The sequence below is a fragment of the Helianthus annuus genome, chromosome 3 (genome assembly GCF_002127325.2).
Source record: "Helianthus annuus cultivar XRQ/B chromosome 3, HanXRQr2.0-SUNRISE, whole genome shotgun sequence".
NCBI classification, from domain to species: Eukaryota; Viridiplantae; Streptophyta; class Magnoliopsida; order Asterales; family Asteraceae; genus Helianthus; species Helianthus annuus.
In genome coordinates, this window is record NC_035435.2 from 156,606,897 (window position 1) to 156,678,985 (window position 72,089).

The window sequence follows — 72,089 nt, forward strand, 5'->3', positions numbered from 1 at the left end:
ATTTATGTATTTGTATTCATGTTCTAAGCCTCTCATACTAGTATGAATGAATGAATGAATCTTATTGTTTGTTTATTATATCACACTGGTGATATTTACAATGCCAATATATATGCTTTGTATTTATATATTTTGAATTGGGTCTCTCAGTTTTTAAAAAAAGCTTATTGCTTTGTAATGGTTGGCTTCTGGACTGTTGCTAGTTTTATTGGTTCCGCTTCTGGGCTTTTTGTCATTTTCGTTGGGTTTGTTGGGCTCCAAGTTGGAGCATAAACTTAAAATCCATCTTCCGGCATAACGCGGTGAAACCGGCTTTAGTTTGATTCTTTTTGGATTCTTCATTCAACTTTTTCTTTTCCTTTCTCTTGACTAAACGATAATAATCATAATGTAGCATCAAACCGCACATCACTTAATCCAAGTAATAATAAAACTAATGCCGACGGTACTAAGTGATACAAGGCGTTTAACTCAACAAATTGATGGGTTTAAGCCGTACAAAGTGAACAATATACACGGATTTTAAGAGTAGGCTTTAGAGAGGGTGTGTTTGTCATTCAAAATAGATATCTAACAAAGCTAATAATATGTTAGTTTTCATATTGCGTTAAACTAGCGAGATTCCCATGCGTTCTTTTCGTTACACTACCATTACATCAACATGTTTTTACATCAATTGAAAAAAACGAATGTCGATACTAGTTTTGATAATACATGATACCAATACTGATGTTGGTATAGTCGTTTACCTAGGGGTGTTCTTCGGATTTCGGGGTTTTTGGGTCGGGTTTTCAAAGCTAAATATTTAACCCGATAACGGAACCATTCTAACTTCGGGTTCTTTAGTGTTCGGGTTAAATGGTTCGTGTTTAGAACGAGTCGGGTTAGATCGGGTTTCGGGTTAGAAAATAAACTAGTTTAACAGAAAAGTACAACCTTTTAAATTTGTGGTGGTGGTGGTGTTGGGGTTGGGTAAAATTGTATAAGTTATTGTATTTTCATAATGGGTGTCAAAGACAAAGTGATCTAAAAAATTTTCATAATCAACATCTCGCAGTAACGCGCAGATGCCGTTAACTCGTTTTCTATAAAATCAACACATGTCAAGTAATAAGTTACAATTTTAATCGACAATTTGTTACTTCTAAATACCATCTAATCAATTTGCATTTTAAAAAGTTGAACTCACGTCATATTTATACGTAACAATCATCAATGTCACTAAACCCAACTCTATCAATAGTTGTTTTCAGATAAACCCAAGCTATACTTTAATCTAGATGAGAATCATTTTTTAACTTGGTTTGATTTTGTTTACACAAATTAACAACTATCACTATTATCATTTACATAATATAAATTTGCAATATGTTTATGTATAGAGAGGTTATACCCAAGGCTTAGGGGAGTTTTCAAAAATAAAATTGATATTACACTTTTAACCTAAAATTTTTTGGTTTTTTTACTTTTAATCATAAAGTTTTCATCTTTTATAATTTAGCTTCACAACTTTTTACTTTCAACTTTGTTCTCCTACTCAAATTTTTCGTTTTACGTCGCTCGAAATTTTGCGAGTTAACACGGTGCAACATGCATATTATGTCAAACGTTTTTACGTTTCGTTCTAAATTTTGCGATTTAACATGACGCAATGTGCGTATGTGGTTCAACATTTTTACGTCATCTATTTTTTTTCTGTTTGACAGGTTCATCATAATGCGCGGGTCCTAAATCGACTTAGTTATTATTTTCTATATTTTATGTTTCGGTCTATTTTTTCGCATTAACACGCCACAACTTCATTGTTGGGGTCGTTGTCGGTAGTGTGACATTAATGCTATTTGACATGGTTTTACGCCCCTTCCGCAACGCGAAGGGCTTAATCCTAGTCATTATTATTATTTAATTAATCTAAATATTAATAAAACTCCAATTAATGTCACATGACAATCTCTCATTCAACCTCACTATTTTGCTTTTAATTTATTTAAAAATAATTTTGTTATCATTATCCTTATTATTATTATTCACTATAAGTTATCTCAATTTTAATTTTTACGATATCTTCGTCTAGTTTTATCTAATATTATATATTAAAACATCTTCCTAATATTATAAAATGATATTAGGAAATTATGGTTTATTTAACCTTGAATCCCTCGCACAATGCGGCAAGAATTCAGCTTCGATCTGTATCGGTTCGATTCGTTACGATACCGTCATTCGGTATAGCAAGCTAAAGATAAAACAAATGGAATAAGATCCTTAAACATTACTATAAAAATCATGTGATAAATTAAAAAAAAATAAATTATACTATTCTTTGCACAAAAAACAAAACATGATATCATAGTGAAACTTATTAATGAAATATGTGTTCGAGCTAATATTAAGACTTAGGCGTACTAGCAGATTTATCATGTGCAACTTTTCATTTCAATTTATTCATAATTCAAGTTGTATAAATTGTAACTTTTACTTATGTATATATTGATTAAAAAAAACAATAATTTTCTATGATATATTAGCATATTAAATTGTGTTAATTTATGTTCATTTTTCAGATTTCAAGAAACCGTCTTAAGCAATTTTTATGATATTTATCATCTTTATTTACGTGAGATATTCTATTTATTCAATCCTTGTAACACACAAGATCCACAATCTAGTCTGGTTATTAATAAAATAGAATTGAAGTTAATCGGTGTATGCTTAAATGTTTAAACCTCACATCCAAACTCAAATTCAAAACAATATAGTTTTAGGAAAACAATATTCAAACAAATTTTATAAAACCGACCTAATTTATCTCCAAACAAAATCCCTCAAATTAGGAAACTTCTTCAATATAAAAACCCAAAAAAAGAAAAAAAAATCCAATAAAATATTAATTTCCGCGGCAAATCCCCATCTGTTACTCTTAACTCCCGGGTAAATAAACCAACACCAACCCCCATTCACCCAAATCATCCATCATCATCCGCCACCATGAACCCCAATCAATCATCTTCTCCACCCTCTCAATCCACCCCCTCAAACCCCAAATCACCACCCCAACCCACCACCCCATCCCCATCCCCATACTACCACCCCTCCCCTTCTCGCCCCATCTACAGCGACCGCTTCATCCCCTGCCGATCCTCCTCCAATTTCGCCCTCTTCGACATCTCCCCTCCGCCACCGCCTCCGCCGCCCTCCGACGCCGCCCGCGCCGACGACACTTCCTCCTCCTCCGCTGCCTACACTGCGCTTTTGAGAACCGCATTGTTCGGGTCGGATCTAGGGTTTTCTGGTGGTCCATCTACGCCTGATAAGAAGGGTTTTGTTTCAGTTAATAGTCCGGTTAACCGGAATATTTTTCGGTTTAAGAGTGAGACTCGACAGTCGTTGCATTCGTTGTCGCCGTTAGGGTTTGATGATCATTCCGTTAATGTTAGTCATAGCCCCGTTAAAGCTCCCAGAAAAGTTCCTAGATCTCCCTATAAGGTTGTTATTTTCGATAAATTTGTCGATTTTTGGTTATTCGGTTACTAATTTACTGATTATTGGTTAATGGTTAATGGTTAATTCTTATGTTTTATTTGATAAATTTGTCAATTTTCGGTTTTTCGGTTGCCAGTTACTAATTTACTGATTAATGATTAATGGTTAATTTTATGTTTTATATATTGTGATAGGTTTTGGATGCACCTGCATTGCAAGATGATTTTTATTTGAATCTTGTTGACTGGTCTTCGCATAATGTGTTGGCTGTGGGATTGGGGAATTGTGTTTATTTGTGGAATGCTTGTAGTAGTAAGGTGAGTTTTCAATATATGTATATTTAAGGTTGATGTTGATTAAACTGGTCTTGTTGGTGATTAAAGTTTGATGGAAGTGCAGGTGACTAAGTTGTGTGATTTGGGGGGTGATGATAGCGTTTGTTCGGTTGGGTGGGCGCAACGCGGGACTAATCTTGCCGTTGGGACCAGCAATGGAAAAGTTCAGGTATTTTTCTTTATAGACTTAAACTTGGTGGTGAATCTTAGTAGAATGTATGTTATTCGCGTGCAGAATAGTAGTTTTGTTTTATAAGGTGGTGCGTGTGTCTATTAATCATAGTTTGGTTGGTACGAAAACATACAAGAATGTGATGGTTTTATCATGTGAAGCATGGTTTCTAGGTTGTATAGGTATATATGTTAAGACCAGAATGTAAGCCTGTATGGACCATCTTTATTCACATTGAGGATATGATTCGTTGTTTGACTTCTGTTAGTGTAACCAAGGACCACCAAAGAGAAAAAGAAAAGAAATTTGTAGCATGCTAGATCGACATGAGTAAATGGGTCATGAATTTTTATGAAATTATAATAATTCCATTATGAATGATATAGCTAATAGCCTAGTTTAAAGTGGGTTTGTAAAGTTCTAGATATATCTGCTTAAGCTTAGGAAACCAAATAAATAAATACATGTCTTTATATAAGTTTTGGTGACATAACAGTTGTTTTTTAAAGTATCATTTTTTACAAAGCAGATGTCAAAGAATAGAAACATACTTTGCTTGGTGGTCCATTATAATAGTGTTACCCTTGTATTTACAGTATATGCAAATTGGGCTAATAGGGTAGTTATTTCAAGTCCACTGATTAACTTGTTAAAATTGCTAATACCATTTTTTTTAATGTAATCAATCATTGGTGCTGGTTTGGCATTTTATAGGCAATTGTATGCTTATGTTTAAATTTTATTATTCAATTATTGTATTATTAGTATTATAATAATGACATTATTTTGTTATAAAGTCATGAGAAACCCATGACTCCGTTCACTCTCTTGTGCACCTGTCACCCTATCCTATGACCTGCACCGATTCACACACATTAACACGCAAAATCTGTGAAAACTGATTCACAAATACACACATGTAGTCTTGTACAATCAGTTCTAACACATGAACACGCAATTATGAATCCCTGTAAGTCAATTCACGCACACACACAACATAACCTTGTATTAATTCACAAAGACAAATACACACACTCTGAAAGCTTAACTAAAAGAATTCTAATTAGTAACAAAACATGCTATTGTTTTTAGTTTCAACTTTAAAAATAAAGAGGATGATGTCAGTAATCAACTTTAACCAATGCTATTGTTTTTAATTTCAAATCAGATTTGGGATGCCTCACGCTGTAAGAGAGTAAGAACGATGGAAGGGCATAGGTTACGTGTCGGAGCACTAGCTTGGAATTCATCAATGCTATCTTCAGGAAGTCGAGATAAAAGCATTCTTCAAAGAGATCCTCGTGCACAAGAAGATTTTGTTAGTAAGCTAAGTGGTCATAAATCAGAGGTAACCTTTTTCAAACTCCAATTTATCATAGTTATTATTAGTTAAACATAAATCAGTTTATATACTCCATCCATGATTTCTTTCTTACTTTTACTTGTTAATTGTAGGTCTGTGGACTCAAGTGGTCTTATGATAATCGTGAGTTAGCGTCAGGTGGAAACGATAACAGGGTAAGTGATTAAGCGACTTATATTGTTGATCTCTTCAGGATATTAGTTTAACTTCTTATTTTTTAACCTTTTTTTTTTTGTTTTTACGCAGCTTTTTGTTTGGAACCAACATTCGACACAACCTGTCTTGAAATACTGTGAACATACGGCTGCTGTGAAAGCAATTGCGTGGTCCCCACATATTTATGGACTTCTGGCCTCTGGTGGAGGTACTGCTGATCGTTGTATACGGTTTTGGAACACAACCACCAATTCTCACCTGAGCTGCATGGATACTGGTAGCCAGGTAATCTTTCTCAATTATATATTTCGACTTCTTCAAAATTTTTAAGCGAAAGTTATCATTATGGCCCTCGTGACTAAAAGGATTGTCTGAGTAATGTAATTCTTCTCATAAAGATTTATAGAGTAAAATGTCATTTTCGTCCTTGAGGTTTGGCCAGTTTTGCGACTTTTGTCCAAAGGTTTGTTTTCCAGGTTTGAAATAAACTTAGTAGTGTAACTTTTCTCATAACATGAGCTTGGTTCACAAGATCCTCCTTTTCTGTGATTTTAAAGGGTAGTTTAGACATTTAGCAAATAAACTCCTAACTTCTCATGCTGTTACAATGGCAGGTATGCAATCTTGTGTGGTCAAAGAATGTCAATGAGCTCGTGAGCACCCACGGATACTCTCAAAACCAGATTATTGTTTGGAGATACCCTACTATGTCAAAGGTAATAGTTCGTAGAGCGAGTTGGTAACCGAAAGTAAAAAAACATATGATTTATAGGTGGCAAAATGTGCGGGTTTGGAACTGGTCTAAATGGATAAAATTTTGTGCACATTAACAATTTATGACAAGTTTTTTAACACCGGTTTGTTATCTGCGATGCAGCTTGCGACACTTACGGGGCACACGTATAGAGTTCTCTACCTTGCAATTTCACCAGATGGACAGGTAGATGTTTTAAGTTACTTTAAATTTTAAGTTTAGAGACAAGTAATCATAAGTTTAATACTGAAAAATGAGTTTTGCAGACGATTGTGACTGGAGCTGGAGACGAAACACTTAGATTCTGGAACGTGTTTCCATCACCCAAATCTCAGGTAATTAAAAGGGTTCATAAGTGATCTTTAAATAATATTGTTTGTTATCATTTAGCTAAAAAGTAACTAAAACATATGTATGATCCATGTTATGCAGAATACAGAGAGTGAAATTGGTGCATCATCTTTTGGCAGAACGCACATTCGTTAAAACCCCGTTTCACATTTGGGATTTTCGGGTCACCACTGAAGTCACAAAGTTTAAGAAAGAACGGTTATAACTTAGGGTTAAGGAGTTTACCATGTTGATCAGCTTGATCATGCCATTGCAGATGCTGCAGCGCTCAGAGTTTAAATTATTTCCGTCTGTTTTTCATGTAAATTTGTGAATATAAGTTAAAAGTTAACAATGCTGTTACCAACTCTGAAATTAGACCAAGTTAAACCTTGACTAGTTGTTTTGTTCCCTTTGGTTCATCGTCAAGTGTCGAACAAGGCAAACAATACTGATTTGCTGTAAAAGATTGCGTCCAGATGGTTGTTTTTCCGTGAGAAGTGTGAAGTGGTAATTATTTTACTACACCCTTTAAAAGTTATGGAAAATATTATAGAATTTCAGGTAAAAAACTATTAAAACTGTGTAAACAGTTGTCTATTTCTTTAACTGAGATACATAAAGGATTAAACTAGGAATATAAGCATTACATAATTATGTAATGATATAGCAAGAAAGAGAAGTGATTATGTAAAGATATTATGAGAAAGAAAAAGAGAGGTGATTATATAGTTACCGCTTTATATGTCATAGTTAAAACATCATGTATAAGATTACCCGTTGTGGTTTAGATGAGCACCCGGATTCATCCTGTAATATTGTTTCACCTGGCGCTGACTAGACGCCTACTCGCCATCTTGCCCATCCGCGCCTCCCCTCACTTGAGCCTGTTGCGGTAACCTCCGCTCGCCTAGGCTACCACACCCCCAAAACACCCACTCGTCCAAGCTACCACGCTCACCTGGCCCATCGCACGCCACCGCTAGCGGCACCACGTTGTGGTGTTCGTGAGCCACCTGGACATCGACGTGGCTAGCGCCATCGCAAACGGGAACCATAACGTGCAGTCTAAGGGTGTATACAAATCTTAGTTGAGGAGCATATAGTGTTTCAAAATTAGAACACCCAAACCAAATGACTATTCTGTAACATAAGGAACACATTTTTTCTCTCATGGAAAGTGATGAAAATTCTTTTTTTTTTTTTCTTATAAATCTAACAGTTAAATTGTCAAAAGAAATTACAACCGAAGGTTTAAAGGCTTAACTTTTGTTTTTATGAGATTTTTTTTTATCATATAATCAGTTGTACAATTTTCAGTTAAAAATATGTTAAATCTATACTATATAATAAAAGAAACCAATTTTGGGACACTTGTCGTCATATTAGGCCATCTCTTATAGATAATTATTATTTTAATTTAATTTTTTCTAATTAATTATAAATAATCCTTCTACTAAATAATATTTAGTTTAATATATTATGGATAATTATTATTTAGTTTAATCTTCTTCTAATTTATAATATTATTTAGAGAAATTACGATTTTGGCCCATGTGGTTATATTACTTTTATCCTTTTAGCTCAAAAAAGAATTTTTTAACATCCGAGCCCCCAACTTATTCTTTTCTAACCCTTTTGGCCCCTAACACTAACCTCATCCATTAAATGTTATTTTTAATATCTGAGCTCCCAACGTCTTCTTTTTTACCCCTTTTGGCCCCTAACACTAACCTCACCCATTAAATGTTAGGGGCCAAGAGGGTTAGAAAAAAAGACGTTAGGGGCAAAAAATGTTAGCAAAAAAGACGTTGAGGGTTTAGATGTTAAAAAATTATTGTTTGGGCTAGACGTTGGGGGTTTAGATGTTAAAAAATTATTGTTTGGGCTAAAAGGGTAAAAGTGATATAACCACGGGGGTTAAGATCGTAATTTACTCTATTATTTATTTGAATTAATTATTACTTTTATATTTATCTATTTACTTAAAATTCAAACTTAATTATCTAATTTGATCTTAACTATATATTTGAACATTTTGTTTAGTTTGGTATCAAACAACTTTTACGAAACTTAATATAAAATTAACTAATAGTATTTATCATTTATACATTTACGTAATTTTAAATAAAGGCTTAAATTTATTGAGACTTCGTTAACAAACTTTGCAACAACAGAATAATCTATTTTTATCACGAAAACCAAACTTTGTGTAGATATATTAAATATTTTTATTTTCACTCTACAAAATTACATTTACTCGACCCATGTAATACATGAGGTTTTTTAAGATATAACTTTTTATTATTTGATGTATAAAATTAGATTTATTCAATTCGTACAATACACGGGGTTTTTAAGGATATATATTTTTTTATTATTTAGTACAGAAAATTACATTTGTTCAAACCGTGTAATACGCATATTTTTAAAGATGTATTTTTTTTATTATTTGGTATATAAAATTAGATTTATTCAACCTGTGTAATAAATGGGGGTTTTAAAGATGTATTATTCTTATTATTTGGTAAACAATATTACATTTATTCAATCCGTACAATATTGTTCTTATAGATATAACTTTTTTATTATTTAATATATAAAATTATATTTTTTTCAACCCATGCAATAAAAAATGTTTTTAAAGATATACTGTCTTATTATTTAGTATATAAAATTTATTTATTCAACCCGTGTAATACACAGGATTATAACCTAGTAATAAAAGTAAATGAAAGATAAAGGAGGCCTTAACTTGGGAATCTTCTACGGATCATGGAGTTGTTAATGTACTAATTTTATATTTATTTCGTTATGTCATCATGGCACCCTCACGTTCATGTTTGGATTCAGAATTTTATTTATTTGTATTTTTATTATTATCTGAGCAATAAATAAAAATCAATAGTCAAGTTTCTTTAAAAAAATAACAAAATAAAAATGAAATGCAATGATATTATTAATTGATAATTGTTGATGAAGAAATTTTGTAAATTAAAGGAAGGTGTGGATTTTCATTTTCAATCTTCGTGCACAAGTTACACAAAACAAATACAATCTTTATTTCTTAATTCGCAAGTAACAAGGCAATGCATTTTCGTACCAAACAGTCAAACCGCCCTTATTCTAGACTTCTAGTTATGGATTTTACAATTTTAGAACGAAGTTTATTGTGAATCAATATAAGCAGAAAAAATTAAAACCAAAACAACATAGTCGCATTTGATACTAGTATCGTACCTATACCGTACTATATATATGGCTGGGATGAAAATTTGCATCAAATATCGATACCATAGCGATATTATACTATACATACAGGAAGGTATTATGTTTTGAATTAAACTCAATTTCAGTATCAATGCTATGTGGTACTGTATTGGATCTAGATTTTCAATAGTATTGTACCATACTAGTACCTACCAAATATATGATACAGTATTCAGTTTTGGTTTTAGCTAAGTTTCGTTATCGGTACCATACAGTATGGTACCAGTTCAGTTTGATACCAGTACCAATCTAATCCCTAGATATACACATCAACAAATACTAACCGGTTAACTTTTAGTTAGTGTATGATCACTTATGAAAAATAGATTAAAAGTTGGGACAACCACAAAACATTTTCTTAGCTGGGTTGTTACCAACCAACAGTGGCGGAGCTTGACCAAAAGTTCCACAGGGGCAGAAAGTCATGGGATCAAAAAAAAAAAAAAAAAAAAAAATTCTATCGCTATGTTTCGGGTTAAATGTTTGGGTCGGCTATTCGATTCGGGTCGGGTCAAACAATAATAACTCTCCATAAAACTAAATAATCTTCATTCATTTAAAGAACTCGTTCTTACACATAAAAAACTAAATTTGAACCCTCAAGTTTCATTTATATAAAAACTGGTTTTAAACTTTATTTAAACTCACTTCAAGTTTAAAAATAATTATAAAAAATTATGAATAGCTCCATTATTCACGTTTTTTAACTCAATACAAAAATATATATGAATATTTTTGAAAAACAAACTTAGTAGGGGCTGAGAATTTTTAGGCAAAATAATTGGTGCGACGGGTCTATATAATTTTAAAAATTTCAGACAAAAAATCAAAAAAATTACACTACTAACCGAGACACTGACGGGACCAGTGCACCCCTCGCCCCTTAACGCTCCGCTCCTACCAACCAATATGTTAAAGTTGGGATTATTGGATCGAATTTTCCGATTCAAAATAACAAAACCAAAGGCGAAAAATATCAAACTTCCAAACTAGAGGGTTATATCTATCACCAATAGATATAGAAAAATATATATTCTAGATTTTCTCCCTCCCTCCGTCCGTCATATAAAATCCGATCGTCCGATCACCAGATTCTCTCTCTCTCTGGCATCTTCTTCTCCACCAATCCGCTCTCTTTGACCTTCCAAAACACACACAAACACACACCTACACATACAACACGCTGTCTCCACTCCTCCCAAAGCGTCGCTAAAACTATCAATCACAAATGGCTTCGTTATCGGAACAACAGCAGACGAATCGTGAAGATTTACCGACGGTTAAAGAACTGATGCATAAAACGAAAATAATTCAGTTTTTTGGAAGAGATACTCCGATTATACTGCAGAATGATAATGGACCTTGTCCTCTACTCGCTATCTGTAATGTTTTACAACTCGTTTTACTGTTTTCTAGGGTTTCTGATTTTGGTGAAATTGGTTGTGTAGATAAGTTGTTTGTATGTTTTTTTTAGAATATGATCCAATTAGTTAGCTTGTGGTTTAAGTATTAGGAGAAGTGATTTTGAGTTTTGAATTAATTTAAGTTGGTAATTACCTAATTGTGTAGTATTTAGGTTAAGAAAAGGGGGATGAGTGATTATTGATTTAATCATAATTTTAAGTTCATACATTTTTTGAGATAATTTGGGGATGATTGTTAATTTGCTATTCATCTAGATTGTGAGGTATTATGCAGTTATTTGGGAGTAGTATTATTGTAATTAACTTGCTTGCATTGTGGTTTAAAGATCACATGGTTGTATGATCTAGTTTACAATTGTTAGTCAGCTCAGAATTAGAGGGTGTTTGGGGTTGAGTTTTGAAAATAAATTATGCGTTTTGAATAATCAGAATCAGATAATTAGCTGTAACAAAACAGGCTGCAGAAAGATAGTGTTTGGATTTGATTATGCTGTTTGATATCACAATATTCAGATAATCAACTATTTGAGTGTTTGGCAAATATATATATTTTAAAAAAATAAATAAGTGAAATGACAAAAAAAGACATTAAGCATCAAATCAAAACGTAAAAAATCAGTTTTTAAAAAAATCCCGTTTTCCTGCAGTAAGGGGTGACCTACTTTTGGATTATCACATTTTGATCTCTACAAAACACAAAACGTAAAAAATCATTTTTTTTATTATTTTTTACCAGAGTGGGGATCCTACGGAAAGTGTGTTTTTCCTAAAAAGTGTAAAAAGTCATAAAACACAATAGTTTCAGGCATAAAACACACCTAAAACTCACAAATAATAGAATGAATATTACTAAAACACATTATTCAAACTCTAATAGTCCATAAAAACTTCAAACACCCAATCGTAGAACTATAAAGATAAAACACACAATGCTAAACAACATAAAACACAGTAATATTTGTCATTCCACAATCAGAGCCTTAACATCTAAAACACAACACAAAACCCACATACATGATGTTTTAGTAATCTTTATCATATTATTTGTGGGTTTTTAGTGTGTTTTATGGTTGACATTATGGTGTTTTATGACTTTTTACACTTTTTAGGAAATTTGGACTTTCTGGCCAACTCCTATCAACACTCAAAATAGATTTTTTGCGATTTCAAAACACAATAATAAAAAAAATCAGGTTGAAAAAGCAATCCCAAACATGGTGTTAGGATGTATTCAATACGCTCCCCGCGAAGGGAATTGATCTATGGTCGATTTCATAAGAATATATGGTTATACCTCGTAAAAAAAGTAGAAATAAACAGTTTTTTAGAAAGAAATTTTGTTTAAGTAAGCAAATAGAAAAGATGTCATGGTTACAAGAGTCTATCTGTCACATATGTCTTTGAGGGCATCCCGGCCTAACCGTTGAGGTGAAGTCAGGACCTCATTTTGTATCCCATTTGAATTTACCATACCTAACTCAATAAGATTTCTCGTAGGTCTATCCCATTTTTTTCGGAGTTAACAAAAAGAAGTTAATAAAATGAATTTCTAACTTAAATCTTAAGTCTGGAATTTGGATTAAAAATACGGTTTATTTTAGTTTTGTCTTTTCTCCCACCATCGCCATGAACTGAAGGGATGGAGTAAGAAGCTGTTTATTTGCTAATGACGTTACGATTTTGTTAACCTGGTTAGAGACAGAACTACATTTTGATGATTGCATTTTGCTTATGTCAGGCAACGTTCTGCTGTTGAGAAACAATTTGAGTCTGAGCTCAGATGTGGCCGAAGTATCTCAGGAGAAATTGCTTTCACTTGTGGCAGAGCGTTTAATTGATTCAAACAGTAATGTTGATGTAATTACACTTCTAATATTTGCTATAGATATGTTATATGCTCCATCTAAGTACAAGTTAAGTTCTTTTCATCCTTAGTTTAACTGGCTCTGGTCCTTTTTGCAGAACAAAGATGCAGGTTATGTTGAAAATCAACAACAGAATATCGCTGATGCCATTGATTTACTTCCTCGTCTTGCAACTGGCATCGATGTGAACATTAAGTTCACTAGGTATGGTTTTTGTTTCTAGTTTGTCTCTATATGCAAACTAGGGGTGAGCAGAAAACCGAAATAACCGAACCGTAACTGAACTAACCGACAAAACCGAACCGAAAAAACCGAACTGAAACAAAAACCGACAGTTCGGTTTTCAGATTTTTAATAACCGAAAATTTCGGTTCGGTCTTCGGATAACCATTTTCAATAACCGAAAAAAACCGAACCGAACCGATAAATTACAATACATATATTTTTATGTTTAAGTTTAAGTGTTTAACCCAATGCTAGTAGATATTATTAATTTTATTCTTGAATGTAAAGCCTTTATAATAAAAACATTATATGTTTTTTTTATAATTGAAATGATTTATTTATTACCTACAAGAAATAACAAATATTAATATAAAAATTAAATGATCTTCAAATTATTATAAAAAATGTCTTAATAAAAACTTTAGAGAAACATAAAAATAGATTAAAATGTTAGATTTATGTAAGCAATGTTAATTAAAGAGGTAACTATTATATCTTAAATGTAAACGTATAAGAACGATTCTTATATTTTAAATTATATTTTTTATTTTTTGAATCTTACATAATTTTGTTCCAAAAAACTGAAATAACCGAAAAACCAAACCGAACCGACATAAAAACCGAAACCGAACGGTTTTAAAAGACCAAAAACCGAAATTTTGGTTTCGGTTTTGGTTTTGCCCAAAAACCGTACCGAACCGAACCGTGCACACCCCTAATGCAAACGCTTACACCTCTGCATGATTGTGGTAATTTACATTCCAATATTTGAGCTATTGCAGAATTGATGATTTTGAGTTCACAAGGGAGTGTGCAATATTTGATTTATTAGATATTCCACTTTATCACGGTTGGATTGTCGATTCACAGGTGTGTTATTTTAGCCAAACCTGTACATATAAATATGCAATAAGTTTATGTTTAACATGAATTAAAATAAATTTGTCTGTGCATTGGTGTCAGGATTCTGATACTTCGAGTGCCATTGGCTCAAAGTCGTACAATACACTGATGGGAGAACTCGTTGCTCTTGAAACTCAAAATATGGAAACTGTTCACAAGAAGATATCGGAAGAAGATCGTGTTGAACATTTAGAAAAAGGAGACCTTGAAGAGGCAAATGAGCATTTGATAATACCAACAGAAACAGTCAACCCAAATTCGGCAAATGATAAAGTTGTTAATGGTACTGTTGAGGAAAAGTTGACTACAAAAGCAAACGTTGATAATGGCAGTGCAATGAAAAATTGCGATGATGATTTGATAACGTTTGAATCTGACAATGAAAGCCATGATGGGCAAACGAATGCTAGTGAATCCGAGAAACATGAAAGAAAAGATGGAATTGAGAAAACGGGTGTCGAAGTATTGGAAAAAACAGAAAAGAGTTTGCCTGGATCAGAGTCTTCATCTCCTGTTGACCAGTCAACTTTGAACGGTGATGTAAATGAAGTAGAAAAAATCAATATAGTTGAAACGAAGTCAAATGAATCATGCTCATCTTCAGCTAATGTGGTCCTAGAATCATCCAAAGATACAACACAAACAATTGTCGAATCCAACTCTTTAGTTTCAACTGCTAATGTGATTGACGGTGAGGTTGCCACGTCAGCACAAGTGGACAACAATGTTACTAGTGTTGATGATACAAGGCCCGTGAATGGACCCACCGCAATACAAGGTATGAGTGTATTAAAATATTTAGAATTAGCATGTTCAGTTTTTTTTTAAACGTTTACTCAATGCAATTGCTTAAGTGGTTGATATTTTCAATTAGGTGAACTGATACGAAATTTTTTGAAGAACAGTGCCAGTCAGCTGACTGTATATGGGTACGTTTTGCTTTATTTAATGTGTTATTTATATATGTTTAATTTAAAACAAGATTATGATTTCTGTTGCTTACTAGGAGGCCTTCTTTTCTTTTACTGTTGCAATTCTTGCAGCTTATTTTGCCTGCAAGAAGGTCTCAAAGAACGTGAACTTTGTGTGTTTTTCCGAAACAATCACTTCAATACGATGTTCAAGGTTGGTTCTTGTGCAAGAAAATTTTCAAAATCTCGCTGTTTGTATGTAATCTAACCTCAAATTATATACAGTTTGAAGGTGAACTATACATTCTAGCTACGGATCAAGGTTACTTAAATCAACCTGATTTGGTATGGGAAAAGCTAAATGAGGTATTAAGGCTCCCCGTTCCTTTCTGATAAATTAAACACGATGTCATTTAGTCTTTCCATGCATTTTAATGTTGATCTTTAAATGTATATATGTAATATATATAATATCAGGTGAATGGTGATACAGTGTTTATGAACAGTAACTTCAAGAAATTCAAGGCAGAAAATCATGACACGCGCTCGTGGGATGAGCAGAACGCTAGGGCTACTACTGCTGTATGTTTTTTTTAGTAAATTAATTAGTGTATACGTGATTTTTTTATGGCAAATTGGAAAATAATAATCCCATCTTTCTGAAATTGGCCGACAATAATCCCAAGTCAGTTATTAGCCAATAATAATCCGACCTCGTCCATTTTTTTTGTAAAATAGACCGCCGTTAAAATAAGCTTAACGGAGTTAAGTTTTTTTCCGAATTACAAACCGATGTTTTAGGGCTTTTGATCAGAACGAGGATACGAGTCGATTGATGTAAAACTTACCTCAAAATACTGCCCCCAACCCATGAAAATGGTGCTTCAATTCTAGTGTTTAACTTCCAATTAACAAAATTCAAGCCATTTCGAACACAATTTCGAGGTAAGTATTACATCAATCGACTCGTATCCTTGTTCTGATCAAAAGCCCTAAAACATCGGTTTGTAATTCGGAAAAAAACTTAACTCCGTTAAGCTTATTTTAATGGCGGTCTACTTTACAAAAAAAAATTGGACGAGGTCGGATTGTTATTGGCTAATAACTGACTTGGGATTATTATCAGCCAATTTCAGAAAGATGGGATTATTATTTTCCAATTTGCCTTTTTTTATTCATTGGTTCATATGTATTTTACTTCCTGTTTTTTTAGGATTATCTTGCGAGAATTGACAACGCAGCACAAGGGAACACAAGTTTCAGGTGTGTATCTGTCTTTGTTCTGTGAATGCCCATTTTAACTACAAAGCCATATAGATGAACAAACACATGTCAATGTGTTATTTTCGGCTGTGCATATTATTCTTCTATATGTTTTATAATAGTGCATGTAACGAGATTAATTTTTTGTCGTTGCATGACAGTTCTGATATGCAATTGGCTATAGCTCTTCAACAACAAGAATTTGAGCAACAACAACAACCACAACCCCGTGTTTTGCCACAGTCACCTACCACTTCGCGTTCAGGACTTGTTGTGGGTCCCCAGGTAGGCTATATCCACTTTCGAATTTGTTTTTGTATTTTGTAATTGGCGTTTTAGCATATGTATCTTGGGTTTGTAACATCGGTTTAGTTAAAATTAATTTTAGAAATAAAAAAATGAAATTTAATGATTTGATTGGCATTGTTACAGCATGTGCATCCGTCAAGACCCAAGCATGCATCTACATCATCTAGGCAGGAACCGAAACAATCAAAGGATAAGTGCACGATAATGTGAAATGCCTGTTTGGATTTATTTATGTTTGCACTCTATTTTGAACCAACAAATCCAATTTGGGCATACATGTGATTTTGGATTCAACTTCCTTTTTTTCTGTAAATAATGTAGGTAAGGTACTATTTGGTTGATAAAAATGAACGTTTTGTAGAAGACATTTGCAGTTTAGAGAAATTACTGATTGTGTACATGTTACTATTCATAATTTTGCATGATTCATAATTTTAGGGGATGTATATGATTCATAATTTTAGGGGTTGTATGTATATTTATATTTTTTTTTTGAAAGCAGAACTTCATTAAAAACAACCTCCGACCCAAACGGGTAAAGGGCCAATACAAAACAGAATCCCCGACCCAAACGGGCAAAGGACCAAATTACACCATATACATAGGATATTTACACCACTCCTTCCAACATAACATTTACATGATGATCTATTTTTTAGCCACCCAAAACTTCTCGCTTTAATATCTATCACAATCTCTTCCGAGCTTCTCCTGATCTGATTGAATGTCAAATCGTTTCTTGCCTTCCATATACACCAACACGAGATAATAACCAATCCCCGTAGAACCTTCTTCATTTTTTTACCTTCTTGATTAGAATTATAAAGATCCATCAAATCTTTGAAGTCGAAAGCGAAAATCGGAGGAATGTTGCACCAAGCGCTTATAGCCGCCCAAATACGAATCGCCACCGAACATGTTGTAAATAAATATCCACTGTTAAATTGTGTGAGGTACACAAGAAACTATACATCCAAATCTGAATAGATCATTAAACTAGCCACTCGGTCGGTTCCACTAGTCAGACCAATATTAAAAACATGATGATTATGTCATAATAAGTTTAATAATTAAAAAATTATAGAAAACAAAAAAATACTATAATTTAATTAGATAAAGATAAAACAAAATCTAAACTATGAGAAAACTATGCGTGCTTTTGCCATCTTAGTAAGCAAAAAAGCATAATGGGTCATCTCATATATATTATCAAGGTCGTAAAATACAAAACTAATTCTAAGGGTGGGCGGGGCACCCCACGAAAACCCACGCGGGGACCCCGGTACCGATTAGGGGAGGTGGCGCCAACATATCGGTGAGGTAGAGAGAGGGAGTGAAATCGGTGGGGCTTCACCGAAGAGAGGGGGAGGAGAGAGGGAGGAGAGAGGATGAGTGGACCAATCAAAACTTTTTTTTTTTTTTTTAATAAAAACCAAGTCACCTAAGAGGGGAGTGCCGCCATCAATTTAGGGTGTTAGGGAAGTTTAAGAGGAGAGTTGACGTGGCACGCGAGGATTGGTTGGGCGTAAGAGAGGGGACTCACCTCTTAGGTGAACACCCCTTACACCCTAAGTATGCAACTACAAAAATTATATGAACACTTGTACATTTTAGTTTAATATTCTAGATACAAGTGCATCATACAAATCCCAAAAGTTTCCTACTAAAAAGGCAAAACCGAGAGAGGACACTATCAGTGGCGAAGCTTGAGATTTTCGACGGGGGGTCGAAAACGTATATAACCAAAAATTTCTATAGAACCGGGGGGTCGAAAACGTATATACCCAAAAATTTCTATACGAAAACAACACACTGTCCACTACTGAGGAAAAAGTTCAGGGGGTCGGCCGCCCCCTCCCGCCCTACTTAACCTGCACCCCTGGACACTACGACATGGCATGTGTACCGTAAGTCCATAAGGGTGTGGTAAATGCTTCCAATAAAAAATCTAGTAGCGAAAATTAGTTATCATTGTTTAATCTAAACATACTATATTAGGCCATAATATCTGATAACATAGCTACATCTTTTATAATATCATTCAAACATTTGTTATTTATGGGTTGGTTTTTCTTTAAATTGGCTGTAAGACCATTGTTTTGTACATTACTCTTGGTAGTACCTCCATAAATTTTGTACTCATGAAAAACTACTTAATTTAATATTTTCTTTCATTGTTGTTTCAGAAAGACAAGCCTTTATATTCAATTACCTTGTAATCATAGTTATTTTTTATTAATCATTGTTCAAATGAACAAATTGTTTATTAGTCTTTGATTTTTCATATTTTAACCCAAAAGCATTTCAAATATTAACCATCATTTATCAAAATCTATTATTGAGGTAGAATATTCATTTTATTTCTTTCTTTCTGACAAAAAAGCATCTCAAATCCTTATTCATTATCAAAATCTTCTAGAGTAAACTTCCGTTTTGCTCCCTATGGTTTGGTCATTTTAATGGTTTTGCTCTAATAGCTTAAAAATAGCTATTTTCCTCCCTGATTTTTCTAACTTATCTTCATTTTGCTCCCAACCTCTAACTCCATCAGGGAGGAAACTGGCGACAAACTCGAAAGATTAGGGAGCAAACTGGCGACAAACTCGAAAGATCAGGGAGGAAAATGACTATTTTTAAACTATTGGAGCAAAACCGTTAAAATGACCAAACCACAGAAAGCAAAACGGAAGTTTACTCAATCTTCTATTGAACTAGAATCTTGAAAAAAATGGCATAAATATTATCCTTATTATCATGTTAGAGATTGAACTGCCAGCTAATGACTTTGGGTGCTACTAATGCTTCTTATACAAAGGATGACAGCTATTGGTTGTGTTTAATATATTTCATCCTCCAATATTATTAGTGGTTTTCATTTCTAGTTGCTTTAAATAATTAATAACTCTTAGAAAATTATATATTATATGTTATATATATCTATTAAAAGGGAATTCATTGTATCAAATCATAGGTAACACATGACAACCTCTTTTTTTATAAGTTTTTTGTATTTTTGTTATTATACATGTTTTGTCCCTCAACTTTAAGCCTTTTTACATACAGGTTTATTAGTTAACCTTGCTTATATAAAAGTTTGGTCCCTCTACTTTAACTTTCGTAATATACATGTTTAGTCCATCTACTTTTATTCGTCTTGGTATTTCACCTTTTAGTGTTTTTTCTAACGTGAGGAATTAAACAACACACGCCGCAACGCACGGGGTAAAATTACTAGTTAATTATAACTAGTATTTTGGTCCCGCACTTTGCCGTGGGACCGTTAAACCCAACAAAAAGTAGACGTAACAATACTAAACCATGCACACGTATTTCGGTGTGTTAACTTGCAAAAAAATAGATCAAAACGTAAAATATAGAAAAAATAACTTAGTCGACTTAGAATCCGCGCGTTATTACCGAATTTTTAAACCGCAAAAATAATAGACATGAAAACGTTAAGCCACACAAAGTTAAGAGATCAAGATGTGTAATAAATGAAAGTTGATGGAGTCATCTTGTAATTTTTTTTAAAGTATGATGTGTAAAGAAACAAAAACTAAGGTCAAACTTTTTACAAAAAAAATAATTACTAAAAAAAACTATTACACACCTTTTTTTATAATTAATATAGGGGTTAATAACTAACAGTTTACCAGGAATAAAATAATCTTTTTGTGTAGGGCATACTGCCAGAATCATAGTCAGCTGAAAAATATATACATATATATATATATAAACACCTTGTTGATAAAATCACAGATTACACAAAACCATTTCTCTCCCAATATCACACACAAGAAATCTCCATGGCAGTTACATCAGGAAAAGAGTTATCAAATACATACACAGAAACTATACAAGAAATCATGAAAACATACAAATCACTTCCACCAAGACCCACAATAGAAGAGGTTGAAGCAGCCATATCTGTGATCAAAACAGTCAACATGGAAGAAAAACAGAAACTTGATGAAATCTCCACCCAAATCTGCCCAGAAGATACCCCACCAGAGCTTTTTTCTATCCTTAAAAAGGTCAGACAAACCATGGTCATGTTTCAGAGCCAAGAACAGAAGAAAGAAGCTATGCATGTTGTGGAGTTTGACAAGATTTATCAGACCTTTGATGATTTGATACAGAGAGCTTCTAAGTGTGTTTCTGGAGATACCCAGTTGGATAAAGAAGATGATTTGAAATACCCAGGTGGTAATCAGTTGGATAAAGATGATGATTTGAAATACCCAGTTGGTAATCTTGAAAAAGTTGTGATTAGTGATGGAAGTTTGTTGAATTCTAGAAAGATTAATAAAGTTGAAAGCTTTAAGGGCTTAGTCAAGAGTGCTTCAACAAAAGCCACCATTTTTCCTGCAGGTTAGCTCAGTTATTTTCATTTAAGCATGGTTATAAAAATTCTGACTAACATCTGATTAGTCGCTGATTAATCGCTAGTCAGAGGGCCAATTAACCAGTAGGCGGTCAACAATAGTCAAATACAATCCTAATTGGCCAAAAATCGGTGGCAGTCTAAGGATTCTGACCAGATTCTTGACCAAAACTTATAAATTCCGACAATTAATCATATCTACTTATACATGTTACTGTATATATACATATAAAAATGAAAAATACATGTAAAATCTCTATCCGATAATCCCTATTAATCTCAATTAATCACTTGTTGATACCCTACCGGCCGACTAGCGCCTGAAAATTCTTACAGCACTGCTTGTAACCTTACCTTTTGGGATTTGACCATTTTTTTTTCTCGGAATATGAGAGAACAACAAATTGATTTTGAAGTCGTTAAGTTTTAAAAGTCAAACCCAAAATCTTTTTTTGTTTATTGTTTGCTCTTTGGTCAAATTCCATATTCGCTTTATGTAAACTAAAGAATACCTGATATTAACAGTAATATCATTTCATAAAACAAGTTGTCATATCTGCATAAAAGTCTTTGCTGGTGTGATTTGATTTCCTTGAATCTTACTCTCGGGACCGGTCCTGAGAATTCTGGTGCCTGTCCGAGTCCAAAAAGACATGCCACTTAGGTAGGGTTGTAAACGAACCGAACGTTCAGCGAACAGTTGGTGAACTGTTCGGCGGGAAGTTCGTTTATGTTCGTTCGTTTATTAAACGAACGAACATGAACAAGAAATTTCGTTCGATTAGTTAAATGAACGAACATGAACAGAGGTCTCGTTCGTTCGATTGTGTTCGTGAACGTTCGGTAAGGTGTTCGTGAACATTCGTTGATTTGCGTTCATTTATGTTCGTATGTTTGTGTTTTAATTGAAGATCTTTGTACTTTCTTATATTTTATTTGTACTTTTTATATTATTAAACTTTTATTTATTTTATGTCCCTAACAATTAAACTAGGAAACTCACTTTCACCATGTTTGTGCATCATTTCCCTTTCATTTCTCATTATTTACATCCACGAAAACGATCGACCTCCGTACCGCAATAATGGATTCAAGTTCGAGTGCTACTCTCTGGGCCATCTATCTTTATCCTTCATTGCGTTCGCCAAATTTATTTGTGTTCGTTTGTGTTCGTGAACAGTTCGCGAACACGCTCATTTCCTTAATGAACGAACACGAACATAAAATCTCGTTCGGTAAGTGTTCATGAACCGTTCATGAACACATTTATTTCCTTAACGAATGAACACGAACAAGGCATTGTTCGTGTTCGTTCGATTCGTTTACAGCCCTACACTTAGGCCTTAACAAAATAGATAATGTAAGCTATTTTTTAAACAAAGATTAAAGTAATAGTTTATGTTATATTGGGCTAATGCCTAATGGGCTTAAGGTATAAATTTTAAGTCTGATAGTTTTAAATGGGCCTAAGATACAAGTTTATGTTTTATATGGTTTTTTTTTATAAATCAAGTTTTGATTTGTAGGTGTAGAAGAGCCTGAGAAATTGAGTATGATGAAAGTAGCAGCCTTGATCGAAACCGTAGCGAAACAAGGGGGGAAAATTCTTGATCTTCAATCAAAACTAATGGAAAACATAGAATGGCTTCCTGTAACAATTGGAAAACTATCAAACATCACTGAACTTAATCTATCCGATAACAAACTCACGGCTCTACCATCGTCGATCACCAATCTTACCGCTCTAACGAAGCTTGATGTCCACTCAAACCAGTTAACCAACCTACCCGACTCGTTTGGTCAACTTGTCAACCTACTCGACCTTGATCTCCACGCAAACCGGTTAAAATCTCTCCCAGACTCATTCGGGAATCTTTCAAACTTGGTTAACCTTGATTTAAGCTCGAACCACTTCACTCATTTGCCGGACTTCATAGGTAACTTAACCTCTATGCAAATCTTGATCGTCGAAACAAATGATCTTGAAGAACTTCCTTACACAATCGGATTGTGTGCTTCACTTGTGGCTCTTAAACTAGACTTTAACCAACTAAAAGCGCTCCCCGAAGCAATTGGAAAGCTCACATGCTTGGAGATTCTTACTTTACACTACAATCGCGTACGAAAACTGCCTACAACAATGGCAAATCTCACCAAGTTAAAGGAGCTTGATGTTAGTTTCAATGAACTAGAAGCGATACCCGAAAGCCTTTGCCTTGCAACCAACTTGGAAACCCTCAACATCGGTAAGAACTTCGCTGACATGACAGCTTTACCGCGATCAATTGGTAATCTTGAAAACCTGCAAGTGCTTGATATAAGTGGTGATCAGATAAGATCTTTACCTGAATCTTTCGGGTTGTTGTCAAAGTTGAAAATATTCCGAGCCGAAGAGACCCCACTCGAGGTTCCACCAAAGGAAATCACCAAGCTAGGTGCTCAGGTAACATGTTATGTTATGTTATGTTATGTTATGTTATGTTATGTTATGTTATGTTATGTTATGTTATGTTATGTTATGTTATGTTATGTTATGTTATGTTATGTTATGTTATGTTATGTTATGTTATGTTATGTTATGTTATGTTATGTTATGTTATGTTATGTTATGTTATGTTATGTTATGTTATGTTATGTTATGTTATGTTATGTTATGTTATGTTATGTTATGTTATGTTATGTTATGTTTTATTTTATTTTTCTTGCGCATTTTAACAAACGGTTGGTTGACATTTTTTTTTAATTTTCAGGCTGTTGTGGAATACATGGCTGATTTGGTTGTGAGGATGAATGCTAAACCTCAAGAAATGAATAGAAAGCGCAAAGGATTTTGGTCATGGATTTGCAGGATCTTTTCATGCTGAAAGGGTTTGATTAAAATTATTATTTGGAGATAATCTTTATTTCATACTTTGTAAAAATGTAAACTTGTTGTCTAAATATCTAGTGTCACATATCCCACATACAATAGATTAAGAAGTTGACAAAGTGTTCATGAATGAATGAACATAAGCCAAGTCTGTATAAAAAATAAACTTGAATTTTCCTTAAATTTTTTTGTGTACAATATTTATTCCTGAACAATCCCAATAGTACGTGGAGTCTATTTTTTGTGTGTGTTTTTATGTACAAGTTTTATTATAGAGTTATTGTTTAGTTTTTGTATAATATTTCATAGTTTGAACATTAAATTGGTGGTTAGCCCATCATCATAATGTTACGCTTCAACAACTTGCATCTTTCTCGCTTCTGTAACACGCAACTCATGTAATTTATATGAAAAACTCGCACTTCTTTCTATATGATTAGAAATTGAACGACGATGCTTACCTGAATATCATGGGATGATTTATTTGATATGTCTATCTGTGTTACAAGTTTAATCTCCAAGTATAAGAGAATTCACATCTCTTCCACTATTTTTATGTGTTTGGATTCTGCATATTATAAAAAATGGTTGTGAGTAGAGGAGACAGAAAATATTATTGTTCCTCCGTATATTTGGGGGAGACACTGATCACCCTGTTAATTTTTTGATATTTTTTGAAAGTGATTGTGAGTGAAGAAGAGTGAAAAGGTAATGTTAAATGTATAAAAGAATATTATTTAATTGAAAAGAAAAGAAAGAAAAAGTAGAAATTTTTAGTATAATTATATAAATAAGGACAAGAAAAAAGATGCAAATGCTCTTAAGAAATTACAACTTGAGTTCTCATTTTTATTTTTTTCCGATGGGGGTTACACATGGAGATAGTTGGTAAACGGGCAACAAGCTGCGTTGTTACTCCTTTTTTTTGAACAACAAAGGTAAGTCTTTTAAAAATTACATTCAGAGATCTCAGGGTCATAACATTACTATGCACGACCCTTTGAACTATTATACACCCACAATTGAAAAAATCACCTTAACCCTAGCCTCCACACACCCCTTCCGTCTCCCAAACCGCACACCTCGTCCTTCCACCCACTTCACAAGCAAAAGACGAAAAAATATTGATGGGTCAAACGATGACCGGATAGATCGAGAGGCACGTATGGCGGCGATTGTGGTTGTTGAACAAGAGGAATCCGTCGTTGGTGGCTGTGCTAACCGGGAAATGGTTTGGTTTCGGTAACCAAGCGTAATGAATAATATATAAATTACACTAGACACTAAACATTATTGTATTATTAGATACTAAACATAAAAAATGATGTATACAAAAATATCCAGATTCGTATAAGTGTTGTCTTAATAAAAGAAAATGTGATTGAAAATGAAAGTTATCAAAAGCCCAAAGCGTGACACTTGTAAAATTAAAGGCTTCGACCACCAAAATTCTTTAAAAAAAAACACCATAAAAAATAAAGGTAGAAGCGATCGAACCAGCTGCACTTAATTGTTTTTGTATCTGCAAATCTGCCAAAAAAAAATTTTTAAATGCATTAGGATAAGTGGGTAATATAAATGATTTATTTAAAAATATTTTATTGGTCAAAGTTACTATTTATCATGTGTGTTTTATTATATGTATAATATAATATAATCTTATTACAGGTCAACTGAGTAATATAAATGATTTATTTTCGATTCAATAATAAATTAATAGTTGAATTTTTCAACATTTAGGAATTAGGATAAGTGTTGGATTGATACATGATCGTGATTAGATAATTTGTTGACCTTTACAATTTATGATTGATATTTATATCCGCAAACATTTCCACGGGTTCCTTTTCTATCATAATCTAAAGCGTTGTTAGTAATGATATTTTAACATTATTTACCACACCAAACTATTGAAAATTAACATTAAACCAAACAGAACAATTACTAACTATTTGATTTTACAAATTATACTTATTAGGCTTTTAGTATAAATATATATAAAATACGATTAAATTAAATAAGTTGTATAACCTGATGATTAGATAGAATCTTGTATTTCTTACAATATATTATGGGTGACTTGACCTTGTTATGGTTAACACGCCATATCTTATTTAAGACGATATTCATGTAATTGAAATCCTCTTCATATCAGGAACAAAGAGGTGTATTTTTGTAACTCCCCTAAATTATATAAATTAAATGTTATTTTGGATTATATAACTAAGTTCACAATGAAAAAGGTTTGCTAAAGGCCGCGGGGGGCATAAGGGTACTTTACTTCTAAAACCTAATATGGAAAGAAGCACGGGCATCCCTCATCCCCATTTTATCCATTTTTTCTAGAGTTTTAGAGAGAGAAAGTAGAGAGAGGGGGACCGATTAGGGGCTAGAACTCCATGCATAGCTATGGTTTTGTTTTGCAAGGGGAAAACACTGAGGAGGGTTGCTTGTCCCTTCAGAACCTTGATCACATCGTTTTCAAGTTGAAAGGAAGGTTATAGAAGTTGTTCGAGCTCTGTTTTAGTTCAAAGTCGATAAAAGATATGGTTTTCCTATAAAGATCTTGTCGCGAGGGGTTATGCATAGGGACCTAGTGATAATCTTGATGTGTTTTCAATCCACAACGTGACAGCCGCTATTGTAGCATTAATATAATAAGGTTGCAACAAAGAAGGCAATAAGTATTCGTAAGCGACGTTTTGCAAAAAGTTGTAGCATTACATAACTATAGGTATTAGTATTCGCAATGGTATAGCACAATTGTAATATGGTATTCACATAGATAGTATTCGCTTATAAATTAGTATTTGCATGAATAGTTTTCGTGAACTTATAGTTTTCGTAGGCCTTTATAGCGAACAGTCTTTGGAATTGTGTTGCGAATAGTGTTGCAAATGGTCTTTGTGAATAGTTGTAAGTATTTGCGTGGTAAAGCATACACATGCATAGTTTCCTTATACGAAAAGTTGACCATTTCACATGTGAACCTTTGCTCGGATTTGAGTTAATTGATCGGGCATTCGAAAGGGTCTATACATCAAGTTCATAATATTCATAGCTATTTACACAGACGAGTATCTACACTCCTCTTTACAATATTGTTTTGGGGCAGTACGCATGCTTAATAAAGTGTTTTTAAGTAAGAATATTTTGATAAAAAACTAATAATACAGTTCTAGCCTCATAGGTGTCGGGAATGTTATGAAGAAACATGTGTAAAGTTAACATTCTTTGACTTACATATCTGACATGCTTAAATTTTTCTAAAGTTAAAGTTAAGTGGTAAAATAATAAAGCATAAATTGTCTAAATAAAGTATGCATGTTGCATTATTAAAGGTTAAATGAGACTGATTGCATCTAAAGCTAATGCCAGCGTTTAAAGTTAACACCAGAGTCTCACAACAGAGTCTAAAATTAACGTTGTAGTTATAAAAGCGTCTAATGTTAACACCATGCCAAGGATAAAGGGTTGGTGCCTCTGTGGCTTGCCAGTGGTTGTACAACTACATATAGTTTAGTTATGTTACAGTTTATAGTTAAGTGTCATATTATGAAATGTCATGTGATGTGATAATGTACCCCATGTGTATGTTGTCTGTTGTGATTATTATTTGATAAAGTTTATATTTGCATGTTAGACTAGAACTCACACTTGGTGTAGCTGAGTTTAGTATGCACATCAAGTTAAAGTATATGTCTACTTGTGAGCTTCTGGATGCTTGGGCATTGGTTGAAGACTTATTTCGTCCCCTCCTGGAAACGCATCCTAGTTATGTTTTGTTTGTTTCATACAATTATGCTTTTTTAACTTTTGGGCATGTAGTTTTGAATGTTGATACTAGTTCTACGAATGTTGTTTTCCACTGCTTATGGTTGAAATGATCGTTTAAATACTAATTTCCAAAGTGTAATTTAATTCCAACAAATGAGACCCCTTAGTTTAGGGAGTTTTAATTTTATGGTGAGTAGTTAAGCTTTTAAGATAAAAAAATCCGTAAGATCATTGATCATACTTCGCATACGAGATACATATAGCACACTCATATGTTGTATGTGCTTAAAATCAATGGTTTAGTGAAAATTAGAACAAAGTTGAAAATGGAAAACCGAAGTAGTAAACATAACTACAATGCAAACCCTTTTTATTAGAAAAAAAGACACATATATTCGAAAAATCAATCAGGAGTGACTCGTCTCCTTTAGTTCTTTGTATTGACTAAATCGTGAATCATTTCCTTCAATTCTTCATATTAAGTGAATAGTTAGTCATTTTCTTTAGTGCTTCATATTAGCTAAACCGGCGAAGTTGTGAACTGTCTGATGCATGCTTTAGTGCTTCCATTGTCGTGAACCGTCATCTAGGGTTATAAAAACATAAAAGGCCTATTTGTAAAGCAAAGTTCATTCGACTTGAAGTTTTTAAAGCGTAAATGAAATATAAAAGTTACATAGCCCAAAATCCAACATTCCGATTTAGTTATTCTGACCGATTTCTAGTCTAAATCATAACCAAATTTCTTGATATGGTTTAAAAATACTAAAACAACCAAACAAAAAAAAAAAAACAGCTCTAAACCAAATAGATGACAAGTTTGTTGTATTTCCCGATTTTCAACCAAACCATGAACACACTTGCAATGTCTTGCATACTAATTTTTTTTACTCATGATTTTTTTATTGATGAGCTAATATTTTTATAATTTAAAAAAAATGATAAGATGGTGCTTGAAGATTAATAACTCAGATTTTTATATTTATTCAGTTCATTGGTTAGGTTAACGGTTAATTTGATTTTTATATTTATTATTGAAAGCCGAGCCGAACTAACTTGGACAAGTGGCTAACCGAACCAAATAAGTGAATATGACTTTTGTTAATGTTTTGGTTTTCGTCTATGTTTCGGACAACTACAAACAATTCAATAAACACATTTTATAACATTCTAAGACCAAGAGTTTGAAACCTCAATTAAACGTCAAAAAGTCGAAATAGTCTAAAAAAACGTACAAATTTCAAATGAGAGTCTAAAAACAAAAATAGTAATAACATAGCATATATAACTTCCAAGTTCAAACGAGAGTCCAAAATAGTCAACTATTCACTAGTAGGGATGGCAAAAATACCCGAGCCCGATGGATATACCCGAAACCCGACACAAATGGGACGGGTATACCCGATACCCGACGGGTATTGGGTCGGGTATGGGTTTAGTTTTAAAAATTTTCGCGGGTATGGGTCGGGTATGGGATTAGGTGATACCCGACCCGATTACCCGAAACCACATACCCGTTTACCCGAACTATATACCCGATCATATACCCGATTTTTTTTTTAATTTATATTTTTATTTTCCATTAAAACTTGTCTATTGTTGATTTATTTTAGTATGATCATAATGTGAAAAAATAAATTTTCTTTTATTATGTGCATTTGATAATAGTATTATATTTTGTATGTTGTGAAGTATATATATGTAAGTGTATAAGTATAATAAAGTTATTATTAATTTATGATAAAACTTATATATATGTAATGTATATTTTTAATTTATAATAGTTGTTGTATAAATAAAATTATATAATAATTATAATAGTAAAAAAATGTATTTAGAAATCCCAACGTATATATTTTAACAAACTAATGGGTATACCCGGTACCCGTGGGTATACCCGATACCCGATGGGTAATTACCCGACAAATACCCGATGGGTATTGGGTCGGGTATGGGACACGATTTTATAACCGGGTATGGGTATGCGATTACCAATACCCGACCCGAACCCGACCCATTGCCATCCCTATTCACTAGGTCAACAGTTTTCTTAACTCTACAAAAAACAAGAACAAATAAATAGACGATTAGGCGTTAAATTTGTAAATGTGATGTATAAAAAGACGTTTAATAAAAATAAATAAATGAGAAATGACCTTCGTATATAGCCATATAGGTCTTCAACCTTGGTATTTGCGGTGGTTTTAGGGGCTGGTTCGGATTCTTGGAGGTGGATGGGGGAGTCAACGGGTTTCTTTTCGGTTAAATCGGTGGAGGATACTTTGATTCGTGAGTACTGTATTCCGGATGTTTTCGTTCTCGATTGGTGCAAATGGGTTCCCTTGAAGTGTAATATCTTTGTTTGGAGGTTAGAACTGAACCGTATTCCGACCCTTGATGCCTTATTTTCGAGGGGAATCGTCAATAATATCGGAGCTTGCCCTCTCTGCGGTTGCGAAGATGAGTCTGTGATGCACTTGTTCATTTCCTGTCATGTCGCGTCTTTAATCTGGCAAAAGGTTAGTAGATGGTGTCGTATCCCAATGATCTTCGCTTTTTCGGTGAAGAATCTTTTGGAAGTTCACAAGTTCAGTGGATTGGGGCAGACGGAATCGAAGGTCCTGCAAGGCATTATTATTACTACGTGTTGGTGCATTTGGTTGTCTAGAAATAAGGTGGTTTTCTCGGGATCTAGGATTTGCGTAGAAGATATTTTCAGTGACGTTAGATCTATGGATTTCTTTTGGTTCAAAAATAGGTCGTCTTTTCATTCCATCTCCTGGAATAATTAGTGTAAATTTGTAATTATGTGATCTTGTTTTTTTGTTTGTTTGTTTATGCCGGCTCGGTTTTCGGGTTCAGTTTTTCTGTTAATGAAAGTCATTTTTCAAAAAAAAAAAAAAAGAAAGAAAGAAAGAAAGAAAACCTTTTCTTCTACATTTAAAGCAACATTGTTTGAACGGATCCAATCTTGACAACAAATTTGCGTTTCAATAGTTTGTACAGAACTCCTTTTTAGTTGTTTTATATGTTTTTTCTTTCTCCTTTTACATTAACTATTTGGGTTTCTATTAAAAATAAGAAATAAGTATACGGATAATGGGTTAAAAAAAATAATTGAGTGGAGTGAAAATTAATGAAACCATAACATGATGTAGTGAAAAAAAGTAAGGGGCTGTTTGGCAACATCTGAACCAATAAGTGCTGAATGAATAAGAGTTCTGAATGGGTAAGAGGCTCTGAACCAGTAAGTGTTGAGCCAGTAAAGTAATGTTTGGTTGGACCTCTGAATGAATGTGGAGAATTACTTTTTTACCCCTTTGAACTATGATGCAAATTTGTTGATATACATGTATAGAAACTGAAAATTATTGGAAATCTAGTAAATGCTATTTGATTCAACATCTTAACAGTACCTTTAACAATTTAACAATACCTTTAAATCCCAAATGCTTTTTGATTCAATTCAGCAATACCTTTAAAATCCTACCTTCCAACATCCACGAAAATACACAACAGTGGTTGAAAAAAATATAATACATGTCAGCTATGACTTACCAATCAACGAACAGAGGTGTAGATTAATGACCGGAAACTGGGGGAAGCGACCGGAAAATATTATTATACAGGTCATGGAGCTTAGCAGTGACTATAGAAGGGAGAAGCGATGTATGTTAAGGGATAAGAGAGAAGCGATTTGAGGGAGAAGGGAACCGGAAGATGGAAGGTTTACGGTGGGGAGAGCGCCGGAGATAAAGGCCGCCGGAGATGGAGGGTGTCGCTCGATCGACGCTGTTGTTGATGATGGTGGAGGGCTGCGGAACGTGGGAGGAGGTGGAGGGCTGTGGAATGGGCAGGTCTGGAAGGAGATGGAAGGCGGCATTGTATGTCACGAGGGGTAATCAAGTCACAATTTTCATTCAGCTACTTTTACATGCTGAATGGTTCAGAGCTGAATGATTTCATTCAGAGGGGAAGGTTTTTGTGAACCAAACAGCCAAACCTCTGACCGATTCAGAGGTAGGCTCTGAATGAAGCCATTCAGATGTAAACAAAGAGGCCCTAAGTGAAACTAGTGTGATGATATGTCATGAGATGGCATTTACGTTATAACGTAATAAAAAAAATAAAAGCATAACACATAACCTAAGCAATAAATGTTTCATCGGCCAAAAAAAACTAAATTTTTTGCTACTTGTGGTGAGTGGGAATATTTAGGGCTCGCATATCGTGTATACCCGTACACGATAAGAAACGATACAACATGACACGATAAGACACGATAAGTCACGATACACGAAATCCCATACACGAACACGACACAATAACTTATCGTGCCCTTTTTTTCAAACACGAACATGACACGATATACACGAAAATTACCTGTTAATACCTGTCAACACGATATAGAAAGGAATTAAGGAACCCACACGCACATGCCTGATACGTTTTATTTAATTTAATTTCTTATCGTGTATTAACGGGTATTAACAGGTAAACAGGTATTTAACCTGTTTATACACAAAAATTAACAGGTAATCTCGTGTCTACCTGTTTGGTACACGATACCTGTTAAGGCCATACATGATATCTGTTAACTTCGTATAGGTTCGTGTCGTGTATTCGTGTAAAATTGCCAGCCATAGGAATACCGTGTAGATTGGGGTGGGGGTATAAATGGTAATGTTGAACTTTGGGGGTTTAGACCTCACCAAGGCCCAAGAGTCAAGATTTTGTGTTAAAAGTAGTGGTGCAAAAAAAAAACCCGAACTCGGGCCCGGAAAAAAACCTGAAATCGGGTATCATAAAACCGGGTTTTCTATACCCGAACCCGACCCTACCCATAGGGTAGGGACCGTGTATTCATATTTGATCTAAAACCCGAACCCGGATTTTTTTAAACCTGGTTTATACCCGAAACCCGATTTTTATAAATACCCGGAACCGGGTTTTTTATACCCGGTTATATAGCTACCTCTAGTTTTAAGTAGATGCATCTTTGAAAATATGTTTATTACGCAAAATATGGTCAATTAAGTTCACAAGTTCATCAAGCTTATGAAAATGCAGGTTCTTCTAGTGGTAGTTCAACAAGCTGTAATAGAAATTTAAAATTTTGTTTGTTTAATACTTTGCAAAGTGACAATGCTAAACGAGCTCGTGGTAACACCCCAAGTAGCGAGTTCGGGAGATATCGGATTTTTTAGCATTCGTCACTGTCACTTCAGAAGAAGAATTTGATAATTTCGACATTAGGCTTGGTGGAAAGAAAAGGAACCCCAATTTCCGGTTCTAGCCGCAATGACCCGTGATCTACTAAGTGTCCAAACTTCCACGGTAGCTTCGGAGTTCGCCTTTTCTTTTAGTGGTCGAGTCATTTCATTAAGGAGGACGAAGCTTAGTCTCGACTCGGTTGAAATGTGTATTTGCTTGAAGGACTATTTGGATGCGACGGAGCGGATGAATACCCGGTGCGGGATTTTTCTCAACCCGATGCATACCCGAACCCTACCCGATGAATACCCGAACCGGACCCGAACCCAGAAATAGGGTATTATAATACCCGGGTTTTATAAAACCCGAACCGAACCCGGGTATATAGGGTATACATTTTTGGTAGAAAACCCGGACCCGACCCGGTTTTTAAAAATACTCGATTTTGTAAAACCCGATCCTACCCAAACCCGATTCTATACCCGGAACCAGTTAAAAAAAAACCTGATTTGTGCACCACTAGTTAAAAGTGTTACTAGAAGAAAATGATTATATTAAGGGCATTTATGTTAGATGCTTTTTTGTTTGATTAAAATGTGAATTGATTGATTAAAAGAAAAGGATGATATCTACTAGTTTTTTTAATTTTTTTAAGTTTAGGTTGTTTTTTAATTTAATATAGAAATTATAAATTATATTATAATTATAATTATAATTATAATTATATTATAATTATAATTATATTATATTATATTATATTATAAATTATAATAATATAAATATAATATAAATCTATTAAAAACATAAGCTTGTGAATAGTAACATAGGACACGTGGCAGGCCTCCATTCGTCATCTTTTGTTTTTTACTTCTCTTCGGAAATTGATGTAGTTTATATTGAATATGTGTTGAAAATGTTATATGTTTAGTACTTTGGTAAACTGGTATGATGTCTGCTTTTATATTTGGGTTGCACAGGTTCGAGCCGAGCCCTGCTTTACCCTTTTCCCACTAACTTTTACTTTTTTCTTAGTGCAACACACCTGTCCTTTTCATTTCCCTGAGTGGAGGACAAGTGTACAGTGAGGACACGTGTGGCCTTTTATGTGATTTGAGCAACAAATGTTTTTTTTTTTTTTTTGAACGGCCAACAAACTCAATCCCGAGTACTCTCGGGGCACCCACTGGACAAACGGAGTACTCCGAGAGTAACCCGAGTCCACCACCAATTCCGGGGAAAACCCGGTAACCCACCCGCCCGTAGGCACGACGGTGAAATTACCGGTAAAACCCGTTTGGCTCAAGGATCCAACCCAGGTTTCCCTGGGTCTCCTATCATTGCCCACCAATGCCTCACTCTGCACCAAGTGAGAGTCGAACTTGAATCTCTCAAGAGAAATGCAAACCCTCCACCACTTGATCTAGAGATCATTGGCGAGCAACAAATGTTAAGTGAGGTGTTTGTTTATTTTATTCTCCTTTATTATTGCCTTTTTTGCATGCTCAGGCTTTCTGGATCCAGTGTTGCTTTTCAGGTTCGTATTGTTAAAATTTTAGGGCTTGCATTATCGGCTTCTGTTGGTAAAGGAATTGGGAGTTCTTGGTGGGATTTTGTATTCAAGCTTTTAGGTAGCGTTCGTTTTATGGAATGGAATGGAATTAGGAAGTTTTTCTTTGTAAAATTGATCTTGGTTTGGGGAGGGAGGAATTTGAAATCCAATGAATTTATCTAATCAATGAAATTTGTGACTATTTCAACATTTAAGTGTTTGTTGTGCGTTCAGTCGCCCGAGTCGTGTCGGGTTTAAGGTTAAATGACACACCACTAGTATAAGTCCGCGGCGTGAAGCCAACGTTTATACCTTAATAATATGGACATAATACCGGGTGTACGCCTACACCCGGGTGTCAAGGTCGTGGCCAAAAATGATGCCAAGGATATCCGGGACATGGTCATTAAGCTCCCAAAGGCGTAAAAACAAACAACACCAAGTTTTCAAACGGGTCACATTGATAATACCCAACTACTAATGAGTTGGGGTCAATTGCCCGACCAAGCGGTATTTTATATACCGTACCCCCAAGCCCATATAAGGGAAAATAAGTTAAAAGTATTTACCTGTGCAAGTATAACCACAAAAGCAAAAATGCACGTGTCTTTTACTGGGCTCCTATTCTGGAACGAAGGTTATAATAACCTATTAGAATCCTAACGGGTCTTTTAATCATAGCCTAAGCTTAGACCGGTTAGTTTCGAAGAATAAATATGGTTTAATCGCGAGGAATGCGAAAACCGGGGAGGAATGTGATTTAGACCCTACAAGCTTGGATACTTGTATAATATGGGTAAACTAATCATATTCTGGATTTAGAGACTAAGATGATCTGGTTTGACCCGTTTCGGCTAATGTGCGTTAACTAGTCACATAAGCCGATCCGAACGCGAAAGTGCGTAACGGGTAACCATATAAGTCATATGCAGGTTTCCTGAGATTATATGCACCAAATATGTGGTAATATCAGTAAGATATGCCCTATTATGCCCCCAAATAATTTAAAACGCCAATTACGCCTCATAAGGGCATTTTGGTAATTTTACAAAGGCTAAAAAGGTAAAAACGGGAAATCCGAGTTTCCAATTTTAGTTTACTGTTATAATACAAATTTTTACTAAATATATCAGTAGGTATTAGACCTTTTTCCTTTTATATAAAAACTAGTTTTGACATATACTATGTCGTAAAAATGCCTAAAAAGGCGATTTGGAGCCATTTCCGGGTTTTAAAAGAAAGCTGATATTTTTTATAATTCCAGAAGGCTCAAAATATTATATTCAACATAATAAATCAGTAGGAAAAGGTTTGGGGTCAAAAGGTTTTGTAAAACTCATTTTATGGCCGAAAAGGGCAAAACCGGCATAAGCCGAATTAAGCTTAAAACCTTAAGTTATGCTCATCCTAAAAATAAATAAAAATCTTTAAAATTCCCAAAATATTATTATATAATAGTGGGTATAAGGTTTTGATGTAAAATCTAAGTTTAAATAGGCTATGCGCTAATTACGCTAATTATTCACTAAGAAAGCTTCTAATTACGCTATTGAGCATAACTCTTAATCTGCACCTCAAACTGATGTCAAATTTCGGGGACAAGTCTATATTTCAGTAACTAAGATGTCTACCTTTTTATATTTTCAAAAATTATGATTTTTAGACATTTGGGCATAATGGTCAACATATGGGCATTTAACGGAATCATGCATATGAACAAGATATCTAATGAACCATGTTGTAAAATCACAGGAGGATATACTAACATGTTATAAGGTCCAAAAGAAGCTCTAAGGCAATCTTAATCTTGACTAAAACGGGTCAGAACTGAAAGTCAAAGCGAAAGTCAAACTATGCGACTTTCGGTTCCGAACCGGGTCTAAACAGAAAATTGTCGAGTTGAACATGTTGGAACATGTTCTTATACTTATTATCAAGTTATATTAATGTTCAAACAGGTTACATGCAACCTACATTGCTAATTATGCATTAATTTGAAATTAAGCATCCTTTTGACTTTTTATGGTTAGCTTTGACTCGACAATTGACATGCTTAGAGTGGGAATCTGAAAACACCCTTTTAAGGGTTTGTTACCCACTTAATTACCTACTTAAAGGTATCTTTAATTCGTGATTTGACAGAGCACATTATGATTAAACACGAAGTCAAACCTTAATTACGACGGTTTGACTTTTACTTAATTAACTAAGTTAGAATGGATTAAAGGAGGTTAAGGACACTTACAAGAGTCCTAAGAAGGATTATGGAGCCTAAGAATACTTGGTGATGTCCAGAGAAGCTCCAAGAGGTCTTGAACAAGGGTGCCAAGTGAGCAAGTGGAAATGGTTACAACACAAACTCCTTTTATAGTGAACCAAGATGCTTTAGATCATGCCAAGCAACTCTAGGATAGTCAGGAGATGATCCCAGGTGTCCCTAGAGGCCTAAAGACTGCCTAGCAAGCCCATGGTTTCACAATTTTACGTTTTAAGTCGGTTAAAGAGGTTGGACAGGCAGCTGTCCAAAACTTGCTGCCAGCAACGGTCTTACGGACCGTAAGCACAGGGCCTTGCGGTTCGTATGCCCTCCTTACGGACCGTAAGCTTAAACCTTTACGATCCGTAACCGACCTTGCTGAACACGCCCAGGTAACCTGCTTACGGACCGTAAGCCTGGGGTCTTGCGGTCCGTAAGCGATGGCCAGAAGACAAAAGTTTGAAAACTTTTAAGTCTTGACCATGCAACCATCAATGTCCGAAACATGCCATCACTTTTCAGTTTGTGGGACCATCTTGACCAGCCATTGCATGCCTTAGCATGCTCTTACATGTCCCCTTTCTCATAGAGAATTCTTGTGGGAATTAATTGACGGAAAGACCAAAGGAGTTTTGAATTTGAACAAGATTAATCAATATCTCCCAATTAGATTAGAATTACAATTAGATTTTCTTGTAGTAACATTATCAATAGTCCACTTTCCATATAAAGATGGAAATTTTATTTATTCGGAAATTAACCGGTTAGAACATGAGATGTTTATCAAATGACTTATGGATCTTGGGATTTATTATTCGGGTCGCTCAGAGGTGCTTTAATAACATGTCACCCTTGGGTCGTTCAGAGGTACTTTTAATAACATGACGCCCTCTTTAAAATCCTACCATACATCTCTTTTTGTCCCGGGTTCCTGACACGTGTGTCCTTCATGACACGTGTTTTTATTTAAATGGACAGGAATTTTCGAGGTGTTACATCCTCACCCCCTTAAAAGAAATCTCGACCTCGAGATTTACTGAAACAATTGAGGGTATTTTTCCTTCATCGTGGATTCTAATTCCCACGTATAATCGGGACCTCTGCGGCCCTCCCATCTGACCTTGACGATGGGTACATGCTTCCTCCGAAGCTTCTTTACCTGTCGGTCCTCAATCGACACAGGTTTTTCTACGAACTTTAAGCTTTCATCTATATGCACATCTGTATGCGGTATGACTAGCGATTCATCAGCTAGACATTTCTTCAGATTGCAGATGTGGAACACATTATGAATACCACTAAGCTCCTCAGGTAAGTTCAACTTATAAGCCACTGACCCTACACATTCGATGATCTCGAATGGTCCGATATACCTTGGAATTAACTTACCTTTCTTGCCAAATCTCATTACCCCTTTCCATGGTGACACCTTGAGCAAAACTTTATCGCCAACCTCGAACTTGAGGGATTTTCGTTTACCATTAGCATAGCTCTTCTGCCTATCACGGGCAGCTTTTAGGTGCTCAGTAATTTGGGTAATTTTGTCCGTTGTCTCTAGAACTAATTCTGGTCCTGACACTTGAACTTCTCCTACCTCTGCCCAAGGGTGTTCTGCACTTTCTACCGTATAATGCCTCAAAAGGCGCAGCCTTAATGCTGGTGTGGTAGCTATTATTGTATGAGAACTCGATCAGAGGTAGGTGCCTATCCCAACTTCCTCCTAGGTCAATCACGCATGCACGAAGCATGTCCTCCAAGGTTTGGATAGTACGCTCGCTTTGCCCATCCACCTGAGGATGATAAGCTGTACTAAAATTCAGTTGCATACCCAGAGACCTTTGGAAACTTCTCCAGAAATGAGAAGTATATCTGGTATCCCTATCAGAGATGATAGATACTGGTACGCCATGCAGGGATACTATCTTATCCACGTACAGTTGGGCTAGCATGTCAGAGCTGTAAGTCTCTTTAATGGGTAAGAAATGTGTTGACTTAGTCAGTCGATCAACTATCACCCAAATAGTGTCATTTCCTTTCGGCGTCTTAGGCAACTTGGTGATAAAATCCATTGTTACCATTTCCCATTTCCAGGTGGGAATCTCAGGCTGTTGTAGCAAACCTGACGGTTTCTGATGCTCAGCTTTAACTTGAGCGCACGTCAGACATTTAGCCACATGGGTGGCTATAGACTTTTTCAAGCCTATCCACCAGTAATTTGCCTTTACATCCTGGTACATCTTATCCGCTCCAGGATGGACGGAATATTTGGAACTGTGGGCTTCCTTAAGGATGACGTCACGAAGACCTCCAAAGATAGGAACCCATATTCTTCCATTTAGCCTCAAGATTCTGTCTTTGCCATAGGATAACTGTTCTTCAGTTACTCCTAGCTTTTCATTCGGGTAGTTAGCTTCCAGCACTACTTCCTTCTGTGCAGCTAACAACCTTTCACTTAGACTGTTCCTGACCTCAATGCTCTTGGCATTGATTCTGATTGGCTTTATCCTTTCTTTTCTGCTCAGGGCATCTGCGACTACATTGGCCTTGCCTGGATGGTATCTTATTTCACAGTCATAATCATTTAGGGTTTCCATCCAACGTCGCTATCTCATGTTCAATTCCTTCTGGTTGAACAGATGCTGAAGGCTTTTATGATCAGAATAGATCACACATTTAGTACCATACAAATAGTGCCTCCACAACTTTAGTGCAAATACCACGGCACCCAATTCCAAATCATGAGTGGTGTAATTTTTCTCATGCACTTTTAACTGTCGTGAAGCATAGGCAATGACCTTGCCCTTCTGCATTAACACACAACCCATCCCGGTGTGTGATGCATCACAGTAGACTACAAATTCATCAATCCCATCAGGTAACGTCAATACAGGAGCGTTACTCAACTTCTGCTTCAAGATGTCGAACGACTCTTGTTGTTTAGGTCCCCAATTGAATTTGCTATTCTTGCGAGTCAACAAAGTCAGGGGTGCTGCAATTCTTGAGAAATTTTCGATGAATCTCCTGTAGTATCCTGCCAAACCTAGGAAACTGCGGATTTCCGTAGGTGTCTTTGGCTCTTGCCAATTCATGACAGCCTCAACTTTAGCGGGATCCACTTGAATACCACGCTCACTGACCACATGTCCAAGAAACTGGACTTCTCTCAACCAAAATTCACATTTGGAAAACTTCGCATATAGCTTTTCTTGATGAAGCAGTTTCAGAATACAACGGAGGTGCTTCTCGTGATCAGCTTGATTTTTGGAATAAATGAGAATGTCGTCGATGAAGACGATGACAAATTTGTTCAAATATGGCTTGCATACGCGATTCATGAGATCCATGAATGCGGCAGGTGCGTTTGTGAGCCCGAAAGGCATCACTAGGAACTCGTAATGACCATAGCGAGTCCTAAACGCAGTCTTGTGTACATCTTCGTCCTTAACCTTCAACTGATGATATCCCGACCTCAGGTCGATCTTGGAGAAGTAGCTTGCCCCTTGAAGTTGATCGAATAGATCGTCGATCCTGGGTAAAGGATATCTATTCTTAATGGTAACCTTGTTAAGCTCTCGGTAATCGATACATAGACGCATCGAACCATCTTTCTTCTTGACAAATAAGATCGGCGCTCCCCAAGGAGACGAACTAGGTCTAATGAAACCTTTGGCTAGCAAATCTTCTAGCTGCGTCCTTAATTCCTTCATCTCCGTTGGTGCTAGCCTATAAGGCGCTTTAGCAATAGGTGCAGCTCCAGGGACGATATCGATCCTGAATTCCACTTGCCTGTCTGGTGGCAACCCAGGCAGTTCTTCTAGAAAAACTTCAGGGTATTCTGATATAACGGGAATGTCCTGAATCTTGGGCTTCTGCTCGTCAATGGTTACCTGTGCCATATAGATGACACAACCATTCTTCAAACATTGGGACGCCTTGAGCATAGACACCTGCTCAGGCAATCCATGACGCGTATCTCCCTGAATGGTGAGTGGCTTACCAGATGGAGTCTTGATTATTACTTGCTTCTTATTGCATACAATCTGGGCTTGGTTATGCGATAACCAATCCATGCCCAAAACCACATCGAAACCGGCTAATTTAAAGGGTAGCAGGGATAGAGGAAAAGAGTGGTTCCTAATGGATATAGCACATCCATCTAACATAGTCGAGACGGTTTCTAAGGTACCATCTGCTAACTCTACCTCATACTTTGCACTTAGGGCTTTAACAGGCAATCCTAACAGTTCGCAGAATTTACTATCCACAAAATATTTATCTGCTCCGGAATCAAATAGTACTCTTGCGTAAACGTCGTTAATGAGAAACGTACCAGTTATGACGTTATCGTTTTGGATGGCCTCTTGAACATTCATTTGGAAGACCCTGGCATTGGTCTTCTTCCCATCTTCAGTCTTCTTGACATTCTTTGGGCAGTTGGTCTTGATGTGCCCCTTTTCGTTGCAACTGAAGCAAGTTGCATCTTTCAATTTCTTGCACTCAAGAGTTCTGTGCTCAGAAGACTTACATATCCCACACATCTTGGGCTGGGATTTCTGCTCAAACCTGCACCTCCCAAAATGGTGCTTCCTGCAAAATTTGCACTTGGGCCTATCGCCCGACTGATGTTCATTCCTCCTGGCCTCAGATCCCTTCCTACTGTCACGGTTTCCCCTGTGTTTCTTGCTCGATCGACGTGAATTATCATCTTCACGTTTCCTCTTGTCAGAATCCGCTTTCTTCAACGTTCTTAGTCTCACTGCATCTTGAGTGAGAGACAGAGATAAATCGGTGACAGATCTGAATGTGATAGGTCGCGAGGCCTTTACGCTGGCCTTGATTTCTGGGGCTAAACCCCCAATAAAACGCGCGATTCTCTTGGGTTCAGGGGTTACCAGATAAGGAACCAATTTGGATAGAGTGTTGAAACTGGTGAGGTTTGCCTGGCAGTCTAGGTTCTTCATAACCAGAGATAGGAAATCGGATTCTATTCGCTCAACCTCATGCTGAGGACAGTAGTTTCTTTGACCAGAGCAACAAACTGCTCCCATGACATACTGTACAAGGCAACCTTCCCAGAAGCCTGGATCAACGCTCCCCACCAAGCTAGAGCCTCACCCTTAAAAGACTGGGATGCAAACTTAACCATATCCCTCTCAGCACAACCACTGATGTCTACAACTGTCTCTATCTCATCTAGCCATGACATACAGTCTACTGCCCCTTTTTCCCCAGTAAACTCCCGAGGTTTACAAGACACAAAATATTTATACGTGCAACCCTTAGCACGTGGGGCTTCATCATACACACCCTTCTTGGGATGAACACTGTTTTCATTTGAGGAATGACGTTCATCATCTTTCTTAGGTTTGAGAGGGGTAGGTGGCGGTTTGTTGTGAGCCTTAGAATGATTCCTTGGTTTAGCATGCGGTGTAGATAGGGTTCTACTGCGGGTCTCACTGTACTCGCTGTACTGCCGCTCTAAGGCTTTCGCAACCGCATCATTCACAATCGCTTTTAACTCGGCACTAGTCACTGGGAACTTTGCATCATCACGGGTCCCTACCGGATGGCTATTAACTTCATCTGATCCAGCCATGTAGCTTCAAACGCTACATATAATTAATGGACAAGGTTTTTACTTAAAGGCTCTTATGGTATTTTATGTTTTATTAACCAAGGTTTTAAATTGCCATTTCAGGTTAATTTGTTAGAATCTTAGGATTTATTATTATCCTATGACACTCTATTATTAGCACATAAGGCCTAGTCACAAGGACAGTTAAAATATTTAATAACCAAGATGTTATAGCATCAAGGTGTTTTAGGTTGAATCATAGTTCGTTACCATTTATTAACAGGGAGTCATAAGCTACCACTGTCCTTAGTCACGGAGGACATTAAATTATTGCCCACAGGCACTTCACTTCAAAGAAGTGGTTACATAATTTAAGGGAATTTTAAAAATTAACCCTTTATGAGGGATGGCCTGTGTGACTTTACTGATTCACAGTTTGCCAAGATCGTTAACATATTAACAATAATTGGAATCTATAATGTGGGTTGTACCATCTTGGCCAGGTTTGTAGTAACACAAAGGCTAGGTTTTACCTCCAAGATTCTTTATTAATTAACGCAGAGTAGTCCTAATTTGAGATGTTAATTATGGATCTTAACCTAATTATGGAACTACCATCTTGGCCCCGTTTTTATGAATTATAAGGCTAGGTCTTGGTTCTCTTTAGGTTTTACCAATTAATTATAATGGCAGATCTTTTAAATTTTTCATTTATTTTCATAATTTATGCATGCAATTAATAAAATGAAAACTTAATTAAAACATCCCATAAATTGTTTTTAGAACAGTACAATAATTGCCCAAACGGGACTTCTACTAAAATAAATGCCCACGCAGGGGCGGAAAACAAGAACAAACCCACGCAGGGGTTAACTAACCAAACATGCTCACGCAGGAGCAGAGTTCAAAATGACAAGCTCACGCAGGAGCTGAACACTGAAACGACAAGTCCACGCAGGGACTGAATTACAACAAAAATAAAATAACAAGGGTTTTCAATGACCCCTCCTCTTGGACTTCCCCTTTAGCAAATCTGTCAGACCCTTGAAAAAACCTTGCCGCTCTCTGCGGTCTTCTCGAACCTCCTGTTCAACTTGGTTCAATCTTTCAATAACCTCCTGCTGAAGCGGTGGCTGCGGCGGTTGATACACCGGTGGAGGAGGCGGCTGATGCTGGTACCCATAAGTCGGGTAACCAGTGGTCTATGGCCCTCCGTATGGTCCTTCAGGGTGAAGGGCATTGTAATCCCGAGCTACTTGATACGGATCTACCTCCGCATAACCGTAGTTGTAGTTGTAGTGGGTATGCGCCGGTTGCTCAAAGGGGTTGTATGCCGCTGATCCAGCATACGCAGGAATCGGGTTATCGAAACCCAATGGTGGTATCACATGTACAGAGTTGACATCTAGAATAGGGCTTGATGGACCTCCCAACTGTGGGTCCTCTTCTTCCTGAAGTGGCGGGTAATGGCTGCCACTTGATGGTTGGGGAGTACTGATTCGAACTCCTCCTCGCACGGATATCCGTGCGTTCGACCTTCTCCGCCTCGGTGGTTCCGGAGGCGGTTGCTGCTCTACTGGCGGCGGTGGCGGCGGCGTGACCGCCCTGAGTCGAGAATCCTGGTAAGGATCCTGTTGTTGCTGATGCTGCTGATAGGGTGACGAATGCTCGGATGGAGTAAAATACCAGTCATACTGGTTAAACATCACCTGGAAACTATCGGGTCCGCGATATGGCGATCAATGGAACGATGACCCATCTGAGATCTCAATGGGGTGGTTTGGCGTTCCTGATGCAGGCTCCATGGGGTCAGTATCTTCATCCATGTCGTTTTCCCCAGAGAGATGGTCTTCAGGTCCAAGTGGGTTAAAACCTACGGGTTCTGGCAGAATGTTGGCCGGGTTAAATCGGTTTTGGAAAACTGGGGTTGGGTCGCCAAAAGAGTGATGAGAGTTGGATCTCTGTAAAGGTATGAAAGAGGATGGTTGCTGGTTAGGCTCATTTTCCGAATGGGGTCCAAAAGAATGCTGGTAAGAAGGTGAAGAGCTAAGGGAGACAGATTATCTTCCAGGTTCAACATAGAGCCTCCATGGCTCTTGCGGGCTCGTGCTCATAGTAATGGATGGAGTACGCCGGTGCGAAGGCCCGGCTTCGTGATCATGACCTGTGACGGGTCCCTTGCCTCTACCGCGAAGGAATCTGGGTGGCATGATGACCTGCAAACATGATTTAGATAACAACAATAATAATAATAAAAGACTCAAAATAAAACAAAACAGAGTTTGTCCTATATTCAATGTCTAGACTTGGAACTCGAAGAATGTGCAATTTGTGCACTGAGATTAAACACAAAAGGCTAGTTTAATTCAACTTTCCCTTAGTTAAAAATTACAATATTGCCATTGTTTTAGTTTTTCTTTTCAAAACTATAAAAGTGTTTTTTTTTAATTGATTGACTCAATTTAATTGTTTTTCATGTCAATGAGCTACCTAACACTTGCTCATTATTCGGCCATCGTCCACCAATACGGGCGGGACATCAACTAGTTATAAATATATTTGAATGGCCCAACTTCCCAAGTGCCCAATGCGAAAAGAATTATTTTTTGACATTCCAGACACGATACCTCGATTACCATCCATTTTTTATGACAATTAACATCTTTTAATCTATCAAACATACCTTTGACTACATTCAATTCATTTTATTTTATTAAAAATTACTGATAAATATTTATTAATTTTTTTAAAAAAAAACTAGGGTCGTAATCACTCGCACATTACGCCGTGACGCGATCAAAACTGATTATGTATCACACACCACGACAACCAATGAATATTTCTAAAATTAAACAAATAATATGTAAATGTGTTAAGGTTTATTTGCGTCATGGCTCGCCTCTGAAAATCTAAATCATAAGAAAAGATAAAACAATAAGCTAAATGTAAAAGAAAAATATAGGAACTTGGTCAGTTTCGTGCACTCGTTATAGCAAACGAAAAAAAAGAAGTTAAAAAATATGTCCAAAAAGATCTACACGTGTTCAGTTCGTTAAAAAAGTTTTCAAAAGTTATAAGCGGTTTTCCCATACCGTTATTGGGTTTGTTCGTTAAAAAAAACTAAATTCAAAATAGCAGAAAAAAAAAACAACTAGGTGTAAATTAGCAAAACACTAAACTCAAAAAAAGAAGAAAAAAGGGCTCAAGTTCATATTAGCATATTAACATTATTCAAGTTCTTTTTTTACATAGAGATAATTGTACTTGAGTAATTAAATGTGGTGTTTATGAGAAACAAACCTTTTGTAGATAACAAATAACTATCATCTATCATCTGATAATTTTAGGTTAAGGGTGCTAGTAAATACATCCTTCGTTTACTAACAATACATTCACCCTATAAATACATCACATCATTACATTAGAAATCAATGTTTTGTTGTTTTATTGTTGTCTTTGTTCTTCTCCTTCTTCCCCTCCTCCTCCTCATTATTTTATTATTAGCAATGATTTATTATTATTTTATTATTTATATCACTATATATAGATAACAACTAATCAATTTTTTGTGAAATATAATACTTGACTCTTTTTCTATTTTTTAGTTTTAGTTTAATTACACGCCTTATACTATAAATAATATTCGTTTTTCTACCGTTATCTTGAATACAACTATTTTTCAAATACAATTTATATCACAATGTCGAGAAAAAAAATTAAACGCAACTGTGTATTATGAGTTTGTTTTATATGAGTGTCGGTATCGCTACTGATATTATAGCTTTCATTGATGTAGACCTAGTGTTAATATTTTTTTGGGGCATGTCACGACTTTAATTTTAAGATTATTCTCTACGGGTTAATATAGCGAGTGCCGGTACCATAATACCATAATGAACCAAATCATACTGACCGAATGTGATAGTTTCGAAAAAAGTTAAAGATAGTTTCGAAAAAGATAGCTTCGGTACCGATATTATAGTTGTCGATTGATGATGCTGTGAAATCTCAAAGTTTAAGAAAGCATGTCCGTATATTAAATTAAGATAATATAAATTATCCAAAGTATTATTTGATAATATTTAAAAACTAACAACTGATGCTTCAATCCAGGTCAATATGTTCCTTTAGATTCGATCGATGAATTTTGGAGGAAGCACGAGTTATCCGTTCTTTCGCCAACCCTAAAAGTGCATCGGGCTATGATTTCATGGAATATATTGATCTAATTCCAAAAATCTTTCATGCGTATGTTACACTCGTACATAACGTGTTAGGTGATGGAAATTGTGGGTTTCGAGAGACAACTTCTGCTCTCAGGTACTGTAAAGATGAATGGTTATTTATTCGGAGATCACTAGTTTCAGGCGACAACTTCTTCTCTCGGGTACAACGAAGATGAATGGTTATTTATACAGAGATCACTGATGGAAGAGCTACTGGAGTTTAGATATAAGTACACTAAGGCTTTATGTAGCTCATTTAAAAATGTGTTTATGTCCTTAGCTTGGTCAAGGTCGAGGGTTACACCACATAAACACTAGATGATTATGCCCGAGACAAGATTCTTGATTGCAAACAAGTTTAACGTAATCGTTCATGTTTTATCTAAAGAAAATAGAAACAGTTCGACTTGTTTTTCGCTCTGAAAAGGCCCTCACCAGTTCCCAGAAGAAAATAATTACAATCGCACATGTGAATGGTGACCATTTTATAATGGTAGAATTTCCAGCATAAACAACTTATGGACATTGATGAGAGAAAATAATGCAGCCGGCTTGGAGAATATATTTCAATCATGTCAAAATATGTATAATTCTTAGATAACACAACCTGCTACATATTTTGTTATAAATTAATGTCACACCCCGAATTTCCACGTGTCACCGGTGGGGGAGTACGTGACGTAGTTGATATCATCATTTGTCAAACAACACAAATTATAATGCACAGCGGAAGCAATTGAAAATAGATTTATCTCAACCATTAAGTGTAATATCAAGTATCACAAATAGTCGAAATAGATCCACAGGCGGATCAAAAAAAAAGAAAGAAATTGTCCAACAGATAAACGCATCCCAAAGCTTGCGAGACTCTATGATGCTAAGGAGAAACCAGCCTATTTCGTATAGCACCTGCACTTAATCTTTTTGGGGAAAATACGTCAGTTTGCACTGGTAAATACAATTTAACTGACTCATTTTGAAAACATTTGATAAATTGGTTTTAAATGCACAAGGCACAAAACATTTTATAACTTGGGAATAATTAATCAAAGTTAAACTTGTAAAAGATTTACATGTTTGTTGTGCGTTCAGTCGCCCGAGTCGTGTCGGGTTTAAAGTTAAATGACACACCAATAGTATAAGTCCGCGGCGGGAAGCCAACGTTTATACCTTAATAATATGGACATAATACCGGGTGTACGCCTACACCCGGGTGTCAAGGTCGTGGCCAAAAATGATGCCAAGGATATCCGGGACATGGTCATTAAGCTCCCAAAGGCGTAAAAACAAACAACACCAAGTTTTCAAACGGGTCACATTGATAATACCCAACTACTAATGAGTTGGGGTCAATTGCCCGACCAAGCGGTATTTTATATACCGTACCCCCAAGCCCATATAAGGGAAAATAAGTTAAAAGTATTTACCTGTGCAAGTATAACCACAAAAGCAAAAATGCACGTGTCTTTTACTGGGCTCCTATTCTGGAATGAAGGTTATAATAACCTATTAGAATCCTAACGGGTCTTCTAATCATAGCCTAAGCTTAGACCGGTTAGTTTCGAAGAATAAATATGGTTTAATCGCGAGGAATGCGAAAACCGGGGAGGAATGTGATTTAGACCCTACAAGCTTGGATACTTGTATAATATGGGTAAACTAATCATATTCTGGATTTAGAGACTAAGATGATATGGTTTGACCCGTTTCGGCTAATGTGCGTTAACTAGTCACATAAGCCGATCCGAACGCGAAAGTGCGTAACGGGTAACCATATAAGTCATATGCAGGTTTCCTGAGATTATATGCACCAAATATGTGGTAATATCAGTAAGATATGCCCTATTGTGCCCCAAATAATTTTAAACGCCAATTACGCCTCATAAGGGCATTTTGGTAATTTTACAAAGGCTAAAAAGGTAAAAACGGGAAATCCAAGTTTCCAATTTTAGTTTACTGTTATAATACAAATTTTTACTAAATATATCAGTAGGTATTAGACCTTTTATATAAAAACTAGTTTTGACATATACTATGTCGTAAAAATGCCTAAAAAGGCGATCTGGAGCCATTTCCGGGTTTTAAAAGAAAGCTGATATTTTTTATAATTCCAGAAGGCTCAAAATATTATATTCAATATAATAAATCAGTAGGAAAAGGTTTGGGGTCAAAAGGTTTTGTAAAACTCATTTTATGGCCGAAAAGGGCAAAACCGGCATAAGCCGAATTAAGCTTAAAACCTTAAGTTATGCTCATCCTAAAAATAAATAAAAATCTTTAAAATTCCCAAAATATTATTATATAACAGTGGGTATAAGGTTTTGATGTAAAATCTAAGTTTAAATAAGCTATGCGCTAATTACGCTAATTATTCACTAAGAAAGCTTCTAATTACGCTATTGAGCATAACTCTTAATCTGGACCTCAAACTGATGTCAAATTTCGGGGACAAGTCTATATTTCAGTAACTAAGATGTCTACCTTTTTATATTTTCAAAAATTATGATTTTTAGACATTTGGGCATAATGGTCAACATATGGGCATTTAACGGAATCATGCATATGAACAAGATATCTAATGAACCATGTTGTAAAATCACAGGAGGATATACTAACATGTTATAAGGTCCAAAAGAAGCTCTAAGGCAATCTTAATCTTGACTAAAACGGGTCAGAACTGAAAGTCAAAGCGAAAGTCAAACTATGCGACTTTCGGTTCCGAACCGAGTCTAAACAGAAAATTGTCGAGTTGAACATGTTGGAACATGTTCTTATACTTATTATCAATTTATATTAATGTTCAAACAGGTTACATGCAACCTACATTGCTAATTATGCATTAATTTGAAATTAAGCATCCTGTTGACTTTTTATGGTTAGCTTTGACTCGACAATTGACATGCTTAGAGTGGGAATCTGAAAACACCCTTTTAAGGGTTTGTTACCCACTTAATTACCTACTTATAGGTATCTTTAATTCGTGATTTGACAGAGCACATTATGATTAATCACGAAGTCAAACCTTAATTACGACGGTTTGACTTTTACTTAATTAACTAAGTTAGAATGGATTAAAGTAGGTTAAGGACACTTACAAGAGTCCTAAGAAGGATTATGGAGCCTAAGAATACTTGGTGATGTCCAGAGAAGCTCCAAGAGGTCTTGAACAAGGGTGCCAAGTGAGCAAGTGGAAATGGTTACAACACAAGCTCCTTTTATAGTGAACCAAGATGCTTTAGATCATGCCAAGCAACTCTAGGATAGTTAGGAGATGATCCCAAGTGTCCCTAGAGGCCTAAAGACTGCCTAGCAAGCCCATGGTTTCACAATTTTACGTTTTAAGTCGGTTAAAGAGGTTGGACAGGCAGCTGTCCAAAACTTGCTGCCAGTGACGGTCTTACGGACCGTAAGCACATGGCCTTGCGGTTCGTATGACCTCCTTACGGACAGTAAGCTTAAACCTTTACGGTCCGTAACCGACCTTGCTGAACACGCCCAGGTAACCTGCTTACGGACCGTAAGCCTGGGGTCTTGCGGTCCGTAAGCGATGGCCAGAAGACAAAAGTTTGAAAACTTTTAAGTCTTGACCATGCAACCATCAATGTCCGAAACATGCCATCACTTTTCAGTTTGTGGGACCATCTTGACCAGCCATTGCATGCCTTAGCATGCTCTTACATGTCCCCTTTCTCATAGAGAATTCTTGTGGGAATTAATTGACGGAAAGACCAAAGGAGTTTTGAATTTGAACAAGATTAATCAATATCTCCCAATTAGATTAGGATTACAATTAGATTTTCTTGTAGTAACATCATCAATAGTCCACTTTCCATATAAAGATGGAAATTTTATTTATTCGGAAATTAACCGGTTAGAACATGAGATGTTTATCAAATGACTTATGGATCTTGGGATTTATTATTCGGGTCGCTCAGAGGTGCTTTAATAACATGTCACTCTTGGGTCGTTCAGAGATACTTTTAATAACATGACGCCCTCTTTAAAATCCTACCATACATCTCTTTTTGTCCCGGGTTCCTGACACGTGTGTCCTTCATGACACGTGTCTTTATTTAAATGGACAGGAATTTTCGAGGTGTTACAATTAAAAATCGATATGTAAGCTGTTAAATGATAAAAAAAAATTGTAAGAAGATACTTATTTTTATATAGCTTTTGTTACTACTATAAATATAATTTGATAAATAATAACAACTAAAACCTAACAATAAATAATAAATCATTACTACTACTACCAATAATAATAATAATAATAACAATAATAATAATAATGATAATAATGATAATAATGATGATAATGATAATAATGATAATAATAATAATAAATAAATAAAAAGGTGCATACTTTATTTATTAATTAGTTATAATAGTAAATAGTAAAAAAATAAATAGTAATTATTAGGTAAAAGATTAAAAAAAAGACAATTAAAAGACAAAATAGAATAAAAAAATTATGGATTGAGTTGATATTTTTATAGAGGGGGTATGATAAGTAAAAGTGAGGGGGTGTATTTAGACTAACCCTTATGGTAAAGAAAATTAAGTCACCTGGTATACTCTAACACCAATAGGTGTTAATCCTAGTTGGCATCCGTTAACACATGTTAAACCGCTCCTGAAGGGTGTTAAGTGGCATTAAAAGTTTCACATGTTAAGAAGTTAACTAGGAGAGAGAGTGAAGGAATCAAGCATTGCAAAAATTACATACACACACAACAACAACATGCTATATATATATATATATATATATATATATATATATATATATATATATATATATATATATATGTTTTTCAATTAATTTTAACGGGCGTTAATGGGGTTAAACGATTTTCTTGGTGTCCGGTGAAGTGAAAAAGGGTCAAGTAGGTGATGTAGTGCCTACGTGTAGTTAAAGGGCGTGAAAGGATACCCCATAGCCTTAGTGTCATTCATTGTTGAGTATTAAAATTTGAAATCATTGAGATGGGCAGTTCTTTTTTTAACAAGAATTTAATATTCGGAAGCACAATTATTATTTTTCTAAGGGGCAAATTATAGATTCACCTACACCCTATTAGTTTTCTATTAGATGATAAATCAGCAATAACCTAAGTATTGTTCCGAAACAAGGCTTCCATCTCTAAATTCATAGATTTTTAGCGTCTAAGGCAAGCTTCATAGCACTTGACCAAACAGAATAATTTTCAGTACCCTTTAGTTTAATACTGACTATGGTCAAACTACTAGAGCCACCAGAAGATGAGGAATCTACCACCAGAACCACAAAACCCTAACTAGGATTTCCGCCACACAAGATCGTAACAATACACTTCCAAAGATCAAGATGATCTAAATCACAGCCGACAACCCTTGACCACCAGGAGTAACCCTGAATCACAAATCAAAATACAACAGCGGAAATAACATAGATCAGGAGCGATTTCGCTCTGATACCATGTAAAATTATACAAAATGACACTGAACAAGTATAAACAAACAACACCACCAGATATAGCGGCAAAACAGTGACGTAAAACTTTTACTATGTTTAACAAACCCTAAAAACACCCAACCTCCCAAGATCTTACATATTGTAAGATCTGTAACAACAATGAAACAAGATATAATCAACTGATGATAATCAGTTGATTAATCAGAACGATACAACCAAAATATGATGATCCACAGGATCAACAACAATAGAGAAGTAACAAAGAAACAAGATCATCAATAGATCTTCAACGGAACGGAAGAACAATCCAGAGAGAATGTGATCTGATGCGTAACAAAATGAACAACTGAAACCCTAGCTGCCATTGAATCCCTTTTCATATCATGTAACTTAAAAGTTTACACTTTGCCGCACAAGAATAGGCTGAACCGATCGGACCCCCTGAGATGTTACACATTCATCCCTCATACTTATAATCTGTTTACAACTCAGGCAAACAATTAGCTATAACATAACAAGTATAGTTATAACAAATAAGCCCAGCTCATTTTATTACAAATTGGCCCATGACAGCCCAACATGTATAAACGTTCCAAACTGATAAGGCCCAACAATAAATAACAAGTATATGAATGAACTTGTTTTGTTTCCAACAAAAAACTATCAAAAATACTCGGTTCATTGCCATCCGTACAATAAAGAGAGTGCTCTTTAAATCTACACTTCACCGATTATTAGATTAACTCCATATATCATGAGTGACTAATGTTTGTACATTTTGTTAATTAGATTAACTCTCTTTATACAAGGAATGATCTCGCTTTCAAAGAAGTATCCAGCAAGTTATCGAAACAACCCGATCAACTTGGTCTAACGTTGTCTTAGAAACGAATACCATAAACAAAAAAGAACTACCTATTAGGTTTGAATTTACATCGCAAAGTATATAGAAATATATAGAGTAGTTTCATTGTTCAATATCACAGGTCCTGTAAATAATATGTTACGAGTTGTATAAATAATGAGCTCAATTTTTATATAACTGAGACTGGTTCTGATTTTTAAATTATACAGATAAGTTAGTTTCAATTTGTTAATCGAATTTATTAGCCCAAATTTTATTCTAGAGCTTTTGGTAAGACAAGAAGTAACAACACACTTCATTAAATCAGTTTTGTTTAATTCTAATAGAATCCCCTCTTTAATATCATGTGTTATGGTTAGTTAAAGACTGAATCTGAATGTAAAAGAGATGTCACATAGGTGTTATGTAGGCATGATCAGTTTTAATTTCGCATTCTCTTAACGGGTATTATGGTTAGTAATAAGTAAAAGGTGAATGGTGTAATTTCATTGGCCAGGTAGTATGATTTCATTTACTAATTTAAAAATAAAAAATAATGTTTCACATCTCACATTCACACGCCGTGGTTCCAACTACATTTCCCCTTTCACGTTCACATCACATAGGAGAGGCGTGATTTTTAGGTGGTACCTCCTCTCTTCACGACCATGGACAACATAGTCCCGCCAGTATATAAAAAAATATGTTGATTAAATCTTTTTCGTGGTTGAATACTAAAAGAATTTTTAAGTCGTGACTATTTTCATTCCTATTACTATATAATATTTCATGTTATTTACTTATTAACAAAGTATAAATTAGCAACATTTGTATGCATATAGATATGTACATCATGCTTTGGGAGGTTTTCAAAAAAAAAATTCAATGTTTCACTATTGACCCAAAACTATTTGTTTTTCTACTTCTAACACCAAAAGTTTTCATCTCTTGCAATATTACCTCACAACTTTTGTACTTTAAACTTTGATCCCAACATTTTTCATATTTCGCAAATTTTTTGTTTTAAATTTTGCGAGTTAACACGGCGTAACATGTGTGTGGTTCAACGTTTTAACATTTCGTTTTAACGCTTCGTACTAGATTTTGCGAGTTAACACGGCTCAAAGTGGTACAACATTTTACGTCTATTTTTTCCCCGTTTGACAGGTTCGTTACAACGTGTGGGGTCCTAAATCGACTTAATTATTATTTTCTATGTTTTATGTTGCAGTTTAATTTCTTCCCATTAACACACCGTAACTTCAGTATTAATTGTCGCTGGCTGTGGTGTGGCAATGATGCTATTCGGCACGACTTTACGCCCCGCCGCATTGCGGCGGGTGGTAAATCTAGTTTTATATAAATTTATATAAATTAACAAAGTTTCGAATAGTGCTTCAGAAAACGTTTGTTCCCCGGTATCAAAATAAAAATAAAATTAATTAATTTTAAAAAGTGTGCAATCTAAAAAGAACAAAATGTCTTCATCAAATATTAATTTGATAAACATGAACTAAAGAGGCAAAGGGACTTGCACACTATCAATAATTCACGAAAAAACAAAATCACAAGGGACCCAAATAGAAAAAGAAAGAGAACTTGAAACAATAGTGACAAAATTTATTTTTTTTCGAATTTAAATATCCGCAAGTATGCCAAATCTATAAAAATGACTTGATGAGCCCATTATTCATTGTCGTGTTACATTCATTAGATCTTTCGTATCTTTGTTGCATATAAAATATAATACTTGATACTAAATTATTTTTGTAAATTTAACCGTATTTTGTTAGAGCACCCCAATACTAAATTATTTTTGTAAATTTAACCGTATTTTGTTAGAGCACCCCAAATATGGGTGTATGTGTGCCTATAGGATGAGGTGGAGTGCATATAGAGTTATAGACCAACGGGGATAACCATTGTTTTATGTTGGTCTTCGCAGCTTTAATACACTTTTTTTTAAATCTTCAAATTCTCTATATTCTTAGTGCTCTTAATCCTCAAATCCAAACATATATATTCGTAGTGTTCTTAATCCTCAAATCCAAACATAAACAAACACAAACTTGTTAATACAATTGTTAAATGACGAAAGTACCGATAAAAAATAGATGTTTAATGTGTGTTCCTACATACGTTTTATAGTTAGGGTAAGTAAGGTGTCGAATTCATATGGAGTTAATGAATGACTAGATGGTGTTTTGTTTCTATCGATTAATAAAACTAGACATGTAAATTAAAATTCATTCTCAGCTTAGTTGTTTCATTAATGAAAGCTACTAAACTTAAATAGAATGATTTGGAAAAACAAGAATTAAATAGGTTATCCCACCCGGGTTTCATGGTTTAAAAGCACAATGTATAACTGATTTATATTTATATGATGGAAAACGACATAAATGTAGTTGCTTCAATTGTAAGGTTAAAGGGTAGATCTAAGCCTAAGGAATCCAATCAAGTTACTTAACGATAGAAATCCGCATAAGGACCTGTGCTAGGATGTTTGTAACACCTCGAAAAATTTCGTCCAATAATGTCTTGACACGTGTCATAAGGTTCCGGTATGTGAAAACATACTTTAGAGGGACGAAAAGTGACAAACAGTGAAAACTATGGAACGTAAGGGTCCAAAGTGTCAATAATGGATAAATAGGCTCTATGATAACCCTACATAATGTTTATAACCTTAAAAGGATGGTTCATGGTTCATACGACGCGGAAATTGCACAAAAGTGAAGTATTGCAAACTATAGGGGCCAAAAGTGTCAACATGTTGAATTTATACCTCTGAGTGAACTTTTGGCAGACCCGAAGCTTTGAGAAGCTAAAATATACTCACTAGAATATGTGGTAAAAATTTCGTGAAGTTTCGTCAACGTATGAGAAAGTTATGGCCAAAACCGTACTTGAGGGACTAAAAGCGTCAACGTCGAATTTCATGGCTTTTCGGTTGAGCGCAAAGTTATCCGAGGACATTTCCATGTTGGTAAATGTCCCAAGGTTCTTAAAAACCAAGTTTGGGGGTTTACGAGTCAAAATAAGTAGCCGAAACATCGCGTGCAAGGACAGGGACCAAATCTGCCAATGTTTGAAAGTTTTTGGGCCTGCAGACCCCAGGCGACCCGCCTGGGAATCCTTAGGCGGGCCGCGTGAGACTATCAGAAGCAAAATTTCGCGAAAATTGCAATTCTGGTCCGAATTTGAAGTGCATAACAGCTCATGGCACCTCCAAAAGCTCCAATAAACATCCTTGCATGCCTATGGCAACAGTAACCTATCCTCAACCTCTGATTTCCTCTTTAAATCAGATCAAAACCCCATTTCTTGGCATTTCCTTTTGTGATCAAGAACACTCTCAACTTGCAAAACTCTCTCAAGCATTTCTGGAGCATTTCTGATCATCAAGGCAACATCCTAGTGTTAACTAAGCTTCAATAGGACCCTTGTAAGCTTCCAATTCGATCTCTAACTCGTTCTTGCATCGATTATTAGTAAAAGTCAAACTGATTATTCTTATACTTTGACTTTCTGATTAAACGAGTCCTACTCTGTCATTTCTCAAATTGAAACCACATATATGTTGGTATTTATGTGGGAAACAAACCCTCAAAAGGGTATTCTCTGATTCCCACTTTATGCATGCTAATTGTCGAGTCAAACTTGTTTCTAAAAAGTCAACAGAAGTTGTTTTTGCAAAAATAAGCTTAAATGGTAATGTAGATAGCATGCAATCTGTTTGATCATCATAAATAACTTATTATACACATAAGAATGTGTTTTATCATCATCAACTCGACAATCTATAGTATAAATACGAATCGGAACCGAAAGTCTTATAAAACGGCTATTTCGTAGACTATCGATTCGGATTCGTACATGCATGTTTGAGATCTGTATTGGAGAGTATTTTGAACCATTTTTATTTTGGTAAAACTTTCTGGAATTTTTGTTGATTGAGTCTATTCTTAGCCGATTCAAATGCATGTTTCCGATTTATACATAAAGTTGACTATTTTGCCCTTTTTGAGATAAAACGTGATTTTTGAAAAATTGAAAGAGTAGAAATCTTTATTTCTAATATATAAACTTGCACCGAAAATTTCGGATCAGTTGGTGGTCCAGATTTCGAGTTATGGCCATTAGCGTAAAACTATATCTTAAAGTTACATAAACGGCCCTTTTCGCGTATAACCTATTTTAGGCCACGTTTTGATATAAAACTTTTTACCCACTGATGTATTATAATATTTTGGGATTTTTGATGATTTTTAATTAATTTTTGGCTGAACGTATCTTAGATCGCTTAGTCGATTCGGTTTATGTCGGTTTTGACCGTTAAAGCCATAAAATGAGTTTTATACATTCTTTTGACCCGAAACCTTTTCCTACTGTTTTTATTTGTTGAATAAAGTATTTTAAGTATTCTGGAAATATAAAAATCTCAGCTTTTCTTTGAAAACCCAAAAACGCCCTTAAATCGCATTTTTAGCGTTTTAAGCGCATAGTAAGCGTTATACTCGTTTTAAACATATAAGACTTATACCAACTGATGTAATTAGTATATTTTCATATAATAACAGTAAGTATAAGTATATGAACTCAGATTTCCAGTTTTGGCATTTTTAGCCCTTGTGAAATTACTAAAATACCCCTACGGTGCATAGTTTGATTTTAAATGTTAAGTTTGGTATATGGGTCATACCCTACTGTTATAACATGTTAAATTAGGTACATTTTCTGTATGAACCAGACCCGAACCTCAGATTTCTAATTTGACTCTTTCATAATCTTTTAAATGACCAAAATGCCCTTCTAAGGCATAAATTGAGTTTAAAATTATTCCGGGCAATATGGAACATAACTTACTGATATTATATCATATTTAAATCATATTATCTCAGGGAACTTGCATTTGACTCTTTTGGCTACCCGTAACGCCCTTTTTGCGTTCGGTTCGGTTTACGTAACTAGTTTGAGTAAATTGACCGAAACGGGTCAAACGTTATCATTTTTATCTCAAAATCCAGGATGTATTTAGTATACCCATATTATACAAGTATTCAAGCTTGTCGGGTCTAAATCACATTCCATCCGGTCTTTCGCTTAATCGTGCGTTTAACCGTATCATCCTTAAACCTAACCGGTCAAAGCTTAGGCTTAATTAAAGACCCGTTAGTATTCTAATTGGTTATATATACCATCGTTCCAGACTAGAGCTTTCCGGTAAATTGTACCTACGCTTACTTAGGAATACGGCTGGGTTATTATTCTTGCTATTTAAGACAGGAGCTAGCTCAGGTAAATACTTTTAACTTATTTTCCCTTATACGGGCTTGGGATACGGTATTATAAAAATACCGCTTGGTCGGGTGTAGAAACCTTTTAATCGGAGATGATTAAATTGCATAATCCCGTTTTAATCTGTATTGATTGATAACAAATAACATTGGGGGTTAATGACCGTGTCCTGGATATCCTTGGCTCATTTTAAAAAGTGAATGGCCACGACGTAAGCACAAGGTGTAGACAGAACACCTCCTGTTGCATATGTATAACGTATACTCACTCGTGAGATTATCTTCTTGTGAGATTATATTTGTGGTGTGTCGATTAATCTTGTCCGGCTTGTATTGTATAATCACCGGCCCTAAATGTTGGACAACCATGTAAATCGGATACAAGATTTTTATTAATAAAATTGTCCCAAGTATAAAGATTAATTTTGCCTCTGTGCATTTTAATCAATGTGTCAAGATATTTTGTGCCGTTTGCACTTAAATCACTTTTCAAACTCTTTTTCCAAAATGAGTTAGTTAATTGTATTTACCAGTGTAAACTGACGTATTTTTCCAAAAGGTTAAGTGACAGGTACTATGCGTAATTGGCTGGGAGCTCGGGGCGTCGCTAGGGAATCTTGCAAGTCCTAGATGCCTAAAGTCTATTGAACAGTTATCTTTTATTGATCCGCCTGTGGATCCTTTACCTTCCGTTGTAATACTTTGACATTACTTATATTCGGATCGTATTATATTTATCTTTTGCTTCCGCTGTGCATTATTATATTGTGTTGTTTGTCTATGATGACGCCAACTACGTCACTATACTCCCCACCGGGCCCACCGGTGACACGTGGAAAATTGGGGTGTGACAGGTTGGTATCAGAGCCAACGCTGAGTGAATTAAACACTATCCTAATGTGTTTAATCTCAGTGACACAATTGCACATACTCGAGTCTAGACTTAACATAGGAATACTCCCGATTCTAATCTGGAATTTACTGCTTCCGATTATTTTTTTTATATTGGATACGTCGTCAAGCGAAGAAGCCGTAATAGGAGTTCTCCACACCGGAGCCCGAGATGCTGAGTCTCGTACCGCGGCTAAAATGGAACGAACATCCAAGGAGAAAGCATTCAGAACTAAGATGAAGAAGAAACTCCTTTTACTGAAAATCGTTTTCCTTATTAGTCCTTATAAGGACATAATTATCTTTTAATACCTACGGGCCAAACTTATTTAAAACATCCATTAGTGATGTAGTGCCTACGGGCCAAACTTATTAAAAATCCATTAGTGATGTAGTGCCTGCGGGCCAAACTTATTAAACATCCAATAGTGATGTAGCGCCTACGGGCCATACTAATTGTCATATAAGACAGAAGGCAGTGGTGGTCTATGACTCCCTGTCAAGAAAAGGTAATGAACTTTGATTCACACCTAAATGCCTTGATCCCAGACGATCATGGCTTATAAATTAAACTTGTCCGCGTGACTAAGCCTTTTGTGCTATTACTAAATGCCTCGATCCCAGACGATCATGGCTTATAAATTAAACTTGTCCGCGTGACTAAGCCTTTTGTGCTATTACTAAATGCCTCGATCCCAGACGATCATGGCTTATAAATTAAACTTGTCCGCGTGACTAAGCCTTTTGTGCTATTACTAAATGCCTCGATCCCAGACGATCATGGCTTATAAATTAACTTGTCTACGCGACTAGGCCATTTGTGCTATTATTAACTTATAAATTAGGATTTATGATAAAATCCTGAATAAAATAAATATCCTTCCTTCCCTGCCAGTAGGCATTTTTAAAAAGAATCTTAAAGGTGAAATCTAGCCTACACGGCCAAGATGGTGAAACCTACCCAAGGGATTCAGATCCTTGTTAACGCCGAAGAACGTGTTAGCACTCCTGACAAATGTGATTCGATAAATCACAACAATCAAACTTATATTGGATTCTTCCAATTTTCTTATCTAGCCTAGTGATTTAGAAATCATGGCTTGTGTCATCCTATAAGATGATCACATTATAAACATCCGATAGTGATGAAGTGCCTCCGGGCTAAACTTGTTGTCCGATAAGACAACGACGGTGGTGGTCTTTGACCTCCTGTCTAAAAGTGTTGGACCAGGTCCAAGCATAACAGTCAGTAGGATCCATACGATCTCGACTAATAGCATCTGAGAAGATGATCATATTATAACCATCCCTCAAGAGGGGAACGCCCAAGGGCTATGCCTATTGTCCTAAAGGACAAAAGACAGTTGAAGTCTACAACTCCCTGTCAATAGAAGGTAATGAACGTGATTCGAACCTTAAATGCCTCGATTCTCTGAAATCATGGCTTACAAAAAAAATTTAGAACTGTCCTGGTGACTAGGCCTTATGCGCCACTTTAATATCCTTAATGTTTGATAACTAGGATAAATTATAATGGAAAATACTAATTAAATATAACTAACAAGTTAACCGATATGGTTTATATTACCATGGTTGATAAATCGTCAAAGATGATGATTCCATAGCAATCTCTGAATAAATCATTGTTAATAATTATGTAGCAATCAAGCTACATGGCTGGATTAGATGAAGTTAACAGTCGTTTGAAGGAGAGCAATGATACTACCGGAATTAATGTAACTGGAGCAGAACTGCAGGCAATAATAGATTATGCTGTTACTCGAGCTCTTGATCGACAGAATGATGAATCAAATGATACCCACTCCAAGACTCTATCTATGGCTCGTAGTAAGCCCCCTCCTGAAACACATGAGTCAAGGAAGGTCGATGACCATAACTTGTCAAATCAAAGGAGTGTTCCGTCTAGACAAGTTGTGTTTCATCAAGAGGCACCAGTTAAGACCTGTTCATATAAATATTTTGTCTCCTGCAAGCCCAGAGACTTTACAGGAGAAAATGGGGCCATCGATTGCATGACATGGCTCGATGAGATGGACGCTGTTGTTGACATCAGCGGTTGTGCGGAGCAAGATGTTGTGAAATTTGTTACACAATCATTTAAAGGAGAAGCGTTGGCATGGTGGAGATCATTGCTCCAAGCCACGGGGAAAGTTCTACTCTACAACTTATCTTGGTGCCAATTTGTTGCTTTAGTCAAGGAAAACTATTGCCCTCAGCATGAAATAGAAAAGATAGAATCAGACTTCTTGACTTTGGTCATGGAAAATTTGAATTGTCCGGCATATGTGACAAGTTTCAACACTATGTCCCGCCTAGTTCCTTATCTAGTCACCCCTGAACCTAAACGCATAGCGCGTTTCATTGGAGGCCTAGCACCGGAGATAAAAGGAAATGTTAAAGCATCTAGGCCAACCACATATAGGTCCGCGGTGGACTTATCCTTATCTCTCACCTTAGATGCAATCAGACTTAAGTCCGTTAAGGCTTCTGGCGAGAGAAGAAGAGAAAGAGAGGAGGAAAACTCTCATCAAACTAACAAGAAGAAGAAGGGAAGCACGGAGCATGGGAAAGATTCCGAGTTTAGGAAGAACTCGAGTCAGTCTGATAACAGACCCAAATGCAATAACTGCAAAAAGCAGCATTTTGGAAAATGTACAATAGACCCACGCGCTAAATTGTGTGGAATTTGCAAGACCAAGGGCCACAAAACCTTAGAATGCAAGGGGTTAAAGAACGCCACATGCTACAACTGTAACGAGGAAGGACACATCAAAACCAACTGCCCAAAGCTTATAAAGAAGCCTGAGAGGCCAGGAAAAGCAAATGCATGAGTCTTCCGGATGAATGCTAGGAAGGATAACTATATAGCAGGTACTTTTCCTTATCAAGCAGTTTATGCAGAAATTTAATTGATAATGACACGTGTGATTCAATAATGAACGATCACTGTTGAGAACTGTTGTCTCCGTCTTAGTAGGACTTCGGTCATTTTATACGAAGAAGGAACTGGCCGATGATACTTTAGAAAATGCTTCAACAAACCTTAGATGGATATTTTATATCTAAATAGGAATCACTCCTTTCTGATATTCCTATGGCAAGCTTTCAAGCTACCTAAATTCTTTAATATAATAAAGACAGATGTGACGTTTTGATCCTCTGTCAAAAAGGTAATGGACTAGGTCCAAACCTTTAATGCCATTGATGGTCTTTTGCGACCTAGGCTAAGTAATATTAATATATTTTAAATAACGTTCATTAAGAATGTTAGTGCTATAATAGCCTGTATAGGTGTCTGACACCATGGTTAGTATATATCAAGGCCATCAGAGTAAAAATAGCAGTTGTGGATTTCAACTAAGAAATTGTTTTATTGGTATTAGGAACCAATATCGAGTATGGCAAACTCGGGTAAGATAACGGTCAATCGCGCCATTGATGACGCGACACATGCTAATGATGCTGAAATTGTAAACCTTAGAATTTCCAAAGATGTTCTTCAAAATATGATAGACGCAGCCGTTGGAAAAGCTGTGAAGAAGGCTGTGAAAAAGTTAAAGGAGCCCCATGCTGCTCGGTCCAAGTTTTATCTAGGACCACATTTCCTTGCTCTTAAGGAGGATCTCGTTCATGCCTCGGATGCAAAGGATGAACTAAAAAGGAAAAGGGAGGTAGATAACTCCCAGAGTTCTAAGAAAAAGAACAAACAAAAGTCTGACAAGAAACCAGTATGTGAGACCTGCAAGAAGCGCCATTATGGGAAATGCAGGTTCGAACTAAGATCCAAATCACAGCCCAGGGTTTGTGGGATCTGCAAGTCTAAGGGACATAAAGCATTGGACTGCAAGGACATGAAGAATGCAGTTTGTTTTGGCTGTAATGAGAAGGGCCACATCAAGCCTACGTGCCCTAAATATGTCAAAGGAAATGCGGCGGAGGAAGTAAAGCCAAAAATTGAAAGCGCCTAAAGTGCCTAAGCTGGCCCATAAATAATGACATCAGGTACAATTCCTTGTCGTTTTATCAGTAATTTAAATGCTAAGAGTTTTATTTTGGTTCGAATACCAGTAAATCCTTTGTAAACTATAAGTATATCAGATTTCTTAAAACTCTTCATAAGGACACCATATACTAAATATGAGGTATAAATTACCAATGGAAATCTTTAATGACCTCTCTCGCATCCTCGGAGAAAATCCTTTCGTAAGAATCTGGAGTACTCTTCCCCAGAAAGAGTACGACAATATATATTATTTGTTTTATTTTATTATTTTTCTCATTGTTTTCTATCGTCTGCGAATGCCAAACTATGTTTGATAAAAGTGCAATATGGGGATTTGCGTATCCTAGTGCGTCCCATAGATTACTTCCATGCCTGATCAGTATGGAGGTTTAATGCATGGGATCCTCGAAGATACCCCAATAGTCATATTGTACTAAAGTCGACTAGTGGTATTCAAAGAAGATATCCTATATAAGAATGTCCTTATAAGTATCTCTACTTAGGGCATCTTTGCAATGGTAAAAGGAATGTGTCATTTATCTGACACCGACAGCGATAGATGAGCCAAAGCCTGAGAGTACGGAAATCTCTGACATCTTTGTGTGTCATAATTAGCTTCCTTATAAGAATTACCATGTTCACCTCTTGAGAGGCAAGTAGAGTTAAGATCTATATCCCATTTCGGGTTATTCTATTATGAAACCTTCAAGGTAGCTAGTACCATCGTTGGAAGAATCGAAACCCTGAATAAGTAAGTTTTAAAATAAAGGATTCATATAGCCTAACTCGATATCCTGAAGAAATCGGCATTGAAGGTTCATTCTGCTTATGCATTGAATACCACAACCCAAATTAGGCAACGATTAAGAATTCCCATCAGCTGCCCAGGATCGTCGATTGTTCGACTAACTGAGAGAATTAACTATCCCTTAAGATTAGTTTTAAGTAATGGTTGGAAGAACCATTTCACATTAAGATAAGCATTCCTATAATAGTGATGTATAAGTATCAAGGCTACTCCTTTGGAGACCTTGCTTAGATGGAATGTTAATTATCTATTGCTAAATAGAAGATTGGTAAGTCCAATCGTCCGGTCTGATAGTTGCCTTGGAAACAACGAATAAGATCAGGCAAATCCATGATCATCTGTAAGATTGCCGGTTTTGGCAGAAAAATCAAAGAGTTGTGAAAATAGCAACCCTCCTAAGTCCTTGTTAAGAAATAAGGTTCATCAAAGACATCACTCTGGAAGGGTGTGCCAAATTAATAAGTATCAGGCTAGTTAAACTCTGATTATATATAAAAATCATTCGAAGGAATCGAATGTATCATAGATCATATAACTTATGAGCTAAAAGCCTATTTAAGGAGCTTAGAGGAGCTCGCGATGTATTGCACCCTAAGGATTAAGGGATATGTTTCGCCAATAAGTCAAGAAGCACTATCACATAACGGTTGGAAGACTTGTGATATAATGATAAACCCATATCGAATGCGAATCCAAGGCGCAAAGATTTTCACGTCGAAGTAGGTGAAAAAGTGTTACTTAAGGTATCACCTTGGAAAGGTGATGCGAATTGGTAAGAAAGGCAAGCTAAGCCCGAGATACGAAGGACCTTTCGAGATTTGTCGAACGTGTCGGGTCAGTTGCTTACAAGTTAAACTTGCCTGAAGAACTTAGCGCTATTCATAATGTGTTCCACATCTGTAAATTGAAGAAGTGTTTCGCTGACGAATCACTGGTTATACCGCATACAGATATACACATAGACGAAAGTCTAAAATTTGTAGAAAAACCTTTGTCGATTGAGGATCGACAGGTAAAGAAGCTTCGAAGGAAGCACGTGCCTATTGTTAAGGTCAAGTGGGATGCCCGTAGAGGACCCGAATACACGTGGGAAGTGGAATCCACGATGAAAGAGAAATATCCTCATTTATTTCAGTAAATCTCGAGGTCGAGATTTCTTTTAAGGGGGTGAGGATGTAACACCTCGAAAAATTTCGTCCAATAATGTCTTGACACGTGTCATAAGGTTCCGGTATGTGAAAACATACTTTAGAGGGACGAAAAGTGACAAACAGTGAAAACTATGGAACGTAAGGGTCCAAAGTGTCAATAATGGATAAATAGGCTCTATGATAACCCTACATAATGTTTATAACCTTAAAAGGATGGTTCATGGTTCATACGACGCGGAAATTGCACAAAAGTGAAGTATTGCAAACTATAGGGGCCAAAAGTGTCAACATGTTGAATTTATACCTCTGAGTGAACTTTTGGCAGACCCGAAGCTTTGAGAAGCTAAAATATACTCACTAGAATATGTGGTAAAAATTTCGTGAAGTTTCGTCAACGTATGAGAAAGTTATGGCCAAAACCGTACTTGAGGGACTAAAAGCGTCAACGTCGAATTTCATGGCTTTTCGGTTGAGCGCAAAGTTATCCGAGGACATTTCCATGTTGGTAAATGTCCCAAGGTTCTTAAAAACCAAGTTTGGGGGTTTACGAGTCAAAATAAGTAGCCGAAACATCGCGTGCAAGGACAGGGACCAAATCTGCCAATGTTTGAAAGTTTTTGGGCCTGCAGACCCCAGGCGACCCGCCTGGGAATCCTTAGGCGGGCCGCGTGAGACTATCAGAAGCAAAATTTCGCGAAAATTGCAATTCTGGTCCGAATTTGAAGTGCATAACAGCTCATGGCACCTCCAAAAGCTCCAATAAACATCCTTGCATGCCTATGGCAACAGTAACCTATCCTCAACCTCTGATTTCCTCTTTAAATCAGATCAAAACCCCATTTCTTGGCATTTCCTTTTGTGATCAAGAACACTCTCAACTTGCAAAACTCTCTCAAGCATTTCTGGAGCATTTCTGATCATCAAGGCAACATCCTAGTGTTAACTAAGCTTCAATAGGACCCTTGTAAGCTTCCAATTCGATCTCTAACTCGTTCTTGCATCGATTATTAGTAAAAGTCAAACTGATTATTCTTATACTTTGACTTTCTGATTAAACGAGTCCTACTCTGTCATTTCTCAAATTGAAACCACATATATGTTGGTATTTATGTGGGAAACAAACCCTCAAAAGGGTATTCTCTGATTCCCACTTTATGCATGCTAATTGTCGAGTCAAACTTGTTTCTAAAAAGTCAACAGAAGTTGTTTTTGCAAAAATAAGCTTAAATGGTAATGTAGATAGCATGCAATCTGTTTGATCATCATAAATAACTTATTATACACATAAGAATGTGTTTTATCATCATCAACTCGACAATCTATAGTATAAATACGAATCGGAACCGAAAGTCTTATAAAACGGCTATTTCGTAGACTATCGATTCGGATTCGTACATGCATGTTTGAGATCTGTATTGGAGAGTATTTTGAACCATTTTTATTTTGGTAAAACTTTCTGGAATTTTTGTTGATTGAGTCTATTCTTAGCCGATTCAAATGCATGTTTCCGATTTATACATAAAGTTGACTATTTTGCCCTTTTTGAGATAAAACGTGATTTTTGAAAAATTGAAAGAGTAGAAATCTTTATTTCTAATATATAAACTTGCACCGAAAATTTCGGATCAGTTGGTGGTCCAGATTTCGAGTTATGGCCATTAGCGTAAAACTATATCTTAAAGTTACATAAACGGCCCTTTTCGCGTATAACCTATTTTAGGCCACGTTTTGATATAAAACTTTTTACCCACTGATGTATTATAATATTTTGGGATTTTTGATGATTTTTAATTAATTTTTGGCTGAACGTATCTTAGATCGCTTAGTCGATTCGGTTTATGTCGGTTTTGACCGTTAAAGCCATAAAATGAGTTTTATACATTCTTTTGACCCGAAACCTTTTCCTACTGTTTTTATTTGTTGAATAAAGTATTTTAAGTATTCTGGAAATATAAAAATCTCAGCTTTTCTTTGAAAACCCAAAAACGCCCTTAAATCGCATTTTTAGCGTTTTAAGCGCATAGTAAGCGTTATACTCGTTTTAAACATATAAGACTTATACCAACTGATGTAATTAGTATATTTTCATATAATAACAGTAAGTATAAGTATATGAACTCAGATTTCCAGTTTTGGCATTTTTAGCCCTTGTGAAATTACTAAAATACCCCTACGGTGCATAGTTTGATTTTAAATGTTAAGTTTGGTATATGGGTCATACCCTACTGTTATAACATGTTAAATTAAGTACATTTTCTGTATGAACCAGACCCGAACCTCAGATTTCTAATTTGACTCTTTCATAATCTTTTAAATGACCAAAATGCCCTTCTAAGGCATAAATTGAGTTTAAAATTATTCCGGGCAATATGGAACATAACTTACTGATATTATATCATATTTAAATCATATTATCTCAGGGAACTTTCATTTGACTCTTTTGGCTACCCGTAACGCCCTTTTTGCGTTCGGTTCGGTTTACGTAACTAGTTTGAGTAAATTGACCGAAACGGGTCAAACGTTATCATTTTTATCTCAAAATCCAGGATGTATTTAGTATACCCATATTATACAAGTATTCAAGCTTGTCGGGTCTAAATCACATTCCATCCGGTCTTTCGCTTAATCGTGCGTTTAACCGTATCATCCTTAAAACTAACCGGTCAAAGCTTAGGCTTAATTAAAGACCCGTTAGTATTCTAATTGGTTATATATACCATCGTTCCAGACTAGAGCTTTCCGGTAAATTGTACCTACGCTTACTTAGGAATACGGCTGGGTTATTATTCTTGCTATTTAAGACAGGAGCTAGCTCAGGTAAATACTTTTAACTTATTTTCCCTTATACGGGCTTGGGATACGGTATTATAAAAATACCGCTTGGTCGGGTGTAGAAACCTTTTAATCGGAGATGATTAAATTGCATAATCCCGTTTTAATCTGTATTGATTGATAACAAATAACATTGGGGGTTAATGACCGTGTCCTGGATATCCTTGGCTCATTTTAAAAAGTGAATGGCCACGACGTAAGCACAAGGTGTAGACAGAACACCTCCTGTTGCATATGTATAACGTATACTCACTCGTGAGATTATCTTCTTGTGAGATTATATTTGTGGTGTGTCGATTAATCTTGTCCGGCTTGTATTGTATAATCACCGGCCCTAAATGTTGGACAACCATGTAAATCGGATACAAGATTTTTATTAATAAAATTGTCCCAAGTATAAAGATTAATTTTGCCTCTGTGCATTCTAATCAATGTGTCAAGATATTTTGTGCCGTTTGCACTTAAATCACTTTTCAAACTCTTTTTCCAAAATGAGTTAGTTAATTGTATTTACCAGTGTAAACTGACGTATTTTTCCAAAAGGTTAAGTGACAGGTACTATGCGTAATTGGCTGGGAGCTCGGGGCGTCGCTAGGGAATCTTGCAAGTCCTAGATGCCTAAAGTCTATTGAACAGTTATCTTTTATTGATCCGCCTGTGGATCCTTTACCTTCCGTTGTAATACTTTGACATTACTTATATTCGGATCGTATTATATTTATCTTTTGCTTCCGCTGTGCATTATTATATTGTGTTGTTTGTCTATGATGACGCCAACTACGTCACTATACTCCCCACCGGGCCCACCGGTGACACGTGGAAAATTGGGGTGTGACAATGTTGCCTAAACACAACCAACAAAATATTTCTAAAATTATGTAACATCATGGTTATTAATGATTAAAAAATTATTAAATGCGATTTTACAAAAGAAAAATCGTTCTTCAAACCCTAACACGTTACACGCATAAATTCAGTATTAATCGTTCCAAATTTAATGATTAAAACCAATTCATGTTCAATACACATAAGAATATTGTTGAATACATTTTGCTAACAAAAACCCTACACCCAGGGTTAGTCACAAGTGGATTAATGATCAATGTGATATTTTATGTTGATGAGTGTGTTTAAATGCGTGTTTTATGGGATTTATATGGGGAATATGTTTACTTTGCGAGTGTTTGTGATTCGCAGGTTTACATACGTGTTTTGGAAACATTTGGACGAAAGAATCAAGACCAGAAATGCAAATCAGAAAATATGGGAGTTTTTTAGAGAGAAATCAGGTCACAGCGTTTCAAACAACGAATTGGGCGTTTCAAACACCCGGGCATTTTTTACCAGGTTTTTAAGAGAATACTGGGCGTTTTTACTTTTAGTTGCACGTTTCATACTCCGAAAATGGGCGTTTCATACGCCGCGGCCCAGTTAACTACAAATTTTTCTATTTTCGAGCCTTGTTTAAACCTAATCTCTAGGGTTTCGAGATATTCTTCCTCCCCAACAGTTTTAGGGCGAACTAAGAGCAATTTTGAGGCTTCTAATCATTCTGATCAAGATCCCAATCAAGAAATTGATTATCCAATCAAGAATTGAAGATCAAATCATCACCATAAGCAGCTAATTCATTTGTGATCATCTCCGGAGCTAGGGTTTGTGTCAAGAATCGGGTCAACTTGTGTTTACATACTTTTTGATTGGGATTTGTCTCATCATTCAGTTAGTTTATCTTGATGTTTTTTTTTGTTTTGATTAAACAAAGTTTAGATTATCGCATACACACTTTTTCATCAGTTATTTGGTTTTGTCATCAACAATTGGGATTAGTTTCTAAGTTGTCATTGTTCTTCAACCTTTAACCAATGAACTTGATTGTGTTTTTAAACTCAGGATTGGTAATTAACTAGGTTACTATTCAGTTGCATCAATCTTTCAGTTTCGATCGTGGATCATTGCAATCAAATATATTATCTGTTAGTTATATATCAAACAAGTATGCTAACAAATCATGTCTATGTGATTTCCAACTGGTAGTAATTAGGTTACTCGGTTTTCTGCACAACTCGAAAACTCGGAGATTAGTCATTTCTCACAATTGTTTACAACCACACTAATTAAATTCGTTTTTACAATAACTCTCTCAATCAGCAAAAACAAATAGTTTTAGAATTTCGTAATTACAGAGAAGGCAATGAACTTTAACACTTTCCACTAATTCCTCGTGGATTCGACACCCTACTTGCTCTTTACGAGTTATGTGATTAGGACGCTTTTTAATTATATTTTTGACCGACCTTACGACATCGATCAATTAACCGGGTATTGGCATGGTGATTCTTGATCTTCGTTGAATTCGCGAACTGATTGTAACTTTGTTGGATGAATTGAAGCTTCTTGATATGACCAAGTTTCTCCCTTCAATTGTCCTAAATCCTCTAGGGGGTGTTAATTCACAAACCCCTATTATCATGCCTGAAATAGTTGAGTTTAACCTGTAAGTTCGCACACAAAAATAATTGACCCAAGTAAGCTACACTGGGCCCCGTATGCTGGGTTAAGTTATTATGTTGTCGATTCTCTATGCTACATATAAAGAGAACAAAAAAAAGTAATTTTGTATAATTCTAAGGGGAAAAGTAAATATAAAACTATTAGACATGTTACATGTATGTAAAACCAATCAAAACTACGTCGGTCTCATTTAAATCAACTAAAAGTTAAATATTCTTATTTAATTCTTTTATCTCCCTCAATCTCTTTATATAGTATGGCATACACATCAATTTGGCTACTTATTAAATATTTGTAATCGGATCCTAAATAACATCAATGAACTAAAAGAAAAACTAAAGAATATGAAGTTATCAGGAAACAAATAGAAAATAGTTTGATCCTGATCAGAGCCTAGAAACCTGTTAAGTAAAAAAAAGTGATCATAATTATTCATGGCACAAAAAAATCCCAAACAAAAATAAATATTACATAATACCCATATAAAAACCACAATACAAATTACCGAATTGGGCGAAGAAGCTGAATGACATCGCACCCACCTTGTTCAATAAAAAAAGGTCCAAATCAACGAAATTGGACACAAATGGAATTTCAAAAGTGAATTAAGTTGGCAAAAATAATTTCAAACCTACTACAGATGAATTTAAAATCAACTACCTACATGATTTTAAACGTCTATAACATTTTCTTATATTAATCTAAAAATATACACCATAAAAACCTAACATATTATTATTTTTAGTTTCAGTATGGTATTGTTGTACTTTTTTAATTAAAAAAAGTAACACGTTACATGATTACCGGTGTTTGTGTTCCCTACCGATTGCACGGGCACCTCTCTAGTGCATGCATATATATATATATATATATATATATATATATATATATATATATATATATATATATATATATAGTGTGAGGTTCATTGGGGAACACTTAAAAAGTGGGGAACAGCGGGGAACCGACTCAAACGAACTCCGATTGGACTCATTTCAGTTGCGTTGGAACCGGCTTGTCGAACCCTAACTAGGATCTTTTAACCCTGAACCCTAAATCATAACCCCTAAACCCTAAATATATTAGGGTTTGGCTTTTAGGGTTTTTCTTTAGGGTTTAGCTTTAGGGTTTAGCTTTAGGGTTTAGATTTAGTGTTTAGGGTTTAGCTTTAGGGTTTAGGGTTTAGCTTTAGGGTTTAGCTTAGGGTTTAGCCTTTAGGGTTTAGTTTTTAGGGTTTATAGTTTAGATTGTACGGTTTATCTTAGGTTTTAGCCTTATTTTTTAGCTTTAGGGTTTAGAGTTTAGGAGTTAGGATTTAGGGTTTAGGGTTAAAAGATCTTAGTTAGGGTTCGACGAGCCGGTTCCAACGCCGCTGGAATGAGTCTAATCGGAGTTTGTTTGAGCCGGTTCCCCGCTGTTCCCCAATTTTTAAGTGTTCCCCAATGAACCTTCCCCTATATATATATCGTACATTACGGCTTAACGTACTTCACGTACAACAAGATGCGTGATTTGTTCTATAACATGCGTGATTAATGTTTTCAATATGCGTGATTATTGTGTTCCAACATGCGTGATTTTGGATTTTTGAGTTATAATGTGCGTGATTTTAAAATGAACGTGCGTAATTACCTGTCGTACGTGATGTACGTTAAG

The 72,089-nt window shown here is 35.6% G+C and overlaps 3 protein-coding genes across 3 annotated transcripts; all 3 read left to right on the plus strand.

Moving 5' to 3' along the window:
• Positions 1–2,973: 2,973 nt before the first annotated feature.
• LOC110930293 (protein FIZZY-RELATED 2) lies at positions 2,974–7,083 on the plus strand. Its single transcript, XM_022173580.2, has 10 exons — positions 2,974–3,486; positions 3,678–3,800; positions 3,883–3,987; positions 5,159–5,338; positions 5,446–5,508; positions 5,600–5,794; positions 6,124–6,225; positions 6,387–6,449; positions 6,530–6,598; positions 6,696–7,083. The coding sequence occupies exons 1-10, from the start codon at positions 2,989–2,991 to the stop codon at positions 6,747–6,749; spliced, it is 1,452 nt and encodes a 483-aa protein (XP_022029272.1). The 5' UTR covers positions 2,974–2,988; the 3' UTR covers positions 6,750–7,083.
• Positions 7,084–10,873: 3,790 nt separating this feature from the next.
• LOC118490220 (ubiquitin carboxyl-terminal hydrolase MINDY-1-like) lies at positions 10,874–17,175 on the plus strand. The gene is made up of 12 exons (XM_035987630.1): positions 10,874–11,245; positions 13,026–13,144; positions 13,250–13,356; positions 14,160–14,247; positions 14,341–15,058; positions 15,155–15,209; positions 15,324–15,405; positions 15,477–15,557; positions 15,669–15,773; positions 16,405–16,454; positions 16,616–16,739; positions 16,887–17,175. The coding sequence occupies exons 1-12, from the start codon at positions 11,092–11,094 to the stop codon at positions 16,971–16,973; spliced, it is 1,770 nt and encodes a 589-aa protein (XP_035843523.1). The 5' UTR covers positions 10,874–11,091; the 3' UTR covers positions 16,974–17,175.
• A 3,343-nt stretch (positions 17,176–20,518) lies between these two features.
• Positions 20,519–24,264, plus strand: LOC118490221 (plant intracellular Ras-group-related LRR protein 5-like). Its single transcript, XM_035987631.1, has 3 exons — positions 20,519–21,134; positions 22,674–23,590; positions 23,898–24,264. The coding sequence occupies exons 1-3, from the start codon at positions 20,570–20,572 to the stop codon at positions 24,009–24,011; spliced, it is 1,596 nt and encodes a 531-aa protein (XP_035843524.1). The 5' UTR covers positions 20,519–20,569; the 3' UTR covers positions 24,012–24,264.
• Positions 24,265–72,089: the final 47,825 nt, after the last annotated feature.

Excerpts from the sequence above, each read along its gene's own strand:
- LOC118490220 (XM_035987630.1), top strand. The coding sequence starts at position 11,092 with ATGGCTTCGTTATCGGAACAACAGCAGACGAATCGTGAAGATTTACCG. Across the intron at positions 13,145-13,249 it reads ATTCAAACAGTAATGTTGAT|AACAAAGATGCAGGTTATGT; the intron begins GTAATTACACTT and ends TCCTTTTTGCAG. Across the intron at positions 14,248-14,340 it reads GTTGGATTGTCGATTCACAG|GATTCTGATACTTCGAGTGC; the intron begins GTGTGTTATTTT and ends CATTGGTGTCAG.
- LOC110930293 (XM_022173580.2), top strand. The coding sequence starts at position 2,989 with ATGAACCCCAATCAATCATCTTCTCCACCCTCTCAATCCACCCCCTCA. Across the intron at positions 3,801-3,882 it reads GGAATGCTTGTAGTAGTAAG|GTGACTAAGTTGTGTGATTT; the intron begins GTGAGTTTTCAA and ends ATGGAAGTGCAG. Across the intron at positions 5,795-6,123 it reads GCATGGATACTGGTAGCCAG|GTATGCAATCTTGTGTGGTC; the intron begins GTAATCTTTCTC and ends TTACAATGGCAG.
- LOC118490221 (XM_035987631.1), top strand. The coding sequence starts at position 20,570 with ATGGCAGTTACATCAGGAAAAGAGTTATCAAATACATACACAGAAACT. Across the intron at positions 21,135-22,673 it reads AGCCACCATTTTTCCTGCAG|GTGTAGAAGAGCCTGAGAAA; the intron begins GTTAGCTCAGTT and ends TTTGATTTGTAG. Across the intron at positions 23,591-23,897 it reads TCACCAAGCTAGGTGCTCAG|GCTGTTGTGGAATACATGGC; the intron begins GTAACATGTTAT and ends TTTAATTTTCAG.